General features: G+C 39.6%; 1 protein-coding gene across 2 annotated transcripts; it reads right to left on the reverse strand.

Annotated features, from left to right (window-relative positions):
• Positions 1–5,347: 5,347 nt before the first annotated feature.
• LOC131251809 (uncharacterized) lies at positions 5,348–52,043 on the reverse strand. Of its 2 annotated transcripts, XM_058252780.1 has the most exons (4): positions 51,709–52,043; positions 30,804–30,922; positions 6,683–6,822; positions 5,348–5,464 (listed from the first exon to the last, which is right to left on the reverse strand). In XM_058252780.1, the coding sequence occupies exons 1-3, from the start codon at positions 51,803–51,805 to the stop codon at positions 6,709–6,711; spliced, it is 330 nt and encodes a 109-aa protein (XP_058108763.1). In that variant the 5' UTR covers positions 51,806–52,043; the 3' UTR covers positions 5,348–5,464; positions 6,683–6,708. The 2 variants fall into 2 exon arrangements, with proteins under 2 accessions (XP_058108763.1, XP_058108757.1); XM_058252774.1 differs by lacking the exon at positions 5,348–5,464 and having other exon boundaries at positions 6,048–6,822; positions 51,709–52,041.
• Between the last annotated feature and the right edge of the window lie 20,046 nt (positions 52,044–72,089).

A 72,089-nucleotide genomic window follows, 5' to 3' on the forward strand; every position in this document is an offset into this window, starting at 1 on the left:
TCAAACAGGAATCGTTATCAATTGCCTGGACTACGTAGTAGTCCCAATCATACTCAAATATAATAGACATTCATATGTGATAGTTAAAACAGTATGTGGTAATCAATTCAAATATAAATCTCATTTGAGCACATTAACAAACACAGTGTACATGTTATCATGCATAGGCATTTCATCCATAAATCACGTAGTAACGAGATAGGTTACATGAAGGAAACTGTAACTATAGATATGGTAATTGAGAATCCTATCTCAACGCCCTTATTAAATATATTTCAACAAGCAACTTCTTATTTAGACATTTTATCAAATACTTAGGCTACACATATCAACATACATGTAATAAATTAGTTATAACATATATTATAGCAAATCCTTTTACAAAGGAGTTGTCACACATACAACAATCATATATTCTCAATCAATAATCATGGCAAGCACAAATCATAATTCCATATTCATTCAAACATTTCAACAAACACATGGAATGCATTATATTCAACATAGTTCATATATATGTATAATATGCGTAAAATATCGCATTTAAGTACATGTGACATTAATCAAGTTAGTCATAAATCATTAACTGACATTGAAAGCCTTGAAAATCATAACCTAAACATTTATAGTCCGCACCTTTCGTCGGTATACTCGTTTCGAACTTAGTTCGAATCCTAAGTACCCGAATACGGAACAACGGTTACTTAAATCATGAAACAGGTTAGCTATTACATCGATTACTCTATTTGGATTCCTAAATCAATATTAGGGTTATGATTTCTTACTCAAAAACAGATTCAAATTCGATGGTGTAGCGACACAGGAGAGATGATTTGACACGTGGAGTGGTGGGAATGAATCCCAGCAACTATCTCTCTCTCTCTCTCTCTCTCTCTCTCTTCTTCTCACTCTTTCCTCCTCTTTTCTCTCTTCTCTCTCATAGGGTTTTAGGAAATTCGTATGGAATGAGAGAGGAGTGGGTTTAGGGTCTTATATAGGCCCAGAAGTGATGTCAATGGCCTCAGGGCCATGGTATATTCAGGTTATAGCCAAAGGGCATCTGTTTCGGGCCAATGGAGCTCATCTAGAGGTCCATTACCTCCATATGGTCCGAGAAAGTTTCCTGACAATGGATCTATGTCAGGTTAAGATTTTGGTCCGATCGGATTTGTGGATCGACCGTGGAGGACCAGTTTCAGTTCAACGGCTATCGTTACTCGATCAGGGCCACAAGTACACTGACATGTGTAGGAAAATTTTCCTGACCAAGGGTGTAGTTGGGTCAGAATCTGACGGTCTGAAACCTTAAATTTGGCCTGCAAGTGAACGACCCAAATCACTTAAGTTTGAGTTCATTTTCTAAAGATATTCGCGTTTCTTACACACTTCGCTCCAGGTTCAAGTTGTGCGTTTCTGGATACTATTTGGACTCGATTCTCGCGATGGTTGTCAAGCCCAATAAGGCGGTCATAACCGTATAGTTTCGCGGTAATCGGACTTTCGACACGCAGTCTAGGTCCGATACGGAGTTTCAATGTGCTCCCGAGAGCAACTGGATTTTGAGACTGATCCTAGTTTTTTAGGTAATGTTTGGTTAACAATTCTAATGGTTTTGGGTCTTGCAGTTCGTATAGAAAGTGGTTCGAGCTAATTCCACTGATTATTTAGTTTAGTACTTAATTAATTTTCGTCTAATTTTTAAAGGATTCAGTCCTTAGTGATTTCTGCCTGAGGTGGTACTTGGGTCTTTCTATAGATTTTTCCAAGGCGTTACATAAACATTCATAGAGGCTAGTAGAGGTGGCAATCGAGTTGAGTCAGACCGGATTGGGTCTAACTCAACTCGATCCGAATTTTTCAAGTAACTGACCCAAACTTGATCCGATCCGAGACCGATTCCGGGTCAGCTGACTCGATCCGATCCGATGCACTACTGGCCTGACCCGAACAAAGTTCGACTCAGTCAGGGAAACTGAGTCGAATCAAGTTGGGTACGGTTCGGATCGGATTAGATACGGAAGGTGAATGCTGAATGGTCGGGATAGAAGACCTACTTGGCAGGGAGAGGTGGGATTAGGACAGAGGAGACAGAAGTGGGTGGAGTACCGGTTCAAGTCACGATGCCATGAATAGGAAGCGGATTGGTTGGTGGTGTATTGACGTCAGCAAGTTTTGTGGGTCAAACAATGAGGTATGTGTTATATCCAAACCGTTCATCCATTTAGAGAGCTCATCTTAAAGCTTAAGCCGAAAAATAAGACAGATCTAAAGATCAATTGGACCACATTGCAAAAAATAGTGGGGGATTGAACGTTTACCATTGAAACCATTTTGGAGATCACGGAAGTTTCGGATCAATATGAAATTTGTTTTTACTCTTCATCCATATATTTTTAACCTTATTAACAGATTAGATGGAAAATAAATGTTGTGGTGGGCCCTACAAATTTTTTAACGGTGAAAATCATTATCCTCGGTGCTATTTTTGGTGTGGTCCATTTGAGTTTTTGATATGATTCATTTTTTTTTCTAATGCTCTAAAATGATCTCGGAAAATGGATAAATAGTATGGATATAATAAATACATCATTGTGGGGGCCATGTAAGTTTGATCTCATTTGAGCCGTTCGTACAACTCGGAGCTCGAGGTGTGTCTGCGCTCTTTTCTTGGGAAATGGTTTAACCCCAGCTCTTTATTTCTCAACGGTCAAAGATGCAAACATCCAATGGCTCTATTTTAACTTCATACAACTTGACCGAATTGGATCCCGGATCGGATCAATCTGGATTAGCCACTTATTCGAACTCGATTCGATGTAGGGTCGGATCTAAGTGAGCCTACTTGATTGGACCTGATCCTGGCCTTCAATTCGAATCGGATCGAGTCGGATCCGTCGGATTGGATTGGATTCTGCCGATCTCTGGAGGCTAACTTTTCCTTTTGGGTTAGGCAATATCTAATAAACACATTTTTTAATGGTCGAACGTCAAGTTTATCACCTTTAAGTTCATGGACAAACGAAGTGCATGTAATAAAAAAATGTGCAGCATTAGAAAGCGGTGCAGCCAAAGGTGTTTTGCTGTTCAACACCATAGCCGTCCAAATCACCGTGAAGATGTCATCGCCAATCTAGATCTTAAAAGCGTGGCACACTGCCACGTCATCTCTTAGACATTGACCTGCTTAATTGCCATGTGTCCGCTTAGAACACCCCAGCCGTTGCGTCAGCTTCTCGAAGAGGGTGACTGCCACGTCATCTCTCAGAAACGCCTAAAAGCCACCCCATTATCTTGCTACATTGACCTTTATATTTATTTATTTATTTATTTTTATTTATTTTATTTTTATTCACCCACACACACCCCCACACATTCACGCTGGTGGAATTTCACCACCTATGGGTACTCGAACCCTTGACCGGGAGTTGAAACTCCCGAGAGTCTACCCACCCGGGCAAGAGTAAGGACCCGCTTGCTACATTGACTTCCTGAACATGCCTAAAGATAACAAAGCCAGCTTGTTTAAAACACATAAACTCCATATTAGCTCTAAGGCTTCAACTCAGTACACGTGATGCCTATGATTTGTCATTTGGACCACTGATCTGATTGACCCCACTATGTGTAGGTCGAGGAATAAAGGTTATGATGATCTTTCAATATCTTCCATCACTCATGGAGCCTATCTGACCATCGATTTCAATCACTGGACTATACATAGAAATATCCAACTAAGAGAACTAATCACCTAGAGGCGCCTGCACTGTAAGTCTTTCCTGTCAATTGCAGCTTGCAGTATGACATCCTTACCTTGCTCACCGTAGGCCCCATCATGCAGATTAGCCGTCTAAAAAATAAGGTTGATCCACTCATTAGGTGGGCAACATCTGCATGTTGAGTCAGGACATCGGTTGTCCATTGATTCCAACGTGTCCCACCTGATGGGTGGGCAAGGCGCGATTTTTGCTCCAGGGGATCTCATGCCCATGGTAGGGCTTACCGTTTGGATCGATCCCTGTGGGGCCCACCATGATGTATGTGCCTTACACCCACGCCGTCCATCTGTTTTCACAGCTCATTTTAGGGCATGATTCAAAAAATGAAGAAGATCCATATCTCAACTGGACCACACCACAGGAAACAGTGGTGATTAAGTACCCGCAATTAAAAACTTCTTGGGGCTCACCGGAATGTTTATTTGCCATCCAACCTGTTGATAAGGTCACAAATATCTGGATGAAGGGGACCACACAAATATAAGCTTGATCCAAAACTTTTGTAGCCCACAAGAAGTTTTTAATAGTCAATCACAACTGTTTCCTGTGGTGTGGTCCACCTACGATTTGGATCTGCTTCATTTTTTGGGATCAGGCCCTAAAATGAGCTGCCAAAACGGATGTAGGTCGTGGATGTAAGGCATAAGTATCACGGTGGGCCCCACAGTCAGGGATCCACCGAAGCCGACGGTAGAATATAGGGCCCATGTTAGTGATAACTTCTATGATAAGCCTAACTGCCACGTCAGCCCTAACCCATCCCTCCTGCTTCCATGTAAGCTGGCATGGTCCCCACTTGATATCATTAAAAGTTTCCAAAATAAATTGCCATTTTTTTTCCTTCTTTGGGAAAACATTTCATACTCTGGCACACCGTGATGGTTGGTATGCCGGCACCCATAAGCTGAGCACTTGTAATGCATAAAATCAAACTTAACCGTCCCAAATTGTGGGACCCACTCTAGATAGGCCAACATACTAAAATCAGATTGGTTGAGGGTTCTGAACCTCTGATTCATGGACACTAGGCTCTCTCGTTTTTTTTCTTTCCCACCTCAACCATCCACCAAACACCCATCAACGGCCTAGTTACGTACTCAAATCAATGAAATTTTCACCCATGTGGGACTCATAAATAGGACGGTTTAATTCGAGTTACTTTGCGCCACCTGAGCAAGTTCTTAGTGCCCGCATATCAGCCATCAGACCGCCAGAGTAATAAAAAAATTTCTTCCACAACAACGATATATGCATTATTATATTAGTGGAAAATGGAGAGAGAGAAAAAAAAAGGCATATTCCCCGAAAGAGATCATGTGGGTGTTTGGGGTTTTGATGGACCCCATTTACTTAAATAAATTAAAATAAATATTTGGGATTCCAATAAAGCCTTGGTAGGAGCAAATGATAAATAAAAATCCCATCTTTAGGTGGTCATTTTTCTATTTGCTTCCGTAGTAAAGTTCATATATACATATATAAGAAAAGCATGCCTACCCTCTTTTCATTTTTTTATTTCATTTTTCCCACCCATTGTTTTATCACATTCAACTAAAGTGCGGAGAAAGAAAACGGAAAAAATAATTACAAGAAATAAAGCTGCAAAAGTGATAGATACAGGATCCATATCCTTTGGCTCAACCCCATGTGAGGTGATTTTCCCTAACCTTCATACCCATTGGTCCACTCTGCATCATTTGCCACGTGGGTCTTGTTAGGAATTATTATAGGGAATTGACATTTACACCCTCCCTTTTTAAATATATACGCCCTTCCCTTTTCTTTTATTGCTTTAGGGAGTTGTTAATACTCTGGCTGCTTATGATGCTTGATGCACGGGCACTTACAAATTGTATATGTGATATGCATTAACTCAACTTCAACGGCCTGAATTGTGGAACCCATTGGAGCCTTGCCGCTGACACATGGATACTTTGTTTGCTGATATAGAACCATTGGATATTTTTCATTTCAACCATCCAATAAATGTCTGCCAATCTGATAGTTATATGATCAAATAAATGTAGACTTTACTTTATGAGAGATCCAAACGTGCACTCATAATATGGCCGTTTAATTTGAACTACTTGCATGCCATGTGTACAAAATTTCTTTGCCTGTGTATCATCCATCACGCTGCCAGAGTATTGATGGTACAAAGTTGTAGTAATGGTCTCTCCCCTCCAAAGTGGAGTTGGGGAAAGAACCGTGCTCGAGTCATACTGACCGGCCTTTGGTGCATGACAAACCACCCTGAGAGACCTAAACAAGTACCCATAATATGGCCAGTTTTAATTGAATTACTTGCATGCCATGCGTACAAATTTTCTTTTCCTGCGTATCATCCATCATACTGCCAGAGTATTAATGGTACAAAGTTGTACTAATGGTCTCCGGCTCCGAAGTTGAGTAGGTAGAGATGCCTCCCCTATGTGGGAAAGACCCATGCTCAGGTCATACTGACAGCCTTTGGTGTAAGGAAAACCGCCCCCCAAAAAAAGGTGGTACTAATGCATTGCCAAGAAAAAGAAAAAAATGGGTGTTGTACAAAAAGGATAGGGTGGAAGCAGTGGCTCCCTTTTATTAGTATCTTTTCCTCCTTTTGGTAGGTACACATGAACCGAACCAATGTTTCAATGTTATAATCGGGATCAGCATTCCATTGATGCATTATAACTGTGAAAAATATTCAAGAAAATCCATACATGTGTCAGTAGAATTTTCAAATGTTTCAGCTGCAACTTTTGTACTTGGATTATTATTATTATTCTTTTGTGATGATTACAGATGGATCAGATCAATCTAAAATCAGTATTTCAAATAATGCACTACCGTTCACCGTTGAATGTTAAAGAACATCCACCGTTTAACCGTTTGTGATGTAAAGAAGGGTGGAGAGCGATTACCCAAATGTAGGAAAATAAGAACCCAATCATTCGCCATCGTTTACATGGCCAAAGAGTTCCTTCCAATGTGTCGTAGCTTCTTCTGCTGTCCTATATGTCCAAATGTGGGCCTTGCTTCTTGCGCGAGCTTCTAGAATTTCCTGCACCGTAATGGCCCATAACTGACTATTGCAGAAGCAAAAACAAATCAAACTTGAAATGGAGCAGACCTTTTAATCCATATATTTCCCTTTATACCAATACAAATGAAGGAATATCTCTGATGGTAGTTGAGTTTTAGCTTTATCTAAAAGCTTTGTTGGTTGGGATAATGATATACTTGAGATTGAATTTTCTTGACATGTCTATCTACAATTCTACACTGTTATGAAGTCCGTACTTGGAAATAATTCAGCAAGACAGTTGGGGCTGTCCAGCTTTTGGTCTTGGCCCGCTATGGTCGGTTGGGCTCTCCTTTCAATACTGACGATGGGTGGAATGGGCCTAAAAATAAGCCCAATTCACAATAAGCGTGGGCTTGGGCTGTGAATAAAAGACTGCAGGTCCAACCTGAGCCTGTTTCCATATACATCAATATTTTTCTCTTAGAGGGGCATTTTAATTAATAACTACTTTATATCAACCCTCTTCCCCCTTTCCGAATCCTAATTTCTTTGGGCTTGATTGTTTTAGCATAAGGGGGGCTCAGGTTCACCTTGAGACCCACTTGGTCAGGCTCAAGCTCGAGCACCCGGCCAGTTTAAAAGTCAGGAGGGGCTTAATACAATTACTCAGCCCCAGCCGAATCCTGGCTTGTTGATAGCACCAAAGTCAATTATTTGGAATTCAGGAAGAAATCAGCCAACCAATAAAAAAAGAAAAAAAGAAGAGTAGGATATTTCGCTTGAAGCTAGATATCTTCATAAAAACAGATTTTAGGGATGCCCGCCCATGACTTTTGATAGGGATCACTGTGATCTATACGTGAAATCCACTACAACCATTAGATGTGTAATACCACTTAAGGCCTAGGGCAAAAAAAATAAGGCTGACCTGTGATCCACGAGCGCCATGCCAAAGCAAACAGTCAGGAGAGACACGCCCACCCATGATTTTTACTGGGCCCACTCTGATGAGCATATGAAATCCACTCAACCATTAGATGCCACACAAAACTTAGGCATGGGGCCCAAAAATCAGGCCCATACGTGATTCAGGTGGGCAGCACCAAGGGAAACAGTTTGAGGGTGAGCATTTCCCTGTAAACTGTTTCCAATTATGTGGTACATTTGAGTAACGGATGGGGCTGATATTTGGTCCTTGGGCCTAAAATGGGGTGACAAACCGGGTGGTCGGGGTAGATTTCGAATAAACATTACAGTGGGGCCCACCCAAACCGACGACCTCCTTTGCTTTACTCCAACCCATGCCTCTCTCTCTCTCTCTCTCTCTCTCTCTCTCTCTAAAGAGCTCAAGCTCGAGCTCGAGCCAAGGTAAAAATCTCAGGCTAGGCTCGGACTGGATTTTTTTGGCCTGTCAAGGGCCTGGGTTGGGCTTGGGCCTATGTTGAAAATTGCAGGCCATCGCCTTCAGCCAAACCACTAGATTTTTGCCAGGATCCGCCTCGAATATGTCGCCATTCTCGCCTTATAAATATCAAACAACAGACAAGTAGGGAGCCTTAAATAAGTCCCTCTCTCTCTCTCTCTCTCTCTCTCTCTCTCTCTCTCTCTAAGAAATCTCAAGCTTGGGCTTGAGCCAACGTAAAAATCTAGAGAGAAATCTCAAGCTTGGGCTAGGCTCAGACTGGATTATTTTGGCCCGTCAAGGGCTTAGGTCGGGGTTGGGCCTATGTTGAAAAAAGCGCACCGGGTTTGGACAAAGCTTAGCTCGACTCCAACTGGGTTCGTTGACACCCCTAAGTACAGTTAAAATATCTAGCAGGTCCGAGTTAAAGTATTTTGTTACATTTGTTAACAATTGTTTGAAAATGACATGACTTTATTAATGAAAGATAGATCTAAATTATTTTATGTTTTTAAGACTTTTCACATAGAAGTGCAAAATCAGTTTAATTTGAAAGTATTTGTATTTCAGTCTGATAATGCCAATGAGTACATGTCCCCAGCCTTTAGTCATTTTATTTTTTTTTCTAAACAGGAATCCTATATCAGACATTATATGCCAACAGGGTTGCAAAACGAAAAAATCGTCACCTCCTTGAGGTAATTCATGCTTTCTTAATTCACATGAATGTTTTAAAGAATTTTTAGAGTGATGCAGTACTCACGACATGTTCTCTGATAAATTGGATGCCCACATCTGTTTTAAATGGTCAATCACCCCCATGAAGTTTTGTTCCTATATGCTCCATTTTTCTCTGCCTCCTAAAGTTTTTGGATGTGTTTGTTTTGTTCATCAGTTGCAGTTTGGCCATGATAAATTTGATCTTCGAATGGTTAAATGTATTTTTCTTGGATATTCTCGCACATAGAGGGGTTATCGTTGTTATAATCCATCACTTCGAAGAAACTATGCATGTGCAAATGTTACATTTTCTTAGTTTACCCCATTCTTCCAGGTAGCAAGTTTCTTGATACGGAAACTATTCCCACACTTGTTGTAGTTAGCAAAGACATCCAACCTTAATTATCTACCTCCTCTTCCATTCCCATTGTGCTTCAGTGAAGATCCACTCACGATGAAAACAGATAGATGGTCCAGCCAATCATTACGTGTTGTCCAACATATCTTCTTCAGAGACTTATTGTCCAGTGAGTTTCTCCAGATACATTTGATGTTTTTATTGCCCTGGGAAAAGGTAACCGTATGTGTACCAATTATCCCATCTATAAACATGTTTCCTTTCATTATTTATCTCCAAATTTTCACAACTTTGCCATGTCCTTATCTTTGCACTTTGATCCCAATTCGTATGAGGATAATGTATTATATAAGAGGTGAACGCAAGCTATGGAGGAAGATATTGATGCACTTAATCAGAATTTTGGTAACTTACCACTCTTTTGACTGGTAAACATAATGGGTTACAAATGAGTCGACACAATCAAGTTTCATCATGATGGTACGGTTGAATGGTCGCTAAGAGGTATACTCAAACACTTGGTGTTGATTACAATGAAACTTTCTCTACTATGGCCAAGTTGAATTCCATTCACGTTATTTTATCTGTAACTGTTAATCATGGTTGGCCCATTTGCCAAGTTTACGTAAAAAATGTCTTCCTCCATGGTGATCTTATAGAAGAAATTTATATAGAGCAAATTCCCAGATTTGTTGCTCCAGGGAGAAAGTGTGTATGTAATAACTCGAGGTTTTGTAAGCCTTCGTGTACGTGCATACATGCATACTTACATTCATTCAAGCATACATGAATAGGTCTACACATTCATCCACGCATTCATGTATACATGCATCCATCTGTGTAAGTTGTAACCATGACTATGCGTGATCGATCTTTTTAACGTTAACCATTGATTCATGTATTTAGTAGTTATATGATTTTGTGTGTGTGTGTGTGTGTGTGTGTGTGTGTGTTCACTCTAACCACTCGTACTCACAAGACCACCCGTTAAATCATAAACTAGCTCAAATCTAACTGTCGATCATAATTAAACCTACCCAATCATGACCTTTGACCTATGTATCAAAACCACCTAATTAGGACTTTTAATTAGATTAAAAATCTGCCCAATTAAGATTAACCACATGAACTTCAAATCAGTCCATTCTAAACCACCTAATCTCGAGTTATAATGACCCAAAGCCAACTTATAAAATTAGCGATCAACCCGTCTTCGTTTGACCCATGATCTTCAACATATGCTCGCACCACTAATGATTGTCGAACCCATGACTTAGATCAATACTTTGAGATATGTGATAATGTACTTAAACCGTTCAAAATGATCCAACCACAAAGATGAATTAATCCCTCGATTCATATCCTAAGCCGATGTGTAGAAGTCCACCGACTTCATCATCAATTTGAAACCATTCATTCATCAATCTCCATATCTATTCGTATACGCGATCGTTCATCAAACCAACCATAGAGATACTTAATTAGATTTAGGTCTAGCATTCTAACCGTCCACGTCACTATCAAACCATCACATCATAGTGAACTTGCCTTAAGACCACCTAAACCACACTAACACTCATAAATCCATAATTCTAAATCGCACCCCATTCCAAATTCACTAACGAGCATTTTCAACTGTTGAATTTCATTTCCAAAGGCTAGAGGTACATCCACCAATCGTTCAAGGATTTCCACAGTATACATGTTCCTATCCTACGCCATCCCTTAGAAAACATGTTAGTGCCTCAGTTTTGTCAAGCTAGCATGTCTTGAGTCGGTTGAGCTTCATAGGAAGACATTAAAGACCAAAGACTTGAAGACTCGAAGACTTGAAGCATCAATGCCGAAGACAACAGGTAAATCATGTGGTGCCTTGGTAAACCTAGCCTTAGACCCTTTAGATTCCAAAACAACCCACCTCTAAATGATGTATCCCATATGTAAACATTTGACTCATCTAAACCAAGCCTTAAACGATAAGTTAGGCTTTTTAGAGGTGCATAACTGCTGTTAAATACAAAGCCCAAACAGTAGTTTTCGAGGGATCTCGATCCAATCGCCAGGCTTTCGATGGGTCTCGAGCGAAGCCTCGATTGATCGAAGGTAGCCAAAAACGTCCAACAACTATCTGTCTAATTTTTAGAGTTTCTTGATCCTATTAAAGGGGAGTTCGATCGATTGAAAGCACTACTCGATTGATCGACAAAACTATTAATCTGCCCATTTTATAGCCGTTGCAAACTGAAATTTATATAAAGGGCATTTAGGCATTGAGCATTTTAATGAGTTTTTTTGTACAAGTAGAGTCTAGGTGATTCTCCACTCATATCCCTCATCCTAGACACTAAACCAAAAAGATTCATGACATCCTTCTTGTGATTAACTACTCTAATGGGCATTCCAAGCTCAATTTTGAAGGTGTTGATGTCCTATCCCTTCTTCTAGAGATTACACCCAAATATATAGGCAAATCATTGTCTAAATCCTTTGGAACACCCATCTAGGTGAACCTCCCTTGGAAAACAACTATCCCTTTAGTTATAGGAGATTTTACCATCCTCCCACCACCATGGTTACCTCATTGGAGCATCGTATGTAACTATCGGCATCAATGAACGTGGAAGCAATTGAGAAGTTGATTCAAGCATGGTAGATCGTTGAAGAAGCATCTCAAGACGGCACAACAATGGGGCTCAATCTAATAACTAAGGTTGTCATTTGTTAAAGTCCATTAACACTTTCCTTGTGTACGATTGAGTGTAGAGTTTGTGACCCAAACTCGAATGAGTTCTTGTGTTGGACCTAGGCTCTTGTGTATGGCGAATTCATTAGACACAGGTGCATACGGGTTACTCTTTAAGGGGAGCCTCCGGCGGGAGTGTATGTAGGGCCTTGGATTAGGACCGCATTCACCGGACACAGGTGCGTACATGTTAGTCTCCATAAGAAGCCTCTAGCGGGAATGTACGCAAGGTTTTCGATTAGAACCGCTAGTGGTTGTTGGTTAACTGATAGAAAACCAACTAAGTCTTTGCGGGAGCCACCGACATGGGTGGAAACGTGTTCCTTCGACACGTGAGTGTACGTGTAGGTTAGTGGTTAGCCTAGGAGAAACCATTGTAAAGGTTAAAAGTGTACCTCATCTAGAACCTTTGATAATGAAATTCCAGTATACTTGAGAAAAGCGCGTCCGCTAGGAGTGGAGTGGGCTTGGTTCCGAACTGCTATACATGCTTGTCTTTGGGATTGTCATTTGTGCACATTTATATTCATGCTTATGAGTTTAGTTGAATGAATCATATGAATGCTTAAATGGATTGAATGCTAGGCATCTAATTGATCACATCTCACACACAAGATCACTCTCTTATAGACTAGTTACTTACATTGTTGTATCTTTTATACTCTATGTGATTGGACCCACTTGGCTTGGAAGCCTAAGTGTTATTTGCCTTATTGCTTTAAATTGGTATATTAGATTAATTAGGCAAGATTTTTTAAGTGTTCCAACCTAACCTTCCAAGCTCCGCACGTGTTGTGGTAGACAATCCACACAATTTCAAAACCTATTTATGCAAATCTGATTGCAATGAAAATTTAACCAGTGAAAATTCAACCTAGATGAATCGTACATTTTCAATCTCGGCGCGTAAGTCGCAATATCAACTATCCATCGGAATTCTCATCACATTCGCAAGATGAACCACCTAAAAACTACACAAAGACCATCACTGCAATCCACTGGCGACTCCCTATGAATATACCGATTCACCTTTCACATCGAACCAAATTTGGGCCTATTTTTAAAGCCCCAGATCATCCAAGAAGTATCCTCCGGTTCCACAATTTCTAAAAACTATAAAGGACCTGATACATCCACTTGTACCCTACATCGTACACCCTCCACCCTATAGATCACAATCCAGCAATCAATCGATATTAATTGACCGCATATTTGATTCCTGACACCCACTTGTTTCACAATACTAAGATCATTCGACCATTAGTTCAATGCCGTTTAACCATTCAATCAAAATATTCAATTTAGAACTGTTTCCTCGATGATCCAAACCATCCATTTAGAAGGCCATCTAAATACAAGACCTATGAATAGTGTACAATTCCTGACCCCAACCATTCACGTGTGTGAACTTGGGCCGAAGAGGCAATCGGTTGCTCTAAGCACTGTCGAGAAATGTTGTTAAGAAACCAGCCATGCATGTCTTCTTCAAATTCTTCCCCGTCAGTTTCGTTGTTTGTTTTGATTGAATTAGGGAATGCAACCCTTGATTTGAATCATCCAAACAATGGTCCCTAACCATCGTCCACAAATCCAAGCCGTCCAAGCATCACAACTTGTGCTGCTATGAAGAACTGTCAATGCATGCTAGAAACCAAAACTCACACCTCCTTCTTGACTTCTCTACATCCTCTGACATCCCTGGGTTACAGAAGTGCAATGCTGCACTGTGAGCCTTCACCTCTGATCTCGTTTGTCCAAATCGTGAGGGCCACCGTTAACTACCAAACCTCTGATAGAGAGAACACGAACCCCCGATATTCCCAACTTCTCCTTCTTCAACAACATGCGACAACAAGAGACCCAACCTTGGAACCATGAAACAACAACCCCCCATCTTGGCCGTTCGATCCTAACTCCCATTCTCCTTCAAATACATTGAGTTCCAACGTCAACACCTGCTGAGAAAACTGGTGCTTATCCTCCAATCGTTTCTCCTTTTTTCTCAGTAAGTTGTGACGAAAAGAAAGATTTCCATAGCAGCGGTAACGTGAACCACCAAACTTGGATCATCTAAATCATAGATCTAGTCACCACCATCTTGATTCAATCCAAACAACAAGTTCAGATCGCAACCATTGGTATAGTGTGTGAATCATCAATAATAATTTTTATTTTTTTATATATATAAAAAAAAACCCATCCACCAAACCTGAAAAACCTGAACCGTTGCTCTCGAATCAATCGTCAAGTAGTGTTCGCAATATCGATACTATCGGCCAATATTATCAGTATCACGGTCCAGCAATACGAAATTGCCCAAGAGTATCTAAGGAAAAAAAAAAAACCTGATATCGCGCGATATATCAACAATATCGCAATATCGGCGATATATCGCATGATATCGTGCGTTTTTCTTTATTTATGATCTAGATATCTTTGTCAACATAGGCGACAATCCTCTCTACCATTCCAGAAATTCGTAGAAAGATAGGAAAAAAAAATAAATCTATCTTACCTTGTTACTCAAGATCTGCCTGGATTTGGTGTGCAATCGTGATTGACAACGTCAAATCATGTAAGAAAACCTAAAACCCCATTTTTTTTTTCTTCGAAGAGAATTGCTCCGAAGGAAACTAGATTTCCGCCGATATTAATGGGGATCTGGGCTGGAGTTTGAAAAAAATGATGAAATTAGGGAGAGATTTTGGGATTTTAATAGATTCAAAGTCTCGAGATGAGGCGTGAGGGCTTATGAGTTCGCAGCTTTTACGGAGAAAATGAGGAGAGTTTCAAAGAGCTCTCTCGCTTTCTGCCTTAATTAAGGGAGTTTATTTGGTGCAACTTGATTGCATCAAATACAATGTGGTCCTTTCAATGGGGCCCACAATGATGTATGTATTGTATATCCATGCCGTCCATACATTTTTTCAGATCATTCTATGGCACAATTTAAAAAATGAATTAGATCCAAATCTCAGGTGGACCATACTCTAAGAAAGAGTGGTATTTGAACCTCCACCATTAAAAACTTGCTAAGGCCCAGCGTAATGTTTGTTTGTCATCCAAACTGTTGATAAGGTCACAAAAATGTGGATGAAGGGAAAATAACAAATATCAAGTTGATCCAAAACTTTTGTGACCCATTAGCAAGTTTCAATGAGCTATCACCATTGTTTCCTATGGTGTGGTCTACCTAAGATTTGAATCTGCTTCATTTTTGGGCTCATGCCCTAAAAATGATTTGTGAAACGTATGGACGACTTGGATATACAATAAATATACTAAGTTGGGCCCCATCATAAGTGATGCACCGTCTTGGGTCAAGCTAGGGTCGCACCTAATACTCTCCCTTCAAAAATAATCAAACTACGTTTTTGTGGGACCCACCATGGCGTATGTGTTATATCCACACTGTCCATCCATTTGAAGAGATATTTTAGGGAATGAAGCTGATTGAAAGCTCAAGTGGACCCCACCACAGAAAATAGTGGAGATTGAACGCCTACCATTAAAAATTTCCAAGGGGCCACAGATGTTTTCGATCGAGCTAATATTTGTGTTTTCCCTTCGTCCATATCTGTGTGAACTTATAAACGTGTTGGATCTCAAATAAACATCATGATGGGGCCCTAAGAAGGTTTCAACAGTGGGTGTCACTGTCCCCACTGTTTTTTTTTGTGGTGGGGTCGCTTTGGATCGGCCTCATTCTTTGGCTCATGCCTTAAAAAGATGTCTCCAAATGGATGGACAGTGTGGATACAATGCATACATCATGGTGGGGCCCACAATCAGGGTCTCACCTTCACTATTGGTCTTCCATGTCGCATGGGCGGATTGGGTACTACTTGACTCCGTCGGAAGTGGGAGCTGATTAGGTGACACCCCGGATCTACTGCAGTGCGTGGGACCCGTGGGGCCCACCTTGATGTATGTGACTACATCCACGCCATCCATTTGTATTGAAAACTCATTTTAGGGCATGATCTAAAAAATGAAGTGGATCCAAATCTCATATGGACCATAATACAGGAAACAGTAGTAATTGACACAAAAGCTTTGGATCATATTTGTGTGTCCACCTAAGATTTTGGCATGCTTTATTTTTCCCTAAAATGTGCTTTGAAAATAGTTGGACGGTGGCCCCAAAGATGAAGCATATCCAAAGCTCAAGTGGACCACACCACAAGAAATAGTGTGAATTGAACGGCTACCATTGAAGAATTCTTAGGGGCCACCGATGTTTTGGATCAAGTTGATATTTGCGTTTTCCTTATGTATTGCATATCCACGCTGTCTATCTATTTTTATAGATTAGTTTAGGACATGGTCCCAAAAATGAAGCAAATACAAGTTTCAAGTGGACCACACTACAAAAAATAGTGGTCCACCAATGTGGTCCATCATGGAGACATGTCTCTTGGGACCAAGGCAATTAACAGTCCAATGGATTCTAATCACAAACTTGTAAGTGATCAAGGAGATGTAGTAGAGAATCTGGAAAGGTATAAAAGATTAGTTGAAATACTTACTTGACTATTACTCGACCAGAGATATACTATGCAGGTAACTTACCTCACATGGAAGCATGTATTCGAATTTTGTGTTGCCTCAAAAGACCACTAGGTCAAGGAATTTTGTATAAACGGAATGGTCACCTTAGGGTCACAGGATATTTAAATGTAAACTGGGAAAGTTCCTTAGCAAATAAACAATCAACTACTGGATATTCTACGTGTGTAGAAGAAAATCTAGTCATAGGGAGGAGCAAGAAGCAAAGTGTGGTGGCCCAATTGAGTGCCGAAAGCAGAGCATATAGCAATGGCTCATATCTCCCATAGGTTGATGCAGATCAAGAAATTGTTGCAAGAAATGGGATTTACATTGCACCTACCTATGCAGTTTCTGTAACAATCAAGTTGTGCTTCACATATAATAAACAATCCAGTCTATCACGAAAGAACTAAACACATTGAAATCAATTGTTACTTCATTCGTTAGAAAGTTTCCAGTAACAAAATCGCTACGCCATATGTTAGATCTCAGGATCAACTCACTGATGTGTTCACCAAAAGGCTTTTCGTTCCACTCGGGCTACACATACATATTCCAAGCCTAGTGATACAGGACATGAAAATTAAATATGATATGCAAGATTTTAGGTTTAAGATCACGTTAGTTCAGAAACAATTACACAAATTCCATATCCCACATGAAAGTCCAAACATTCAATTAAGGGGAATCTATGCGGGTCCAGGCCTACACATGATAGGGCTGAATCAATAAAAATTATGAACCAAACAATACTCAAAGATAAGAAATAATCATCCACTCATGCATAGTAATCAGTCCCTAATTCAAGGGATTCAGAAATTCCAATTCGGGGAACCTTAGGGTAAGAAAATTGGCAAATAACTTAGGAAAAACGTAATCTAGGGCTAGGATTCATGAAAAACAACTATGAGAGAATAAAAACCTGAGTTAAAAGACGATCCCACGTGTGGACAGCAACAATGGCCAGACAGACGTGCGTGTGATTCCGGCCGCACGTGTGTGGGGCCCACTATTCAGAAAAAGGTCACCTTGGCCCTAGTCAGCCAGGGATGGTCTCCAAAACTCCCAAATCTCAGCTCAATCCGATGTACGGTTTGTGCATGGTGCTCCGCCGAAGTTTCAGCTCGCTTGCGGGCCGAAATCTGGAAACCTGCTGTAATGAAGAAATCTGATGCAACAAAAGGACGAATTCGAAGTACAGATGGCGGGGGAAGATGGAAAAAAAGATGATGGGGGATGGGGGTGAATTGGGATCGATGTGGCTTCGCACCACGGTAGTTAGCCCTTCGAAAAGGGAGGGCTTCACACCTACTTTTGAATTCTTCCACAACTCACGAAGAGAGCAGAAAAATAAAGCAGAATTTTTTTTATTAGCTTCAATAAATCAAAAAAACTACAAGGGGTGCCTATTTGTAGGGAAAATCCTATACCCCAAAACTCGCACCATGTGCGCAACCTATTACTTGGCGATGAAGTAAACTAAAATAAAAACCAAACAGAGAAATCTAAAGTATTCACAATGTTCTAAATAATAACAATAAACAAAACCTAAAATATGAAATCAATTCGACGAGTGGGCCAAGATCATGAGATCCCATGATGGGCTTTTCTTGACTATCGGGCCCACTTTTCCGAACCAAAACTTGTCTTCTAACTAGGAAGCCCTTCTTGGACGTCGTCATCGAGCCAGATCGATGGTGGGATCCTCCTTCTGCGTACGTACGTGAGTAGGGGTGGTGGTATGCGGGCATGCGTGTGCACGATGTCCTCATCAACTCTCTCCAGCTGCGAAGATTTCGCCACTGGCGAAATAAAACTCCTGAACCGCTCTAGGATGTCGGGATCAAGTCTCTGAAGCTCCTCCTCAGTGAGCCACGCGCTATCTGAAGCTGGGAGTGACTTTTATTTAACTAGGTATTTTTGAAACTCGTCATCCGACGTGGAAATTATCTCATGGTCCAGGATATCCTCTATTTCCTCTCTGAGTGTGTGAAGGCTAGGTATGGGAGGCAGAGGCTGGGATGAAAGGTCGGGAAGATGCCATGGATCAAAGGGTAAGGTTGGGGCATCAGGATGGGTGGGCGAAGGGCCGGACAAAGTATCATTGGGTCCCTGAAAAGCAACTAGATCCTCCACATTGAATGTGGAACTAATTCCCATGAAAAGTGGAAGATCTACCTCATACGCATTGAGACCATTACACTTTATAATTTTGAAGGGCCCAGCGCTACGCGCGTGTAACTTACGAACGGCCCCTGGAGGGTACCGCTCGGGCCTGATGCGGACCATCACAAAGTCTCCAATATTGAACTCTTTGAATATTGATGCAATGAATGTATGTGATGCGCAAAAGACTCTGCAGACTCTGATGGCCTATGGGACAATGACATGGGGATAAGATCAATAGGCTTCCTAGGCTTATAACCAGTAACGACTTCAAAAGGACTTAGACCTGTGGACCTATTGATAGAACTATTGTATGCAAACTCGGCTATGGGTAGTACGACGTCCCACGTCCTAGTATGCTCCCCCACTAAACATCGAAGTAAACTCCATAGGCTCCTATTAACCACCTCAGTCTGGCCATCGGTTTGAGGGTGGTAGGTTGAAGAAAATTGGAGCCTAGTATTTATCATGTGTTATAGTGTCTTCTAAAAGTAACTCATGAATCTCACATCATGGTCAGACACTATGGTTTTGGTAACCCATGCAGTTTGATGACCTCACTAAAGAACAACTTGGCAACATGAGAGGCGTCGGAGGTCTTAAAACAAGGAATGAAGTGGGCCATTTTAGAGAAACGGTCCACGACAACAAATATGGAGTCATGCTTTCAAATAGTCTTGGGAAGTCCAAGCACGAAGTCCATACTGATGTCCTGCCAAGGGATGAATGGGATTGGCAAAGGTGTATATAATCCTGTATTCTGTTTCCTCTGCTTTGCCAGTTGACAAGTACGGCATTGCCCTATAATTTCGGCTATGTTCCGCTTGAGGCTTGGCCAATGAAATCTATCCTCCACTAGGGCAATGGTCTTGTCACAATCGAAATGACCCGCGACCCCCCTTGAATGTAACTCTCAGACAAGAAAATCGCAAAGGGAGGTGCGTGGTATGCACAAGCGGTCACTCCTAAACAAATATCCGTTCAAAATCAAATACTCACTGTTAGCTCCTGATGGACTCTCTAATAAAGACGTAAACACAACCCCAAAATCTGGACACTCAAAATACTCTTCTTTGATGCGCTCAAGGCCCGTAACTTCAACGCTCATGGAGTTGAGTAATGCGACTCGACGACTCAACGCGTCGGCGGGCTTATTCTCTACATCGACCTTGTGCTTAAGCATAAAAGTGTACTCTTAAAGGAATTGAACCCACTTAGCGTACTTGGGGCTTAATTTCTTCTGAGAGTTCAAGTATCTTAAGGCCTCGTGATCTAAGAACAAGACGAATTCTTGCGGTAACAGGTAATGTCGCCAATAGCGTAGTGATTGCACTACTGCGTAGAATTCCTTGTCATAGGTGCAATATCTTTGCTTCGCCTCCTTCAGTTTTTTACTAAAAAAGGCGATAGGGTGTTCTTCTTGGCTAAGTACTCCAATGCCGACTCTTGACGTGCCACATGCGACTTCAAAAGCTTTTGAAAAATCTGGAAGTCACGTGACTGGAGTTTCGGTCATCTTGACCTTTATCTCCTTGAAGGCCTTCGAGGCGGCCTTTGTCCATTGAAACTCTCCCTTTTTTATGCAGTCCGTGATGGGAGCCACAATTGAACTGAAACCTCGAATAAACTGCCTATAAAAAGTAGCTAAGTCATGAAAGCTGCGCACCTCATGAATATTGCGGGGTTCAGGCCAATTAACGATGGCCTTGACCTTCTCGGGATCCGTCGATACGCCCTCAGCTGACACAAATAAAACCTAAGAAGATCACACTACTAGACAAGAACGCGCACTTCTTTAGGTTGGCGTACAACTTCTCGGCCCTAAGGATCCCACAAACCTGCTCAAATGGTTGATATGTTGCTCCTTAGTCATGTTATAAATCAAGATATCATCAAAGTATACGACCAGGAACTTCCCCATGAAGGGTCTCAACACTTGGGTCATCACACGCATGAAAGTGCTTGGGGCATAGTTAAACCAAAAGGCATAACTAGCCACTCATATAGCCCATCCTTCGTCTTGAAGGCCGTCTTCCACTCATCACCAGGGCGTATAAGGATTTGGTGATACCCACTTTTGAGGTCGATTTTTAAGAAGATAGTAGCATTGGCTATCATATCTAGCATGTTATCAAGACGCGGTATGGGAAACCGATACTTGATTGTGATTTTGTTGATGACCCTACTATCAACACACATTCTCCATGTGTCATCCTTCTTAGGTGTAAGAAGGGCGGGCACGGCACACGGACTCATGCTCTCTCGAATGAAACCCTTCTCTAGGAATTCATCAATCTGCCTCTTCAACTCAGCGTGCTCCTTTGGGTTCATTCTGTAATGCAGGAGGTTTGGTGGAGTTGCCCCAGGGATTAAATCAATGGCATGTTGTATATTCTTCATAGGGGGAAGCTCATTCGGTAAATCATCAGGAAAGACATCACGAAACTCATGTACCACCTGAATGGCCTTAGTGGGTAACTCTACACTAGTCTCTGGTACACTCTCCCTAGCCACGAGGGCGTATATCATTGAGTCCACCTCCGTCTCTCGCTCAAAGTCTTTGGCATTCAAAATATGGAGCGGTTTGGACTTGGACTTCGACTCCTTCACTTCTTTTGGGCCGCTCACACTACTCTGTGTGGTGAACTCCTTTCCAGTTGTATTCTTGGGTGACAAAGGATTTAGCTTGACCTTCTTGCCCTCAAACCAGAATGTACACACATTTGAACGACCAAATATGGTCACATCCCTGTCATAGAGCCACGGCCTACCCAGAATGATATGGCCCACAACCATAAGAACAATATCACACCAAATTGTCTTTATAAGATCCGAACTGAATAGGGACAAGACAGCGGTGCGAGACTGGAATGGATGTTTCATCAATCCAGGAGACTCTATAGGGCTGAGGATGGACTTCCATCTTCAAGTTCAAACGACTCACAGTGCTAGTTGATACCATGTTGGCACAACTACCACTATCCACGATCATCTTACAGCTCTTTTCCTCACATTTTGCATAAGTGTAGAAGATCGTGTTACGGCGCCAGTCATCAGTGTTCTTGGATTAAGCCAGGGGGCAACGCACAATTGCGAGGGTCACAGACTCTTGTGCTCCCTTTTCCTCATCACTAGGGGTTTCGACTGGCTCATATTCCTCCTCACTATCATTCTCTGGGGGCACTACTTCTACTTGCCCATCAATAAGGAGTACTTTGGTGCCCTCTCTCGTGCCACACTGGTGAGCAAAATGACCAAACCCCTGACACCTAAAACACCTAGTGGCCCCACTTCCACGTGAACTAGACCTGACAATCTCTTTACCCTTATCATCCTTAGGTCTAGGCTGAACATTAGGGGAAGGTTTGTTTTGGAATCCCGTGTTAGGTCTAGCCTCAGAGGGGTTGGCCTTAGCACCGGATTCGCGAAAGTCAAACCGCCTTCCCACAAATGCTTTAAGGTATTGCTCGACATCTAACACTACTTGGTACAACTGTTCGATAGTGTCTGTCTTTGGCGAGCAATTCTCTCCTAATGTCAGGATGGAGGCCCGTTTTAAAACGAGCAAGGGTGAGTACGGGATCCTCATCAACCTCACAGTGGGTCAAGTACTCTTCGAATTTCTCAATATAGTCAGCAACACTCATGGAACCCTGTCGAAGAGATTGCCACTCCTTAATCAACCGCAGGCGATAAGAGAAAGGGAGATACTTCTCTTTCAGCGTTTCTTTCATTTCTCCCCAATGGACTATTAGGAGTTCCCTCGCTCTTTCTTTTTTTCGCTCAACCGTCACCCAAAACCTCTTTGCTTGACCTACAAGCTTCATCTTGGCGAATCGGACTCGTCGAGCATCCGACATATCATACCACTCAAAATAGTGGTCCATATCCGCCAACCAATCTAAAAAAGCTTTAGGGTCTAAGTGGCCATCAAAAGTAAGGGCATCTACTCTAACTCCCTTGAGGAGTTGCGCATCTGGGACATATTGGTCATGATGTCCCTCACGGGGTGGGTGCACAGGAGCGCGCCCATGACCAACTCCTTGGCCGCCTCCATTCCTTGGTCTAATCTCCTGACCACCTGCCTGAGAATGGGCATCTTCCCCAATGGTGGGGTTTGTCCTGAGGGAGGCCTCTATCTGAGTAACACGATCATCAAATTAGTCAAGGCGTTGATCTATGCGTTGTTCCAAGCACTTAGACATAGACTCAACCTGCTGGGCTAACAGGGCCATTGATTCTTGTAGTTGCTCCATGTTTAGAGTAGGGTGCAAACCAAAACCGCGACTCGTACGTGTGGGCATACACAGGCTAACTCAATCCTAAGGACCTACTATGGCAACTATATGTGTCTAAAAAACTAAATGACCCTACGAGACTCTATATGAAGGAGACTATATACCGTTACTAAAATTCAGCTATATATGATGGACTGAATGCAAGGACTCAAACAAACTAAACCCTAAATATGTGGTGAATTCCCCTACAAGAACCCTAGGCTTTGATACCAAATTTGATGCAGGACATGAAAATTAAATATGATATGCGAGATTTCAGGCTTAAGATCACGTTAGTTCAGAAACAATTACACAAATTCCATATCCTATATGAAAGTCCAAACATTCAATTAAGGGGAATCTATGTGGGTCCAGGCCTACACATGATAGAGCTGGATCAATAAACATTATGAACCAAACAATACTCAAAGATAAGAAATAATCATCCACGCACGCATAGTAATCAGTCCCTAATCCAAGGGATTCAGAAATTCCAATTCGGGGAACCCTAGGATAAGAAAATTGGCAAATAACTTAAGGAAAACGTAAGCTAGGGCTAGGATTCATGAAAAACGGCTATGAAAGGATAAAAGAGGATAAAAACCTGAGTCAAAAGACGATCCCACGTGTGGATAGCAACAATGGCCAGACAGCCGCACGTGTGTGGGGCCCACTATTCAGAAAAAGGCCACCTTGGCCCTGGTCGGCCAGGGATGGTCTCCAAAACTCCCAAATCTCAGCTCAATCCGATGTACGGTTTGTGCGTGGTGCTCCGCCGAAGTTTCAGCTCACCTGCGGGCTGAAATCTGGAAACCTGCTGTAATGAAGAAATCTAATGCAACAAAAGGACGAATTCAAAGTACGGATGGTGGGGGAAGATGGAAAAAAAGATGATGGAGGATGGGGGTGAATCGGGATCGATGTGGCTTTGCACCACGATAGTTAGCCCTTCGAAAAGGGAGGGCTTCGCACCCACTTTTGAATTCTTCCACAACTTACGAAGAGAGTAGAAAAATAAAACAGGAATTTTTTTATTAACTTCAATGAATCAAAAGAACTACAAGGGGTGCTTATTTATAGAGAAAATCCTATACCCCAAAACTCGCACCATATGCGCAACCTATTACTTGGCGATGAAGTAAACTAAAATAAAAACCAAACAGAGAAATCTAAAGCGTTCACAATGTTCTAAATAATAACAATGAACAAAACCTAAAATATGAAATCAATCCGACGAGTGGGCCACAATCATGAGATCCCATGATGGACTTTTCTTGACTATTGGGCCCACTTTTTTGAACCAAAACTTGTCTTCTAGCTAGGAGGCCCTCCCTGAACGTCGTCATCAAGCCAGATCGATGGTGGGGTCCTCCTTCTGCGTACGTACGTGCGTAGGGGTGGTGGTGTGCGGGCGTGCGTGTGCACGATGTCCTCATCACCTAGCATCGACAATATCTATACTCCAGCTTAAGGGAGAGAGTTCATTAATGTAAAATTGACCTACATAAGCCCAATGTTTTAAATATCAACGATAGTAGCTGATATATCTCATGATATATCTTGTATCCCACCTGTGCAATATGAAACGCACAAGTAGTGCCGATATGTCCCACAAGTTCGATCCGGTGAGCATTTTCAATTTCTGATCTTTTTTTTTTTTGAAATTATGTTTAATCGGTGTCAAATGGTTATAAATCCATTGGTTCTTCATGTTTTGCATGAAAAATCATGGAGTTGGAGCTTTGATTTCGATATCCATTGGTTCTTCATATTTTGCATGAAAAATCATGGAGTTGGAGCTTTGATTTCGATATCCATTGGTTCTTCATGTTCTCCACGTTTTTCTTTCAAAATTTTCCTTTAATCAGCTATCAATTGAGACTAATTTTGAAGTATTTAGGAGTATTTGATGAAATGATCATTACATACACTCTAATTTGAAATCTGAGTGTAGGTGGTCCAATTTGGGGAAATTTTGAAAATTTTCCAGTTTCTCCCAAATTGCTTGCAATGTTGCACTCCAAACATGAAATCAAGCAAGTATGAGGGCAGATCTACTAAGTTCTTAAGTCCTTGTCAATTTTCAAAAAATAAAAATCATTTTTTAATTAAAAATTAATTTTAAAAAATTTCGAAAATTTCCTTCAACAGCTGTTAATTGAGACTAATTTCGAAGTATTTAAGAGTGTTTGATTAAATGATCATCACATACACTCTAAATTTTATGCATTCAATTTGAATATAGTTGTATTAGTTCAGTCAAACAATGCATAGCTTAGGACCCTATACAAAGGAAACCTATTATGTGCACTTCTTTTTGGAGATGTTGATTTAAAAGTTTGTATTAAGGTCTTTTTTAACAATATTTGAAGTTTCATTGAAAAATTCAACCATTTTTTCCAATTTTTCCCCATGTTTCCCAAAAAGTGTGATAAATTACTAGATATAAATGATATATCCCGTGCGATAACTGATACGTATCTGCATCCCAAGGATGCGATACGTAATGCGATGCCGATATTTTGAACACTACATGTGCCCACTTAGATGGATTCTTTTGGTCTAGGATATAGAGGGGATTTTTGCTTTGTCATTACTGACATTTCTGTAATTATGAAACTTTCATAATATAAAAGAAGGATGGGAGTGTGAACCCTAACTTAAGCCCATTCTCCTCCCTCTACATTCTCTTTTCTTCTCACTCTTTCATTTTTCTATTTCATCTCTTCCCACTATTTTACAAGGTCCAACTCACTAAGATGAAGAGAACAAAAAATCAGCCTAATAAAAAGCTCAAGTAGGTCACATCGTGTGAACTTAGTGCTAATGGGATCAATTTTACATTGTTCCCGATGGTGTGGCTCATGTGAGTTTTTAACCAAGCTTATCTTTTATATGGTTCAAATAGCGTTTGAAGTATTGGTATCGCTACAAGTTTTGTTGGCCGAGGATACAGAAACAATATCGATATCGTCGATAACCAGAAATGTGGGGAAACATGGAGAAAATAGGTGGAATTTTTCAAGAAACTTTAGGAGACGCTAAAATACACATGCATATTTAGGATTTTTTATAAAAAAAAAAAAAATTTGCAGAAAGAATGCATACACAATAAGTTTCTATTTAATGGGTGGCTTAAAAGCATGTGGTATTGTGAGAAATCAGTCCAACCATCCCATCAATCCCATCTATCCATCCAACCTTCCATCCAAATATCCATCAATATTTCAGAATATCGACAACATACGACATTTCGCCGAGAAATCGTTAACAACTAGAAAGAAAACAAGAAAAACGTGGTCTCGATATCGCCCATGTTGTGTTAACGGTAATATCATCGACAATTTGATCAGTGCATACAACCATGCGCCCATAAAAAAATAAAAATTTTAAAAAAAAAAAGGAATTTTTTTAATAAACAGATTTTTAGCTTATATTAATGCATTGGCGATATTATCGAAATATTGCCAATACACTGGCGATACAAGCAACTCAAATTTACATAGTCAAAAATATTGGCAATACAAGCGACACTAAGAATTTACACCATAGAAAATACTGGTGATATCAAACATTCACGATACTTAGCGATGCATCGTTGATACCTAGAATTTCTAATACCATTGGTGTTATCGGTATCGTTGAGCTGGAAATAGAGATAATATCAAGGATATTTTTGATAATTTCGGGGATACTCCAAACAATGGTCTCACCTGATGGACAAAGTGGATTTGCATATACAACATGGTGGACCCATAAAGTTTCGCAAGGTCTCCTCTTTGTGTCGGTTACATAAACAGAATATGAGAAGTTATGCGGGCTACCTGTATTAAAAGAAGTGACGCAAGTTTGACCTAGCTATCGTTGGTTCATGCAAGACGGATGGCCTAAACTAGGATGATGCAAATAAATTAATTAACAGATTATCAAAGTAAATTAAAGCATAAAATAAAGCCAATCTACCACGAATTTAGAAAAATCAAATATTTAATTAAGCTCAAGTTTAAGACCACAACGTAATCCCACAAAATAGATCTTTAAGGCTATTAATCGGACATGGCCCAATGGATGGTAGAATTTCCATCTAGCATAGGATTCACTCTAGATTCAAGGATTCACTAGCGCTTTGCTAGAGTTTGAATGGATTAGGGTTTGGGTTTGGAAATCAAGAAATTGGAAATTTAGGGTTTTATAAAAGGCTAGGGTTAGAGTTAGGGTTTTATAAAATAGAAAAGAAGAGAGGATCAATGAATGGGAGGCTGTTCGGTTGTACGAACATTGTACGGACATGTCCGTGCAGTGTACGGTCACGACCGTACGACCGTACAGTCGTACAGGCGATGTGGTGGAGCTAGGTCGATTTGATCATTGATGAGCTGGGTTGATGATGATAGAGTTTGGGTTCGAGAAAGAATAGAAAAAAAAATATTCAATGTAAAAAGAGGGTTTGAGAGAGAGAAGAAAGAAATACCTCGATAGCAATAAGAAAGATAACTTGGAATCACTCCAATGGCTTCATACCAAATTCCATTCACATGAAGTTTTCTTGCTCAAAAGAAACAATGTACAGAAATTTCATTCGATATGTCCATAATCTCAAGCCGCAAGTCTCAACCAAGTATATATATCAAAACCTAAGTAAACTGATGCGGACACAGGTGCATTCAAGGTGTACCAACGAAGAAAGCGCCAACCACAAGTGCCGTCCTTGTGGATAGGCGAATATTGAGGAGCTGAAGACCTTTCACATGTGATTGGACATATAGAAGACCCCACTTAGGGAAGACACATGTGAAGGAAGATTGGAGAAAGAAGACCGAGCGCCCAAACTTTCCCATACTTATGTTATTTGCACGTTTTTTGACTTAGTTAGGGGTCTTTTAGTAATCTTATATCTTTATTTGCTTATCCTAGGGGTATTTTAGTAATTTTATGTCTTTATTTGCTTAGTTAAGTGGGGTAAAGCCCAAAACACGAATTTGAACTATTGATGAATGAAAAGCAAACCCTTTGGTTGCCTCCTTCCTCTCTTCTCTCTAATGGTGCTTCTTCTCTCCCCTTGATCTTCTTCTTCTAATTTCTTCTTGTGCCCATCCAACTTCCTCAAGGTAATAACTTTCTTTCTTCTATTTTTTTGTTTTGGCTAATTCCTCTTCGATCAAAATCTTGAGAACCGATCTAAACCCTAAATCCCCAAATTCTCAAATCCCTAATCCGAGAAACTTCTTGGTTCTTCGGACTAGTGATCTTCATTGATCGATTGGGTGTGACCATGCAAGATCGGGAGGTCTCATCCCTCGCCGGATCCAACCTAAGTAGTAATTGAATTCCATACTCCATGGTTGTAGTGATGGCCCGCTCCATTGCATGTTTCCTTTATGATTTTCTCAGTTATGATGATTATTGTTAGAATTTTAGATCATTTATTCCTTTTATTTCCGCTGTTTAATTATCTCCATGAGCATGCATCATAATTAGGGCTGTCCTGTGTCATAAACCCTAAGTCCAGAACTATTCTTGACCGTTCGAATCTAATAACAGTCAAAATCAAAAAATAAATCTCTAATAACCTAAAATAAAATTGAAAATTAAAGCAGAAACAAAGATGTACCACATGGCACAAGGATGATCTCCAGCGTGCAATAGGTACGTCCACATGTCCACACATGATCAACAACCTTGTCCAAGGCTTGGATGTGCAGACTAGAGTGTACATGCACCTAAACCCGAGTCTCCTAACATATCCAATAGTCTGGACCACCAAATTGATGTGTCCAAGATATCCAGCAACATGGTCTAACGTTTGTAACGTCCAGATGTGCTCCAGGTCAGGCTCGATGATGTTTAAACAGTCTAAAGATGTATCAATCAATTCCAAATAAGCAGCCCACATGCATCTTCTCAGTGTGGGGTCTTCAAAAAATGCATAACCATGCATGTGTGGTCTTTAATGTGGGAAAGAACTCGAATTGGGTCCACTGGGCCCCATGTAATGCTCATCCAACTATAATAAAACTTAGGTTGGGGCCTCAGCTCTCCTCCACCTTCGATAAAATCGTGTAGGTGCTCGGATGCCCTCATCACTAGTGCCATAAAATCTCAACCATTCCTCGTCAAACAACTACATTTTTATCATAAATTTGGCTTCTCTTAACCGATGTTGTGAAGACTAATTGTGATGGAAAAAATGTCCAAAGCTATTGTATTTATATATTGTAGATATGTATGTTCTATCCACAATCCATTCCTTGGTTAAGCAACACATACATCTTGTATGTAGACCATTGGTTTTTATTTTCCTAAATGTCTATTTCTTTATACATGTGTGGCCAATACGATCAATTGATGGATTAGGAACAATTATCTTCAAAAATAGGTATCAATTTTTAGGCTTGGTTGGGCCTAGGCCCAACCAATTTTTCTTGTGCTCGGGCTTGGACTTGCATCACTAGGCCCATGATTGGGTAGGGCCGAGCCTAACCTAGCCCGGCCCAAACCTGACCCACTGCCACCCCTAGTCTTATGGGTTGTTGGCTATCATTCCTGAGGATTTCTCATATATTAAATTGAGGATCTCCTCAATATTGGTTGGGATTGCCTTTGTGATGTTTAATTCTAGGTGTTTCTTGCTTGCTCTCAGGGTTTCTTCTTTTAATAATTGCATTCTTGTCAATTAAAAAAAATAAAAAATAAAAAAGAGGCTTGATGGGGAGTGTTAGAAAATAGTTGTATAATTTATTCACTTACCATGAGAGTATTCTAGTAATTTCTATAAACTATGAAAGCAATTCTTATATTCTTCGATTCTAGAATCTCCATAGGTAGAAAATCTTTTAGATAGGCTTGAGAAGAATTCTAAGATCTTTTTTAACTAAGATTGAGAAGATTTCTAAAAATCTTGAGACTGGAGAAATCTATATATTCTATATCTTTGTATTCAGTCTTATTCATTGAATGAAGAAAATTATGCATGCTCTTGAAGTTTGTTTTCACTTCTAAGCGCGAAAAGTTGTGTCGGGAGAAACCAACATCAACATGTAGACAGATTCTAGGGTGGTGGTATGCTGGGATTTCTTCTCCCAATCAAAACCTATCAAATCCAGCTGTTTAGACACTTGAACATAGAATCCTTTCGCCAGACACTTCTTAGAAGGATTCTATTAAGGAAAGATTTAAAAATCTTTTACTTGAATTTAAAGCATAAAACAACTTTTTTTTTTATAGACTTACTATTACAGGAGTTAAACCACTTAAACAAAAAAATAAAAAAAAAAATTACTAAGTTCCTTTTCCATTTCCCTCTTTCAATTCAAATAAAATGTATAAGTTATTTTCTTCCTTTAATTATTTTTTATTATACATACATTAATTTGTCAATTAATATGACCACCCCCTCATTTTCAGAGTAAAAAAACAAAAATTTGCAAGTGTTGTGTCGTTGTCACTATTAATCTCAAAATTAAAAAGTGTCTAACCACATAATACTCAAGCAAAGCATAAAGAAACAAGTGCATGTGCATAACTATGGTAGACATGACATACCTAGTACCATATAATTTCTCATTAAAAAGGGAAATCTTTGAGGAACTAACCATGCTCTACAAGAAAGGGACTTTTCTATATATTGATTAAGATAGACAAACAATTCCATGAATCCTACTTCCCGGGGTTCAGCAAATCCGACATTCTGTATCAGTGACGGATCCTGACACTCATGTCACTAGCAATGCAAAATTGTATGAAGACTATAAGAAACACCGCATGATATTGAGTTCAAGAAGTAAGATCAATAAGGCTTACCTGCACCTCAGATGATCGTTTTGTTTTTAAATTGAAACAGTCAAAAAGTGCGTTCCACTTTTCATAACAGTTGTCAAATACTCCATGCCTGTAATATTGCTGCATCTGGTGAACTGGAGCTGCCAGTAGATGTATGTATGTTCTTCAGTTTGACAACATAGCATGTCAACAAAAATGACGAAATAAAAACAAAATGACCTGATAAGATAATTGATCCACCAGAGCAACACGTGACATAAGTCTGGTCACTAGCGCTATACTGCAACATTACATTCTAGATATACCACCAACAAAAATGCAGAGTTCTACCATGAAATGAGAGACACATGCAGAGATTTACCGTGGGAGTTCTACCATGAAATGAGATACACGTGCAGAGATTTACCATGGCATTTTTTTCTTTCTTTTGTTGTTGTTGGGTGACTCTCTCTCTCTCTCTCTCTCTCTCTCTCTAAAATAAATATAAGGACAAATATGGGTTATATTTAACTAATTGAAACATATTTACGATCTCCATGTATGCTTATGATTTACCTATGGCCATCAAAAGATGATAATCTTCAAGTTTATGATTTACTGCTTCCAGATAGAAGCAGATGATGTGGGCCTCTCAATCAACAGCTCAAAGACCCCAAGGTCCAAAACCAATCACAAGTGAACAAAGGGGGCCATGAGGCCCTTTGGTGATGACTTTACTATCAGTGGGACCCACGTGTAGTGGAGTCCAAAAGGAAGTAAAGTTTGGCTGGGCATGAGGTTTAGTGAGTTTAAATAATAATAATTTGGCATGGAATCCTTGGCAATCTACAAGTTCATTAAAGGGTTGGTTAGGTTGGTTGAGTTGGGTTGAGCATGAGGTTTAATGAGTTAATAAAATTGAGTGGGGTGTGGACTCATTTGGAATCTAGAAGCTTCTAAAAGGTTGCTTGGCTTGGTTTCTACATAAGAAGTTTAGTTACAGATGGTTTCAAAGTTAGCCTAGTGTAGACACAAAGAAAGTGGGCCCCACAATGGGACCCAATGGCCATATTAGTTGTACATAAGATATACTCTTAGGTGTAGAATATCTCCGAGATGGTGTACAAATATTTCAAAATAGCATGTACATCTTGCAGATCCTTCCTCGACATGTACATAATCCCCTATTGGGCCATGTAATGAAACACACAATTCTTCCCTATTTCCTGGTGTCCATTGTTTCCTTTACATGGTAATAGAGAAATCGACCAATACTATTAATTAGTGAGTTCATAGTCCCCAAACTCACCTCCGGCATTCTGATATGACATTACAAGTGCTCATTTACCTTTTCCCACTTGAGTAGATATGACGCAGCAAAGGCGTCATTTCACCTTATTTACACTGATGTATGGGGTCCTGCCTCAGCACTATCTCGTTTGGGTTATAAACATTTTACTTGTTTATTTATTATTACCCCCACTATACATGGATATATTTTATGCGCCATGAATCTAAAGTGTTCTATCATTTCAAGACATTTTTATCCATGTTACCCAATTTGACACAAAAATAAAATTCATTGGAACCGGTTCAAGGGCAGAGTATTTACCAAATGAGTTTCAAGAATATTTGCAAACTAAGCATTTTGGAATATTTCAAAGGAGAAGTAAACATATTCTGGAACTGGCTCAAGGCCCCAATGAATTCCTATATTCCTCACTCCTTTCAAACTGAGGTGGATCCACAATTGTCTATTTGATTAATTCTCCCATTAGCAGCTCTTAAAGAAGAACCTCTGCATTTCTTGTTGTTTCATGGCCTACCCCCCTCGAAGACTTCGAGAATTCTAGAATATTTGAAATGAGAAGCCGCCATATTTTGGAAGTGGTTTGGGCCTAATGCAGGTTTCCTGTATTTTCAAACCGAGGGGATCCACAATTGTCTACCTGATTAATCGTCTCCCATTAGCGGATCTTAAAGATGAACCTTCGTTTTCTATCTGATTAATCGTCTCCCACAACAATCGTCAAACCAGAATTTTTTTTTTATTACGACCTAACCTAGCTGCCCGACGTATTTGTGTCACATAATGCCATCTTTTTAGAAAGATTCTTTTATTATGCTTTCATTGCTAAATTTACTAGCTCTTATACTTCCTTCTTACTGAGTTTTCAGAACCACATGTTTCCCTTATTAAACTCAAATGACATTGGAGAACATAGATACTATCGTAGGATTAGGATGTCTCTAAAGTGAAAGAAGCTTTGAGAAAGATGAAAATAGGAAAGGACCTAAGACCAATGGTATACCAATAGAATTTGGAAATCTATCGAAGATACTAGGTTATTTTGGTTGTCAAAATTCGACAAAATTGTAACATCAAAGAAAATGTTAGACGAATGGAGGAAAAGTACCATGGTACCTATTTATAAGAATAAAAGAGAGTAGGAGACATACAGAGTTGCACTATCTATCATGGGATTAAACTTATGGGCCATACTATGAAACTCAGGGAGAGTGATTGAGCAAAGACTAAGGCATGAGATGAATGTATCAGAAAGTCAATTTGGTTTCATGCCTAGGAGGTCTACCACTGAAGCTATTTTCCTACGTAAACAATTAATGGAGAAACATAGGGATAGGAGGAAGGATCTCCACATGGTCGTTATTGACTAAAGAGTTAATCTGGTGGGAACTGGGAAAGAAAAGAGTTTTAATGGGATAATGGTGTGATTAAGAATATATGGGGGAGTGGTAACAAATATGAGGACCAATAATGGAGAGATACTATAGGCTTGCACCAAGGTTGGCATTGAATCAATACCTTTTCACATTGGTTATGGACTAGCTAATGAGGCATTTGCAGGAAGAGATCCCATGGTGTTTGTTGTTTGCAGATGACAAGTTTGACTCACAAGACTAGGGAAGGTGTAAACATAAAGCTAGATTTATGGTGGGATGCTTTAGATCTAAAGGATTTAAAATTAGCGAGACTAAACAGAGTATATGGAGCGTAATTTTAGTAACAATAGTACTGAAAACAGGGAATTAGTTAACATTGCTAACCAAGAAGTTTCCCAAGTGACCACTTTTGATACCTTGGATCAATAATTCATGAGATTAGAGAGACTGAGCAGGATGTTTCCCATAGAATTCAAGCTAGGTGGAAGAAATGGAGATGTGCCTCTAGAGTTTTATGTGATTGTCATGTACCACTCAAACCGAAAAGGAAATTTTATAGGATATCTATAACACCAAACGTGCTTTATGGAATAAAAATGTTGGGCAGTTACGGAACAAAATTTTCATAAGATGAGTGTAGCTGTAATAAGGATGTTAAGATGGATGAGTAGCACAACGAGAAGGATAAAGTTATAAACAAATGCATTCAAGGGAACTTAGGAGTAGCACCAATAGGTAATAAGACGAGGAAAGGTAGAATTAGATGGCTTGGTCATGTGCAATGTAGACCAAGAACTGTGTGACGCAGGACAACTAACCGCTTGCTTTAAAAGCTTGAACTGAGACCTCCCGCTCTGATACCACTTTTGACGTAGTACAACCAACCACTTGCTCTAAAAGCTCGAGCTTATAGAGCTTGGAAAATCAATCCCTTTATCTCATAGCTCTGGTCAGCCTCACTTCACATGGGTCCCACCTCACACGGGCCGCCTACTCCGAGTGTACCCCTGCTTCACGCAGGTCACCCCACTCGAGCCCGATGTGAAAATACCCATGCATTATTGTGCTGATCAAAGGAGTAAGTTGATACAAGTTAAAGGCTCTAAAAGGGCATGGATGAAGGTCTGGCCCTTGATAGAATGGAATGGCAAAAAACGATTCATGTACCAACCCCAAATAATTGGGATAAGACTAAGATGATGATGATGATGATGACATGTTTCCTCAACTGCTTGTCCTAATACTATGCCCTCCAGTTCCTTAGAAACAACATCTCCGCTCTTTGTCAATCAACAACATGGCAAACAAGACAAACTATAGTCACTTGAATCATAGTTCAATCAATTCTTATTTGAATTTTTGTTCACAGTTTGATGCTTTTCAAAATTCCTTTGTTTCATGGGGTTGGTTCATTTAGTTTATCTTATAATTTTCCCTATTCAGAATTCAAGCTCGCCTAACATGATGCTTTAGCTTGAAATAGTAGAGAATGATTTGATGATAATAATAGAGGAGAATATTGAGAGAGAAGAAGTAGAAGGAGAGCTTGGGAGAGATGTTGTGTTAGGCTTGTTTGCCCTAACACATAATATTTTATTATAATAAAGCATATAGTACACTGCCGGAGAAGAGGGAAGTGTGCGCATGCACTTACACTAAAAGGGGCCAAAGGGGCCACTAACCACATACACAATACACTAGCATTCTCTATACTCCCCCTCAAGTTGGAGCATAGATGTTGATCATGCCCAACTCGTCACGAACACGATGAAGAGCATCTCGACTCAAGGACTTTGTAAGAACATCAGCAAGTTGATCCCCAGATTGAACAAAGGGAGTGACGATTTCCTTAGAAGCTACTTTCTCTCGAATAAAGTAACAGTCGACCTCAATATGCTTGGTTTGCTTGTGGAAAACTGGGTTACGAGCAATATGGATGGCCGCTTGGTTGTCACAATGAAGAGGAACAGGATCCGAAGGAGGATAGCCAAGTTCTTCAAGAAGGTTGCGAAGCCACACGAGTTCACACATCGCATGAGCCATAGCAAGATATTCTGTTTCAGCGGAGGACCGGGCAACAACTGGCTGCTTTTTGCTCTTCCAGGTTATAAGATTGCCACCTAGGAATGTACAGAAGCCGGATGTAGAGCGGCGATCAAAAGTACTACTTGCACAATCAGCATTGGAATAGCCAGAAAGATAAAGATGACCATGCAACTGAAAGCGAAGGCCAAGACCTAGAGCTAATTTTAAATACCGAAGTATGCGGTAGACAGCCGTGAGATGGGAAGTACGGGGAGTTTGCATGAATTGGCTAACAACCCCCACTACAAATGAGAGATTTGGGCAAGTAATAGTCATGAAAATAAGTCGGCCTACAAGTCGTCGATACATCTCGGGATCAGTAAGGAGAGCACCATCATCTGGTCGAAGCTTCTATGAAGTATCCATGGGAGTGGGAGTAGGCTTGCACCTTAACATGCCGGTCTCCATGAGAAGATCGAGCGCATATTTTCGTTGTGACAAGACCAATGTAGATGATGAGCGAGCAACTTCAATTCCGAGGAAGTAGCGAAGAGGACCAAGATCCTTGATCTCAAACTTGGTCTTCAAAAAATCTTTACCCTCCCTCATTCCAGCAGAATCACTACTGGATAGAACAATATCATCCACATAGACAATGAGAGCCATGATGCCCGTCGATCGACGACATATAAAGAGAAAATGATCGACGGGACTACGAACAAAGCCAAACACCAAGAGAGCCTGACTAAATTTTTCGAACCATGCACGTGGGGATTGTTTGAGTCCATAAAGAGCCTTCTTCAACTGGCATACAAGTGCAAGGTTGTGATAAGCAACAAAGCCAGGAGGTTGATGCATGTAAACTTCCTCTGCAAGATCCCCATGGAGAAATGCATTCTTAACATCAAGCTGAAATAAGGGCCAATAAGGGCCATGATAAATTAACGGCCAAGGAAAGCACAACATGAATTGAATTAAGCTTAGCCACCGGAGAGAATGTCTCGAAGTAATCCACACCATAAGTCTGTGTGTAACCCTTAGCAACAAGACGGGCTTCATAGCTATCAATTGAGCCATCTGGAAGAAACTTGATTGTATAAACCTATCGACAGCCAATAGGTTTATGGCCTAAAAGAAGTAGCCCAAGGTCTCAAGTATGATTCTTCTCAAGAGCAGACATTTCTTCTATCATCGCCTTCGTCCAATCAGGACTCTGAAGAGCATGTGAGAGAGATCTAAGAATAGTCTGTAATGAAAGGGAAGCTGTAAACGACTGAAAAGATAGTGAAAGATGATCATATGAAACGAAATTACTAATGGGGTGTTAAGTACAAGATCGTGACCTTTTGCGCAAGGCAATGGGAAGATCTAAACTCGAGGTAGGAGAGTCACCTGAGCCAACATCCAAAGTGAGCGGAAGGGTGGATGGCTGAGCGTGTGAAGATTTATCTCGACGATGATACACCTGCAGAGGCTTAGGCTCACCCATATCACCAACAGGATGCTGAATAGAGGGGAGAGGAGTTTTCCCATGATCACTAGTGGAAAGAGGATAAGAGTCACTCCCCCTGACTCGCAAGAGGATCACAGAGGGATCGGCCTGGAGCGGAGAAAAAAGAAATATCTTCAAAGAAAGTTACATCGGCAGAGACATATTTCTTGCGAGTCAATGAGTCAAAGCATTTATACCCTTTCTGACTCCGAGGATACCCTAGAAAGACACATTTAGTTACCCTGGGGCTAAGTTTATCATTACTCCCATCCAAAATTTGAATAAAGCATATATAACCAAAAACTTTAGGTGGTAGAGAAAATGGATTATCATGAGGATACAATATAGTAAATGAGGATTTGTAAGACAGGATACATGAGGGTATACGATTAATAAGAAAAGTAGCAGTTAGAAGAGCATCACCCCAAAAATGTTTAGGTAGATGCATACCAAGTAGAAGGGTGTGAGCAACTTAAAGAAGATAACGATTCCTAGATAAAATACCACGTTCCTGCAAAAAGGACAGAAAGGCAGTAGACATGTATTCTCCCCCATTATCAGAATGGAGGGATTTGATGGAACAACGAAATTGAGTGCACACTTCATGATAAAACACTTTAAACGCATCAAACACTTCACTTTTAGATTTCAAAAGATAAATCCAAGTCATGCATAAATAATCATCAACAAAGGTAACAAAATATCTGAATCCAAAAGTGGAGGTAACCGGAGCTGGTCCCTAGACATCCGAGTGAACCAGAAGAAAAAGTTGAGATTTCCTCCCATAAGAGCTAGGAGGACACGTAGCACGATGATGTTTAGACAATTCACAAATATCATAGCATAATGGTTTAGTGACAGATAAGGAGGGAAACAAAAGTCTCAATCTAGCTATAGATGGGTGGCCTAAGCGGCAATGCCACCGATTCATGGATTTTCGATCTAGAGAAAATGTACTAAAAGCGGCAATAGGTGTATCATCGATAAGATAAACGCCTCCTCACTCATCCCCCCACCAATCACTCTCTTCGTCTGTAGGTCCTGAAACAAACAATAAGAAAGGAAGAAGGTAATGGAACAATTGAATGATTTAATAAGAGAGCTAACAGACAATAAGTTTAATGGAAAACGAGACACATGCAAGACTGAGGACAAAGAAAAGGAAGAAGAAAGAGGGAAGGAACCAATCCCATAGATGGGAGATTGGGTATCATCCTCCTGCTTATGAGCATGTTCATGATCCTCTTTACATTTGGAAGGAAGAGCTGATACATATCTAACTCATCCCACATACCCCGAAGCGTCGAATAGTAATCTTTTAAGGATCTACAGTTTTATTGGAACCGATCAATTTCTTGAATAAGCTGGAATACCCGTGAAAAATTCTGAGATTCCGAGAACATATCATGAAGTGTATCTCAAATGCCTTTAGCCGAGGATAAAAACATCACTGAGTGGCTAATCGAGGAATCCATACTATTTAACAACCATGCAATAACTTGATAATTCTCCTTTGTCCAAGACTTGTAGGTAACATCGGTAGAGCTTAAAGGATCATATAAAATATATGACAACTTGTCACAGGTCCTAAAATACATTTACAGATTGTGCCCATTGAAGATAGTTGTCACCATTCAACTTAGTGGAGGTAATCTGCAAGGGGTTGGATTCAAGAGACCCTATGCCAAGAGATGAGGACCCTTTGTCAGCCATAGGAGAGTCCAAGAGAGATAAACCTATGCCAAGAAGGATTGATTCAAACAACTCTATCTCACTCAATCCTTCAAGATAGAAGAGATAAACCTCAAACAAATATCAATCATCCAAAATACCATGAAACACAGTAAAAAAAAAGCCTAACCGAGTGAAAAACGGCCCAGCCGCACGTCCGTTTGAGGTTAAAAACCTCTCAAACATTGATCTTAAGTAAAAAAAATCCTCCATGGGTAGCTTGAGAGGAAGATTTCGGTCCATCTTGAGCAAAGAAACCAAAGAAAAGCTTACCGATTTGAGGTAGATTGAAGAAGAACGGAAGATGGGCCTAATTTTCGAATTTCTCTATTTCGCCTAAAATACTATGAAAGGAGGTTCAATAAATTCTGAAAAAATCATGACAAATCTTCTAAAATCAAGATCTATCAAACCCCTAGACTTTTAGGAGTCCATGCGTCCGTACAATGCTGACGTCAGCCGTACGGCTGCTAACGTCAGCAAGGTGACGTGTTGCCTCTCAATCTGTTGGATGCGGAATGCCTGGATCTAGGCTTTGATACCAAGTAGAGAATGATTTGATGATAATAATAGAGGAGAATATTGAGAGAGAAAAAGAAGGAGAGCTTGGGAGAGATGTTGTGTTAGGCTTGTTTGCCCTAACACATAATATTTTATTATAATAAAGCATATAGTACACTGCAGGAGAAGAGGGAAGTGTGCACATGCACTTACACTAAAAGGGGCCAAAGGGGCCACTAACCACATACACAATACACTAGCATTCTCTATAGAAATGTTTCATAGAACACACATAATCAATGGCCCATGCTCAACAAACACCCATTAAATAGAGGGTAGGACCATTCAGTCAATTTGGCTTTTTATAGCATGCCTTAACTACACTAGGTCTGGAAATTTAGATGGTTTAATTAAATGTACGCCGTGGTACCATTTCAATCACCATCGACCAAAACATATACAATATCCTTGATAACTAATCACCTATAAACAGCACGCAACACCATCATTCTCACCAAACTGTCACTTGTGCAGGACATCTGAGCCATACTAAATAGGAGCTCACTAACAGAGCTATGGGCCAATCATCAGTTTAGTACTAAGGCTAAGGACTGCAATTTTGGGTAGAGCACTACTAAATCATTTCTTTTCAAGCTTATAATTTGGCAACAGACTGGAACTAGATTCTCTACATGTGAGGCAGATGGTTTGAGTAAACCCTCCAAATCATGTTTGCTAGAATAGACTTATCATAGAATTATCATGACTTATGAAGTACAATAATTGACCGGTTGTCACTGCAAATGGATGGTCAAGGTAATAAGTGGTTAATCAAAATCAATGAACACATGTCCTCTAATAAGAGGTTTGGATTGTCTAATCAATTTGATTTTGGGAACATGCCCAATGTCCATTGGGAGAATGGTTTGGATAGAGGAAAATACGTGGCACTTTTACCATGGCTCTGTGCATGTGTATGGGTAGTTGCACTTTATGGGAGTATCATTTTTTTTAATGATGTCAGGGTGTCCCTGCCCCATTTTAAGGTGAGACTATTCACTGTGGATGCACGCAATCACCTGCAAACAACATGCATCGGGTAATCCTGGGGAGGGGAATAGAACTTGCGTCTATGGGGAGCACGCCCATGACACTTTCCGTTAACCCCATATAGGTCCTGGGAGTATCAATATTTTCTTGTTTAAAATAAGTAGGGCAAGCCCTTTTTTTTTTCTTTTTTTTTTTTTCTTTTTTCTCTTTTTTGTTTGTTAGCTTGTTAGTACACCCCACTGTCAATTCACACTTCACTGTTAGCCACCCCCACTAGGGATTGATGCCAAGACCTCAGTGTTGAAACGAGGTATCTTTCACTCAGGCTACCACTTGAGCTATGGAACGTGATAGTTAATCATCAATTTTAAATGATGGTGGCTCTTCCAATATGCATGCTTGCGACATTTTTATGTCAAACCAAACCTACCAAATGCTTGGGCCATCACGGAATATTGAAAAGCATATTGATAGATCACATGAAAATCAACTTAGTTTTGGTCATCAAATGAATGGTTACAAAAGGAGTCAACACCAGTATAAATTTAATATACAAATCAGATGGCTAAAATTGTTTCATCATCATCATCATTATCATCTAAGCCTTACCCAACTAATTGGGGTTGGCTACATGAATCCTTTTCCGCCATTTGGATTCATGTTGGAAGTTATGGCATAATTCTAATTTTTGAAATATCACCCCTCCAAAATACGTCTATAATTTTTGAAATAATTTTTGGGAAGTTCAATCCACCCGACCTTCTTTCGTTCACAAAACATCTCGAATTTCTTTCGTTCCAAACAGCCCACCAAACTGCGAGTGTCACGCCCCATACTCGGTAACCGGACTCACAAGGAACCCGATAGCCGGTTCTGGCCGCAACAGCCTCCGTAGTACCCCATTCTCGGCTCCTAGGGCAGGTTCCGATCCTGGGATCCTACAAGGAGGATTTTCATAAACATATAACCATTTCCAATACGAGCATACCCAAGATCACAGCAAGTACATCTCAGAAATAACAAAGGCACACATCACAAAATCCACTATAAATTTGAACTTTAGATACAAGGTTGAAAGGAAATACATCTAATGACAAAAGAAGAAAGAAGAAGATCTGCAACACTGGGTCCTCGACTCAACACCTATCCAAGCTCAGCTATTACGACGCCGACCTAGGATGGGCCACTTTTGTGGACCCCACCTTGTTGTATTTTATGGGAAAAATACTAATCATCCATCCCTCCCCTCCTAGATGAAGTTTGGGCCCACCTTATTGGATAAATATTGTATGGACAACAACATTTTACCCAGCAAAATTTCTGGATAGGCTGTATTTCTAAATTAAATTAAAATATTTCTAATCATCCAAAAATCGCGAATTTTGTGGAGGTGTGGCCCACCCATGGTAGGACCCACCTACCAAGTTTTGGGACCCCTGTGCAATTCGTGGCACTGGCTGGACCGGCCCACCAAGCTGGGATGTCCAGCCATGGTTGGCCGTCCATCCTCCTTGTGGGCCCACCTTGATGTGTTGTGTATCCTTACCTTGTGATTTGTGCAATTCCTTTTTGGGTAAGACCCTTTGTGACTTGTATGGGCCACTAGAGATTAAAAAAATTGTATAAATAAATTTTTATTGAATTTCCAGCAAGCCCAGATAGTGGATGGGCTGGAATTTCAGCATTAGGCCCAAGGTTGCTACCCACAAATGTATGTTTTGGGGCAGCATGACCCACCAGATTTGAGGACATTATTACACATCTTGCCCTATTTTGATTAGATTTTTGGGCTTAATTAGTGCGCTCTTAAGGCCCACATTAATTGGTTTTTATTAGAACAATATTCATAGTTAATTGTTGGGTTTCCCAAGCCCAATGTCTTGAAACTTTCTTGATAGGCCCCTGATCTTTGGGCCTATATTTTATACACTATTGTGATGGGTTTCATGGGCCAAAACACTCGAGAAGTTGGGCCTTTGGTTGCCTATTAAAATTAACCCCATACTTGGGCCAAGATGTAAGGCCCAACTTTCTTGTTTCAAATATAAGAATTGCCCATATGGTTGGAATAATGGGTTGCCCATTAGGCCCACTACAATGAGTGGACTCATGATCTTTATGGTTGGGCCCGAACCTTGCTTAAGGGCCCACCATGTTGCCTAAGTATTGGGCTTAGTGTATGGCCCACTAGGCCATGGATTGCTTAGGCCTTGGGCTTTACTTTATATGCGTGTAGGTAGCGGGCTACCTTTTGGGACCCAGTTGAGGTTGGATGTCCTCCTTGGTGGCCCTAAGGTAGGCCCATAGGGTTTCTATAGGTGGTTGAAGGCCCACCTTGGGCCCTTGATTAGGACCGCTTCTTCCTTGGGTTTTTATAACCCTCTTAGCTTGTGGGCTACCCCAAAGTATTGGGCCTCCACTAGAGGATTTCTCCTTAAGAGTACATATTTACGTATCTAGACCTTGTCCCTCCTTGGGTAGGAGGAGTATGATCCACGTCATCATTGCCGAGTAGCATACTTGCACCATTATGACCCATATGCATCATCTGCGTGAATGGATTGCATTGTGTGTGGTCATTGGGTTGACATGATAGAGGGATGGAGTTTCTCCCCTTGTGCACATTGAGTGCTTGAAGCTAGTGCATGATTTATGTGCGTGACTCATGCATTGGCATCGCATTTCATGATGATCCGCCCTTGCTTCATCAGGGCCTTGCCTCCACAGGGACATTCGTGGATGACCGTATGTGTGGACACTAGAAATGTTACTTGAGCATACTGGGTGCATAGGATGCCCATGGGTGAATTTTCCAAAACTTCCATGGTACCAAGGATCTGCCCCAATGTCGTGACCGAGTGAAAACTATGAGCGCCCTAGGGCCTTATACCGTTAGGCCGCGACTCCCACTGTTGAGTAGTCGGTTGGGTAGGGGTGTGGCCTTACACGCCTGGTATAAGAAGGCATTGCTAGGCTGAGTCTGACCAGCTTGTAAATGGGTCCGCTGCCGTTGAGCCTTATTGGTGATTGGCTGTCCACAGGCGGGTAGTGAGGTCTCTTACGCTCGTTTGACTGTGCGGGTCTGGAGAGCGGCAGTCATCCAATAGTGTACTGGACCCCGGTGATTTCCTTATGATGGAAATGTACTTGATATGTGGATTTGGATATGAGCACTGGCATTACTTCGCATTGCATTCGCATCGGCTGTATAAGCCCCTTTATACATCGCCTTGGCAAGGCGCCCAGTATTCACTGCATTGTATTCATGGCAAGCCTCGGTAAGGCTAGCGATATTATCATTGATTATGTTTCCCCTCCTCCTATTACTCTTTTGCGCACTATTGTCACACACTTCCACCACCCTCTAAGCTTCTATAAGCTTATGCACGATTGATACGTGCAGGTGATCTTAGGTCAGCATCGTAGCGGCAGAGCTTGGATTAGAGTTGAGCCGAGGACTCCCAGTGTTGCAGATCTTCTTCCTCCTTCTCTTGCTATCAGATGTATTTCCATTCTGCTTTGTACTCGTAAAAGTTCAAATTTATAGTGGATTTTGTGATGTGTCCTTTTGTTATTTTCGAGATTTACTTACTGTGATCTTGGGTATACTTGTATAGGAAATGATTATTCGGTTATGGAAATCCTCCTTATAAGATCCCAGGATCGGAACCCGTCTCAGGAACCAAGAATGGGGTACTACGGAGGCTGTTGTGGCCAGAACCGGCTGTCGGGTTCCTTATGAGTCCGGTTACCGAGTCTGGGGTATGACATTGACAATCTTCCAAATTGAATTTTCTATCCAGAGTAGCAGTAACAAGATATATGATCCCCAACGAATAAATTATTATGCCACTAGTGCTACGGGGAGATCGCTTCACCATATCTGGTTCTCCCATATTACACGATAGAGCCTTTTTTCTCAATAAGATATAGTAGATCCTTTTGGGTTAGGATTTCTCTTTCTTTCCTTTCAATAGAGAGAAGGATAGAAAAAATATATATTATCGGTTGAGAATAACAGCAGTCAAGAAGAAACTCCATCCTATACATTTTCTTCTTTGTTCTTCTTCCAAAGATAATCAGTTTCATTAGCTTTACAAATTAACCAAATTGATTGTGAAACCTAAGTCAAATTTAATCAAATTTCACTGAATTAGTTTGATCCACTCGTCTGAAGCAATACGAATCAAACTGCAAATTTGTTTGTTTGAATTAGCATGCAGTTTGACATGGGTTTGGACAAACAAGGTATCTACCAGACCATGACTTCTCACATTCACCATCCAGAAGTCGGTCCATCCTCTATTAATCCCGTAAGTACTCCAATGTGCCCATCTCCTCCTAATTTTGTTCCTTTTAATCATAATAATATTCCCTTACACCGTTCTACTCGTGTTTCTCATCTTGATTAGTTAAATCTTCTCATCCAGCATAGATCCGCGTTCTCTTCCCTTGATTCAACTGACATTCCTACTTCATATCAACAAGCCTCGTGAAGAGCATGTCAAAAAGAAGCTATGGATGCAGAAATTACTGCTTTCTTAGAGAATGATACACGGGAAATAGTGCCTTGTTCAACAAATGCATCTACAATTGAAGGTAAATCCGTAGGGGTGTACATCGAGTCAAACCAAGTCGAGCTGGCCTCAGCTTGACTCGGCTCGGCCACTAGCTGACCTCAGCTCGAACTCGGCTCGGCTCGGTCCTCGAGCCTGACTGGCCAACTCAGCTCAGTTCGGTCGGCAACTCAGACTAGTTCGAGATGAGTTCGAGCCAAGATCGAGCCGAGTTTGCCTGTGCAGCATTTCCACAAACATCTGGACTGCACCTTCAAAATCCACTGTATGGGAAATAGCAGCAATGGTTTTCAAGGTATTTTATCAAACACCTTCTAAGCAACATAAAAACCAAGAAAAAAGGGTATTTATTTCATGTACATACCTTCCTTGCCACCAGCCACACTTTGTTAAGTCATTTCATCAAACACTTGGTGAGCATCATCAATATCAAAGTAACCGAGTCACCAAACTGGTTTGATCCGAGTTCGATTCAAGCTAGATTCGATCCGAGTCGAGTTGAGTTGGGGCCAGCTCGAACTCATTTTCGAGCTCAAAAAAATCAGCTTGACTCGGCTCGAACTCAGCTTCGAACCGAGTTGAATCGAGCTTTTTCGAGTTGAGTCGAGCGAGCTAACCAAGCTAGCTCGGTTCATGTACACCCCTATAAATTCGTCTTCTCTGTGAAACTTTTTTTTTTTTTTTTTTCCATTGAGAGATTAAGGAAAGATTGGTAGCTCAGCGCTACAACATGAGTACAGTATCTCTTTCCTCTGGTCAATTATTATGAAGAAACATTCACTCTAGTAGCTAAATGACCATTATGCGTATTACAACAATTATCTCCACCATTCACTAACAGACAATCTTCCAAATGGATATGATGAATGCTTTCCTCCATGGACATCTAAAGGAGACTGTTATTAATCCACCTCTTTGGATATATGACAGTGAAAAATCCATTGTCTATTATTTCAAGAAATTATTTTATGGCTAGAAACAAGCTTCATGTGCATGGTTTGAACGATTCCATTAAGTCAACCTTGGTGGTGGTTATTCTCAGAGGTCATATGACTACTTACTATTTACCCATTATATGTGAATGATATTCTTATTACAAGAGATAAACAAGACCATGATCAAAGATTAAAACATTTTCTTAGTCAATCATTTAAGATGAAGGATCTGGTACGATCAATGTACTTCCTGGGCCGCCTTTAAAAATATGTACTTCCTGGGCTAAGAGTTCAATCTTCTTTGCTTGAATATGGCATCCATTAAAAGAAGTACAATGCAGACTTAATCAAACTGGCAAACTTAACTGATAACAAATAGGTGGATACTTCCATGCAGCTAAATATAAAATATAAGAAAGATGATGGAGAAAAATTGACAAATCCTACCATTTAAAGAAAATTGGTTGGCAATCTATTCAAGTTACTATGACTCGCCCCACATCTCTTAGCTATCTGTTGTATTATTCATTACTTATGGCGTACCTGTCATAGGGGGGCACTACTTCATATCCATCTCCCCACTCCAATTGCGTGTCTATGCTGATGCAAATTGGGCGGGATGTGCAGATACACGCCGCTTGACCATTGGATGGAGTGTATTTCTGGGTGATTCTCTCATATCACAAAAGTGGAAGAAACAACACACTATATCCAAGTCTTCGACAGAAGACGAGTACTGAGATACGTCATCAGCATGGTGAGATTACATGGTTGATAGGTCTTTTGCATGACTTACATATACCTCTCCAATCTCCCACATCACTGTATGCAGACCATACCAGCACTATCCAAATTGCTTTTAATCCTGTTTTTCATGAACATACAAGCATATAGAGATAGATTGCCACTTCATTCGGAACAAATATTTAGTGGGAGAGATTACCCTTATGTTGCCTCTCAACAATAGCTTGCTAATATCTTCACTGAGGCAATGTGTCAGGGAAGACATGATTATCTACTTGGCAAACTAATGTTGTTCAGCCAGCCATAGTTTGAGGGGGACTGGAGTATTGCGACAAACAGAGCGGGCCCCACAATGATCACATTAGTTGGATATAAAATATAGTCTTAGATGTGGAATATCGCCCACAAAATGTAGAAGATTAAAAAATAGCACGTTCATCTTGTAGCTCCCTCCTCATTCATGCATAGAATCCCATATTGGGCCATGTAATGAAACACACAATTCTCCTCTATTTACTGGTGCCCCTTGTCTCCATTGCACCATGGATGCTTTGATCTCTTGTTTACAAATTAAAGTTTACTCATACTGTTTATCTATACATCGGAACTACAGATGCAAAATTATTTCAGATTCACTTAGAAATCTTTGAATTTTATGTTTGTAATTAGAAAATGTTTACATCAATTGTCTAAACATCAGAGCCCTTGCAAAATCTAGATTTTTGCACTTTGATCTACAAATTGGAAGTGTTTGCATTAATTTATCTAGCATCAGGATTATCGTGTTATTTTATGTCTAACCTCATCCAACTAGTTTTGTACAACAGATTTTTATTTTCTCATAAATACATTGATTTCATCGTATTCATTACTTTGCCATTCAATCTCTCATATTCAGGCCCTTTTGATATTAAAAAGATTAGTGTCAGTTGCATGAATCTGAACTTCATTTTAGTTACATCAACTATTTTAGCAACACAAACACTGCTGCAAACTGATTATAATTGGTCGGAGTTTGTTGATAACCATTTGTTAATTGTATTGCTGAATCAGTCCTAGCATTTTACTATTTTTTAACAAATTCAATCTGCTGATGAGATGTCGTGTATTCAGCTGATCCTTTTGCTAGATTTGTTCACACGCATGCATGCACGACATGCATGCACACACACACCCCTACTCATTTTGAACATGCTTATGAGTTATCGTGTATTCAGCTGATACATTTTTCTATATATTTAATTATCAGTTTTTCTGTGGTTCATCTTAGCATGCACATAGCCACGGACACACGTGCACACATATTAAAGGTGTGTTGTCACATCTCACAGCCTGCTACAATTCCCCTGTTGTAGCAATATTAATTCTTCCTGCTATGATATTTGTACCTTTCATGATTTATTAAACTCGTTGTAATATTCCTTGTCTTTCATCTTCGGGTACAATCATTTCTTTTCTTAGCAAGCAATCATGTTGGCTCTTAAACATCCATTTTAGTTCCAAAGTTTACGGTTAGTAAAAGACACTTTTTTTTTGTTTTTTATTTTTCAGTTGTGGTTTGGATTCAAGCTGTAGCTTGTTTTTTTAAAGTTATTAATTCTTAATTTGTTGAAATTTCTAGTCAATTCTTATATTTAAATTTAATGATGAAATCTTAACTGAATTGCTTACCCTTTTTATTCACCGATTTTTCATGTTTTAACATTTGACTTCAACTGCTACTTTTTTTAATCCGCTTGAACTTAGTTGATTGTCCCAATCATTGATTTTAAATCCACTTAAAGATTGAACCTGGTTGTTGATTTATGTTCTCCAATTCCCTTTATCGAATCTGCATTCTAGCTTCATAATTATTGCATATTATTACCCTCAATTTCTTTGTCATCCATATTCCTCTATAAATTTTCCTAATTAAATTGATGAAATCATTTTAGATAAATTTATTTTATCTTGCCTCCGATTATAAATGGACTGATAATTTCCAACTTAATATTCCACTGAAACCTTAGATGCTCAAAAAAGCATCGCTCATTGGTATAACCTATATCTCAACCATAATTCCTTGTTTCCCCTTGTTAGTACAAATTTGGCTTCATTATCTCAATTAGTTTATTAATTTTCCTTAATTTTGGGCACAATTCCTTCTCCTCTCTCAGTTTTCAATAGCTCTTCCAATATATGTTTCAACTGTTAGAAAGAAGAAGTAAAAATCGGCCATCTTTTCATCCATTGTAAGATTGCCCAAAATATTTGGTAGGGACTAGGGATAATGAACACACTCCCTCTTTAAAAAAGTACTTGGACCAAAATAACCCCAAGATACCTTTCATTCCCCCCAAACCCCCTACGTTTTAGAAAGCACCCACGTATAATCCTACCGTTAGTTGACGCATTGTTGAGTCAGTCTAGATTGTACTTTTCCATATTTGCCCCGAGGATAATGATTTAATAAACTACACCATTAGCAGGAGAGATTTAACAACTATTTATGCACACATGGCAACTTGTCACACGTATGAGAGATCTAGGTGATCTAGCAAGTGGGACTCAATGTCACCATGTGGTGTAGGACGGCCTAATCCAACCCTAAATGAATGTGGAATTTAAAAGGGGCAGATTTATGCAAGCATTAACAATAAAAATTCAGCATTATATATCATGAAACAAGAAAGAACTATGGAAAATTCAGCAACGATCATGGCCATTAATCACAAACACGTTATATTGAACCTTAAAATCTGAATTTAGTAGGATCCGATGAAATATAGGACTTTCATCTCGTGATGGATCCGTCCAACGATCCAAGTGGATTTTCTAATCCAGAAAATAGGAATTTTCTGGATTAGGAAATCTATAAAATTCATAAAAATTGATGGTTCTTTTATTATAGTTCAAACATAAGGCCTTAGGTAATGGAATTTGAAGAAGATCAAAATATGAATATGTGGGGATCAAGATCTTCCAAAATTTAATGATTTGGATTGAAAAGATAAGGGATCGGCTTCTAGATCTAGTGAATTTAGAAGAAAAGATGTTTAAAGAATAGAATACATTGAGAAAAGAATGAGAGAAAATGAGAACATGGAAAATCACTTCCCTAAGCCTTATGCCCTCTTCCAATTACTGGAAGTTGAAGAAGAAATCGTTCGGCCTTGAAGAAGCAAAAACTCTCTTTTTCATAAACATAGCATAGCATTACCTTTGAGGTTTGGAGTAAAACACCCTTATAAATTCGGAATTACATTAAATAATCAAAATATCCCTACTAAAAAGAAAAAGTTTCAAAAAAATTGCACAAAAATTGTGCGCGCAGTCTCAAAACGCAAATAAATAAAATTTGCATAAAATAAACTCAAATCCAAGATGCTTGATGGGCCCCGATGATAGCGCAATGGAAGTGGGCTGCAACGATCCAATGGTCTGATCACACCATCCTCATAATCCAATGGTCCAAATATCTCCTTCAAGCAACTTACACACATCACGAACACATGTGTAAGGTCTTCAACCTCTAGAGACCCGATCCATACCCGTCATCTAACCACATTAACACGGGTAATGCACATCTTCTACGTTGATATACTTTGAATGATCTGATGTCCACATCACCATGCCCCTTTCCCATAATCAAGGTGGGTTCACTCATCAAGTTGGCTCCACATCTACAGTGAAGATTGACTTTTGGTGTTTATTCCTCTTGCAAGTGTGGCCCACCTAATGAGTGGATTGGCCTGATTTATGATCCAATTTCACACTCAGATCTCACGCATGTGGCCTGATTTTTATCCGGCTAGACTCATTAGTAGTTTCCACCTTCTAAAAATGGCAATGGCTCATCCTCCTCATATGGGTGGCATTTGGATTGTGCAATGCACAACTCTCTTGACCATCCTATGTGGGTCCCATTTTGGATGTAGCAAATATCTAAAGTTACAATGTTCAAGAAATCTTAACCATCAAACTAATGGCTAGAAATGAATGGTTAAAAGCAAAAAACTGAGTGGTCCAAATTCTAAAGGGAAAAAAATTAGGTGGTTAATATTATCTTCTCATTGCACCTTTTTTTATTATGCTCTAACTACAGTTGGGTCAACGATTTGGATGGTCTAGATTGCCGTACAACATTAATCATGAGTTTGCTTGAAGAGTCATCGCTATTTTTTTCTTTTCTTTTTTAAATGGCAGTAAACTAACATTTGACTCTGACCAAAATGTCATCACTCATCACCTCTATACCTTCTAAATGTTTCCATGGCTGCTAGCAACTATAGGGAATATCATCTCCCAAATTTTGCTACAACGAGAAATTCAGATTCTGCCATGTGAAACTATACCTGAATTGATAAGTATATCAGAGAAAACACAATATAGAAAAGTACGGTCATGATTTAAAAAAGAAGCATTTTCCTCTTGGATTTTCTCATGTTCATCTAGGCTTTTGCTTGTATCTCATCTAAGCAAACAGTCCAAAACACCCTGTTCTCTGGCTCCATCTGGCCACGCAATCAGAGTCAAGAAGCACTTGGAAGGTGAGCCATCTAATCCTTGAGAGGGCATTCTGCTGACAGAACAATGTGCCTAAATGTACATCTAATGGAATGGAGCTTTTCCTAATGATAGCAATCTTATAGCGATTCATTCCCTATTTTATGCGGCTACTGCCTCCATTCAACATAGGATGATCATCCATCCAAACAGCAATTGGCATACATGCAGCCATTTCAAGGTAGTAATCTGGTCTTGACTGGGGTAATAATTCAGTCTGTCCTTTTCAGTTTATACTCTCTACTGGTAAACTAATACATATAAGGAATATCCCATTTATACACTCTGTTTCGGCCGCATAACAACTGCGGAACTCAAAATCTGCTTCTTAATATCAAAATTCAAGAAGATTCCAAGATCAATCAAAGTAAATGATAACAGCTAAAGAATTCGAATTCTTTCAAAATCATTGTATACGGGTGGATAGGTCTATGTTGTTTTTAGGTTGCAACAAATATCAAATTTCATAATATTTTCTACCAAATTAGACTAATTAATAATGAAATATCATCAAACTTAAATCATTAGAGAGAGAGAGAGAGAGAGAGAGAGGTAGGATCTGTTCTAGATTTTCCGAAACATTCTTCAGAAAAAAAAAAAACACATTTTCTGAAAATAAAAACAATGCATGAATTTGTTGGGGGTGGAAGGGTGAGGCGTACAATAGCAAAACCCGAGCGCGTCGAAGAATGTGGTGCAGGATAAGCGATGGCGAGGATCGGAAGTAGCTGCTGCTGCTGCTTCTTCCTTGGGATTCATGATGATGTAGAAAGAGAGTCTGCTGCTGCCGCTTATGAGTTACTTGATACTCGGTCCGCCAGTGATGATCAGAAATATGGAGTGGCTTACGCTAACTTAAAATAAACACACCAAGATGGGACCCACTGTGAAACAAGTCCCAATCAATCGAATGGGTCGCACAATCCTAACCTTGCGTTTGTGGGCCCTTGTTTACTGAAATATGCCCTTTAATATTTTTCATTTCAACCATCCAATAAACATTGACGCACGCAACAGCGGGGGAGGAGGGATTAGGTACTACCCCCGCCTGCTCCGAGCTCCAGACAGGCGGAGGCTCCTACGACAGCTGAGGGGCCACTGTGATGTATGAAATTTATCCACACCGTTCATCCATTTTTACATATCATTTTAGATTTTGAAGCGAAAAATAACGATTGTCCAATGCCCAAATGGACCACACAGTGGACCCATTAATGGCTTTGGATGTAGGTGAGATTCTCTTTATGGAAGGCTTGGATGATGCATTAGTAGGAGACATTAATGATGGGGTTAATGGAAGTTTGGAGATGGTGGTTGGGGCTGAATTAAGTACCTCCATTAATGGAGGATTTGCTAAAATTCCCACCATAAATGAGGAGGCCTTGGATGAAGGCTTTGATGGTGGAGATAAGCTATGGGTCCCATTGAAGTAGGCCATGTAGATGTGGATTTGAATGGTGAGGATGAGACCATGATTGATGTAGAGGGGATGATCTACCATTTGGATGGTTTTGATAGCATGGGGACCACTTTAGACAGCTTGAATCATGGTATGGATGGTCTGGACATGCGATCTTTTTGCTTGACTAGTCTTGATATGATCCCAACCATGGTAGATGGCGATGCAGCTCTTCTTCCAACATATGATGGTGCGAATGACTTGATAGCTTTTTCGATTGGTCGGGATGATAGTTGGATGCATACCTCTTTCCAGGATGAGCTGATTGGTGGAGATTTTGGCATTGATGCTTCGATCGAGCCCATGATGGCAATTTTATTTAGCTCGGATGGTACATTAGATGGCTCAGATCATCATTTGGTAGCTTTGATGAATCGCCACATGATTTTGGACGGTCAAATTGCTCTCGTTTGTGGTGCAGTTTTCGTTGATAGCCTGATGATCAATTTCGACGGTGGTGAATGTTTGTTGTTTTTGTCTCCTCTTCCCGTATCACTTACAGCGGAAAACATGTCTGCATGGTCCACCTATGAGATAGGTGAGTCCTCTCGGGTAGCTGAGGATAGAGTTGAGTTGTTAACAATGAACCCTAGAGTGCTTAATGAGGCAGCTAGGCAGGGTGGTGTTGTGTCAGTTGAAGCTGAGATTCCCCCAGTCAATCCCAGCTTTGAAGACCGCATTTGCCTACTCCCTTTGGTCTAATGTTGCTGTTGATCTTTAAGATGAGGGGATACCACACTTTGATGAGTTGTCAGTTCCTTCTGAGATGATGGTCGGTGTTCCCATGCATTCTTACTGGCATTGTCTACGTTCAGTCTACTCTGATTAGTTGTGATCCTAGGTTAGGAGCTTGTCAAACTTTGAGCTCCATGAGATGAAGAATTATAGCTTTGACAAGGTCCTTCGACTGATTCAAATAGATATTGATTGGAGGATGCTCGGTGTTCACAACCTCAAGTGTATGGTCGCGATGCGGTAATAATCTCAGTAAGACCAAGGTCGAATCCACAGGGACTAATCTCCTACGTTTATGAAAATAACTAAAACTAGAACTAATCTCGTACGTTTATGAATCCACTTGAGTCTTAGATCTGCCTTATTTTTTTATTTAGCCATCTAAAATGATATGGAAATATGGATGGACGGTGTGGATAAAACTCATAAATCACCGTGGCCCCTTAGTGGCACTTGGAGCCTCCACTTGTGCTGAGCTTAGAACAGGCAGGGGGTAGTACCTAATCCGCAACCCCCCTGTAGATGCAAGAGGGACTCGGATTCGGGTGTGACCCCTCCGGACCGACCCCCACCCATTCATGTTGCAAGTTAAAAATGATGCAGTTCCAAAGCTTAAGTGGATCACATCACAGGAAGCAGGTGGGATTGAACTCCCAATGTTGAAACCTTCCTAATGCCCGATATTTATTTGCCATCTAACCTGTTCATAATAAGGTCACGGTACTGGATGGAGGAAAAACATAAAAATCAGCTTCATCCAAAACTTCTATGGCCCACAAGAAGTTTTCAAATGTAGGCATTCGATCCCTATTTTTTCCTGTGATGTGGTTCACTTAAGATTTGGATCTGACTTATTTTTGGTATGATGCCTAAAATGAGTTAGAAAAATGGATGGACGGTGTGGATGAAACACATATACTATAATAGGGCCCACAGAGCTTTCACTAGTACCGTGCTTGGCCGTAGAGGTCACTACATAATCCCAATCCATATAAGAGTGACAATGGGCTAAGTGGACAACTTGACCCAACGAGCCCAATCCTAATTTTAGCCGGACTTGGACCTACTAGCTTAACCCCTAGGCAAGGCTTGGCCTTGCATGCATGTCGGAAGGCCCATGAGGGAGCTGAATGTGATCAATGGGTATCAAATCCGCCCAGAAGTAGACTGGACATAGGTGTAGTTAAACGGGTGTGGCTATAGGTTTAGTTTTTTTTTTTTGTTGTGGAGCCTGGTTAATAATTGAGCAGGTATGTCCTAAGCTCATTTATTTATTTGTTGATACATACATACATACATACATTATAAATATAAACCAGCCACCACGTGACCATACATATTGTTAATGTAGATTATGCAATTACATATATTTATCATAAATTACAATGTGCAATTTTTATCAGGTAAATCCTTTCCATGTATAAGTAGATAGGACTGATACTTGGCTGGATCTCACAAAATTGGCTCTCATGCACATGTTGTGTAGGGTGCAGCGCATTACTAAGATTGTATCCACATTGTAGTAATATATATATATATATATATATATACACACACATTCATTTGATTATTAGGCAATGTGATAAATTTAAGTTGTTTATTAAGTCACTTAATTATTTTAATTTTAAATTATAAATAGATACCCAATATCGTAATCAGTACACTAATAAGCTAATAGTAGAAGTTCTAACTTTAACTCGATATGGTAATGCGTGACAGACGTGGGTGCTATACTGACCGGTGGTGGGTCCGATATAGGTACTCATGTACAGCTCTGAACCCAAACCATGCCCCTACATGGATGATTCAATTTCCGTCAAGCTTGTCTAGCCAGCCCAAGCCTAACCCTATATTTGCTTATGCAGGTGTTATATCTTACAAATATGCCATTCCAATCCTCACTTTTGCTACCATCCATCTCTTTGCGCCGGTGCAGCTAACTTGATCAATGGATAGATTAGGAACATTTGGGCTGGATCGGATTGAGCTCGAGACCCACCAATTTGGCGTGGGCTGTGTCTTACTATGATAGGTCCATCCTGAGCTTTGGCAAGCCCTAAGTCTTAAAGTGTAGGTCAGCCGGGCTGGGCTTGGCATAGCCCATTGCCACCCCTACATTACAGGGAGAGAGGCACCCATACCTTGCTGGAGAAGTCAAGTGGGGCTGGTTACTGTATCCGCTCTGAAAGTACTGTAAGATGATATAGATCTCTGAATGTGCGTGATGGCAATGGAAATAGAGCCTTTGGGTAGGGCTGTCAACGGGCCAGGCCTGGGATTAGCTGGGCCTGGATTTTGATTTGTTTTGCCTGTCAGCCTTATTCAAAATTTTGATTTTGCTAGGCCTGAGGACAGGCCATTGACGGCACTAATTGTGGGAGTGTTTGGGTTCGGGTAAAGTTATGATAGGAGTAGAGATCCATGGTTTATAAACATCATTGTGTATCAGAATCCATGGATATTTGGGCAAGTAGTCATGAATGTGTGATCATTGGACCGTTCGTTGGACAATGGATTGAGTCTCTGGTGGACAGCTGTAACTAACTTTTAACCACTTTATAGTTTTGGCACACGTGAGAATTATATTTATTCACACACATGCATGATATGTTTTAATTGACATGTGTCCAGTCATATGAGTTGAAGCTTCTCATATGTTTCTATGTGACGTGATCTTCAAACACTAAACACTAAAAAATGTAGTTCATATATGCACATGTGTAAGTGTACCACCAAGCAAATTTAATTTCCCTACATATATCATAATCTATCATCGTCATGATCTAAAGTGTTTGGCAAACAAGAGATGGAATTACTAGTAAGTAACCACGTATCCATGACCAACAACATAAATTTTGCCTAATCTAAACAGCCTTGTGTTTTCTTAACAGGAAGAGATGAAAAGTGACAATGCGCTTTCAAACGCATTATAATTATTATACACAAATTATTTGGGGCTTGTTTGGCTCAAACTTCAATTATTAGTACATGTGTATAATGCTAGGTATGCCAAAGCATAGTATGGTTCAATTCAAACCGAATGACTTTGACCTCAAGTGCGGAGATAGAGAGATCCTGAGTGGTTGTCTATGACGAAGAGCTAAGCAGTTCGACTATCTATTTAGCCAACCGTAGAAAAAATCAAGCAATCATTCTAATGAATTTTTTTTATCTTTCAGTTGAAATTTTTTTTTTTTTCCCACCAAAATAGTAAAGATTGATCGATTAGAATAGTGTGAGAGTAGAAAGAACTGAATTATATTAATAAATAATAATAATAACTTACAAAAGATAATCTTCAGCGATCCAACAACTATAATGTAAATGGTGATGTCTTCAAGCTAAATTTTTTCTTAGTGCAGCCACTTGGAGGTAGACCAAGTGCATTGCATTACTAAACGGAAGTGTTCAATCTTCCTCTTATTTATAGAATTTTGAGGTGGTAGTTGGAGAGAAGTCTTTATAAATACTCCTCACATCTGTTGAAGTGAAAATAGCCATCTGGGCTCATAGACAATTGTGAATTATTATAAAATGCCACGCATGCTAGTTGTTTATCGTGGGTTGGCCATTGGTTTCACGCACGTCGTGCTCTTACTATACGGATTGAAGTACTTATTATAACACTACGTGTTAGTAATCACTATTCCTTTCCTCACTTGAATATGTGTAGTGTGCTGTGAAATTCAGTAAACTTAGCATTGTTGCTACGTTTTTTGCTATCTCCTTAAGCGGTTTCGATTATAAAGGATTCTTCTATATAATACTATGGTGCATCGGCCGAATCTATCATTAACCATGATCGTATTTCGGTTGATACCAATTCGCAGTTATGTGGCCACTACGGGGAGTATTTGACTCTGCTACATCGTGAGATACGTGAATGTGTCTCATGATAGTAGCCGGTTGGACTTTCCTTTTTTGGACTACTCATGACTGTTCAGATCCTAATCAAATTCGACCATCAAAGTAGCTGCAAAGATCTTCTATTTATCTCATGTTGAGATCTCAAGTGCGCATCACTCTCAGAAATACCACAATTATTTTTAATGTCATTGGTTTTAACAACATTAATTTCCTCAATTCCATGGATTTTACTTTACGTGTGAGGCCCAATATCTTTATATTAATATCATCATCCTCTTTTAGAAGGTGCATGCCTTCTTTTTTTTTCCTTGTCTTCAGGCTTGGTCTTATGTGATTTGTTAGATGTGTCCTAAGATTGGGCATTGTCTACTAGGGGGTCAAAATAATCCCAAGCCTCATCAGGATCTTTACTCATAAACTTACTATTACACATCATCTTCACAAATTGGTGCATGTTTGAAATCCAACCATCATAGAAGAAACTAATCACTCGCCATGTTTCGTAGCCATGATGTAGGCACACAAGTAAGAGTTCCTCGAAATGTTTCCAACACTAGAAAAAACCTTCATTCTCTTTTTGGGAGAAATTTATGATGTTACGTCTTAGGGTGTTGGTTTTGTGAATAGGAAAAAGCTTTTAAAGAAATTTTCTAGTCATCTCTTGTCATGTCCCTATAGTCCTAGGCCTCAAAGAGGGCAGCCAAGATTTAGCTTTCTCCTCCAAAGAAAAGAAAATTAATTTTATCCTAACCACATCATCAGAGACATTTTTATAATGCAAAGTAGCGACTACTTCATCAAATTCCTTTAGGTATAAGTAGGGACTTTCATAATTTAGTCCATGAAATTTTAGAAGTAACTATATCACTCCAGGTTTAAAATCAATGTTGCGTACATTCATTGAAAAAACCATACAAGGAATGCTACTTGTTCTTGTTAGTTGTAAATAATCATGTAAAGTTTTAATTGGTGGCACATTATGTACTTCATTCTCATCTTGATTAGATTTATTCTCAACTATGTTTCTGATTAATTCACAAATGTCAAAATGTTTTTCAACAAGGTTGTTGGGCAAGACCACAACCAAACTTTCTTCACTTAGAAGACAGTTAGTGTGATCACGTCTCCACTTGGGCATGAACACACCAAATCTTAAAAAATATCTCCTAAAAAAATTTATTTAAGCAAGTAAAAGAGATGAGGGAAGAGGTTACCGCAGAAGAAAGACACACGACTATGGACAATCCTTAAAACAAACAAAATAAAATCACTAGTAACTAAATAATAACCAATCTATAAAAACTAATTCTAAAACAAAATATTCTTAAGACGTTTACAATTTCCCGACAACAATGCTAGAAGCTTGCCACGCCCTTGAAAGTGTACACTTAAGTGGAAATAGCGAAGTGGTAAATACTTGGTGAGATTGAGTTCGATCCACAGGGACAGGGGGTTTAAGAACACTTAAACAGAGAAAAGGAGGAATATATATATATATATATATATATATATATATATATATATAGAGAGAGAGAGAGAGAGAGAGAGAGAGAGAGAGAGAGAGAGAGAGAGAGGTGGTCTCCTAAAAACCATACTGCATGAGACTTCCTGCGCATTAAGGTCGGCTTACTTAGACAGTAGGTTGAGGGTGGACCCCACTGTGATTCCTTTGTGACATCCATTCCAACCATTATCTGCCTTGTTAAAATTCATGCACGGTAATGAAAAATTTATACATATGTGCTATTGATGTGACCACACCACATGAAAATGTAGTTATTGAACGCCCACCATTAAAAGAATTTTAAGGGCTACAGAATTTTTAGAATAAGGTGATATTTGTGTTTCTCTTCATCCAAGTCTGTATGACATAATCAACAAGTTGGATATCAAATAAACGTTATAGTGGACCCTACGAAGTTTTTAATGGTTGGTGTTTAATCACTGTTGTTTTCTGTGGTGTGGTCCACCTTAGATTGGATCTAACTCATTTTTTGAGCTCATGTCATAAAATGAGCTAGCAAAGTGGATAGACTTAGATAAAACACATGGATCATTGTGCGGGCCACGAGCTAGCACAACCAATAACAAGGTCCGTATTCGTGAAATTGGATTACGTACTGACTGAGTTACTTAGTACACTATTATTTTACTGCAACTCATTTGGGACCACCTTAAATGTATGTGGTCTATCCACGCCGTCCATCCATTTTTTCATCTAATTTAAGGGGTTGAGCCCAAAATTGAAGCATATCCAAAGATTAGGTGGATCATACCACTGGAAACTGTGGGGATAATGATTTCCACTGTTGAAACCTTTCTAGATCCAACAATGATGTTTATTTGTCATCCAACCTGATAGTAAGATCTTAAAGACATGGATGAAGGGAAAAAAATAATTATAAGCTTGATCCAAAACTTACGTGGCCCTTTATAATTTTTAATGGTAGACGTTCACATGCATAATGGAATCCACGTCCTGCTAGTCCGACCATCCTATGCCAATAGGATGTGTTGGGGATGCCCACCTCGATGTGTATGTGAAATCCACTCCAACCATGAGGTGGGTGATAAAAAATTATTAGTAGGGATCAAACATCAGCATGATCCATAATTTAGGTAGGGCACATCAATGGAAATAGTGTGGGAGGATGCTTACCATCCAAATTAATTCACTTGTTGTAGCCCACATAAATTATATATGTGCCTAATTTTTTATAACCATGCATGAATATTCATGAGACAGGTAATGGTTGGAGTGCATCACGGTGGGGCCCTTTAAAAATTCAACGGTAAGTATTCCCTTCTCCCACTTTTTCCTTTATTGTGGCCCACCTAAATCATGAGTCTAACTAGGTTTTGAATTATGTGGCTAAATTTTCATCACAGACCTTGTGGTCATAGTGGATTTCACAAAATTATTGTGTTGGGCCTACCCCTAGCCTACAAGCTAGTAAGTTGGCCTCGACGTGCATGAAGTCTCTTACTGCTTATGTGAATGTCTTAGTGCGCACGATATTTCGTGCGGTACTGTTCGTAGGAGACCACTACTATATATATAAATATATATAAGAGAGAGAGAGAGAGAGAGAGAGAGAGAGAGAGAGATGAAATCAAAATTTTTCACATTAGTGGAGCAAAGTATGTGTGTGACAATAAACAAGAATAAGAAAAGCTTAAGGCTTCAGGGATTTACTTTTGATCAATCCATAGTATTTGATTCATTGATTAAAGCTGTAATTCAATTGGAATCAAATAAAGATTTGTTCCAAAAAGAAGATGAAACCATTGAATCAAATTTATAAATCCAAAATATAGATCTTTAATTAATTGATTCATTCATAAAGAACTAGCTAATTGATTGCAGGGAATTCCAAGCATCCATTGTACCCAGAGTTAACAATAAATCAATAGATTTCACGGATCAATAACTTTTACCAAAACTAGCGAATTGATTGTAGGGAATTCCAAGCATCCAATGTACCAAGAGTTAACACTGGATCAAGAGATTATACTTCACCGAAGTAAATATTCAAATCAATCAATTGAAAATTCAGCATTCAAACCATCATTATTGAATCAAAATCAACCAAACACCACGAATTTATCAAAAGCTTCACCTCTATCTTTAGTTAGGAGATTAGCCAACCATTGCTATGAAAAAAAAAAAAAACAAAAACAAAAACAAAAATATAATCTATAAAAGAAATAAAAATGAGAACTAGAGAGAAAGGGAGAGACTTTCACCCTTCTCCTCCTTATAAGATCTGATATGAAAGAGAGATGCTCCTTTTATAGGAAAAAGGAGAGAGGGCTTCTTTCTTGCACATGTGAGGGATGAGAAGTCCATGAGCCATTATACGTGTGAGTGTGGAAACTTCTCTAATAGCTGCACGTGTGTGAGTGTTGGAGAGATTCTTTGCTAGTTGAACACGTATGGGACTTGGAGGTTCCTTTATTGTGCTTGACATGAGAGAGAGGCTCCTCTATAGCTGGTTGAGCACGTGAGATGTAGTGGAGAAGACTCCTTGTATGCTGACGTAAGTGGAGATGAGGGTTGAAGGCTGCTGCACATGTGGCTCATGGAGAGTGGAGCTTCCACCCTTGTTTGTTGGTCAGTCTAGGGTTGTACATTGAGCCGAGTTGAGTCGAGGTGGGCCAAGCTTGGCTTGACTCGTCCATGCTCTCCATGAGCTCAAGCTCGCCCTCGAGCTTAACATTGGAGCTTGACTTGTTTGTTAAAGCTTTCGAGGCGAGCTAGTGGATTGAGTCGTGTCGATCTTACCTTGAGTCGAGTGAGCTTGTTCCCATGTCGATTTATTATATTTTTTGCTATAAAATTCAAATTAAAAGTCAATAATATTAAGTCCAAAATGTCCCACATACCCAACACTAAGACAAAAAAAAAGTGTCACATATACTATCTAAATACCATAAGTTGGTCCACAACATCAAGTCCAAAAAGTGAAAATATATTACAAAACATAAAAGCTTAAACAAAATTTTAGAAGTTTACATTCCTTTATACAGTTTTATATGCATTATCATCTTCACTTCCATTCTCGTTTCATATTCTTCAACATTGAAACTGCTACCACCCAAAACTTGATGCAACCAATCTTGTGTACATATCAGTGCTTCAATTGTTTTCGAGGCGGGTGAGCTTTGATACTTACTAACAACTCTGCTCCCCATGCTAAAAGCGAGTTCTGATGCCACGGTCAAAATTGGAATTGACAATATATATATCTTATGCCATTACCAAAAATCTAGGGTATTCACGATCTCTCGACTTCCACCATTATAAAACATCAAAATATTCTTGTAACCTTATGGTCCTCTCCTTTAAATACTTCGCTACTTCTGATTTATTTTAATGTGTCTCCGTTTCTTCTTTATTTAAAAAGAGATAAAGTAACGAAGTCGCTTTCCTCCGGTAGAAGTACTACTTATAAATTGAGGAGTAATTATTGTACTGGATGTTGTGTCCAAAGTACTAATATATGAAGTGAACAAATCTTCAACTGCAACATGAATAATAACGTTCTCCACTGAAACTCTTTTAAAATTGGAATAAAGCGATTTGAAAATGTACCTAACCATTGCCATCTTGTACCGTGGATTCATAACAACTGCAATGGCCATTAACAAATGGCGGTCAGCCCAATACTTATCAAATTTCATTTGCATTCTTAGAGCCATTGCTTATAAAAATTTGGACCCTCATCAGCACACTTTTTAATGCGTCCATAATGAAAATAATTTCTAAAAGAAACTAATTTGCCATAGGATACTTATTCGCAGAAAAAATCTTCGTGCAGTCATAAAAAAATTTGAGAAAGTGATTAACGTGTTTAGCTTTTATCTAATTTTCATCACTAGGCAATTATATTTATATTTTATTACACGCCACAAGTTTAAGAAATGGAACTTTAAATTCTAAAGTTGTATCCAACATTTTATCAGTTGACTTCCAGTGCATGCAGACATCCAATTTCAATTACTTTTAGATTTCAAATTCAAATATTTGATTATATCATTCTACATATTCATTCTTGAATGTGACTCCCTTATATATTTAACGTTATCTCGTATGTTGCTGATCGTGGAATGAATTACTTTCAGCCCTTCTTGTACAATTAAGTTTAATATGTGAGCAGAACATCTAACTTGGAATATTTTACCCTAAAAGAATAAATTTTTGGTTGTCTTGAATGGATTATGTAAAAAAGAAACCATAGTATCATTAGAATAGACATTATCTAAAGTTATTGAAGAGATTTTCTTTTTGATGCCCCACTCAACAAGACAATGGTAAATGCAGTCCGACATTACCACACTACTATGAGGATGAGGAACGTAGCGGAAGTTTGCAATATTCTTTTGTAGTTTCAAATCTATATCAACGAAGTGTGCTGTTAATGACATATATTCCTTTCTTTGATTTGGTATTGTTCACATATCCGAAGAGCTTTCATGTTTACTTTTTCAATCGTATATATCTTTATGTACTTTCTTTTCACAGTAAGATGAGAAGCCTTCTCATATTTGAGATTGAGGAATTTATAAAATCCCATAAAAACTTTACTTTATACCATGCTAAACGGCTTCTTATTAACTATTACCAATCTTACAAACTATTCTTTCAGTTTTTCCATATTATACTTATATGTGGATAGTGTAGCTTGAGAGTTGTCATTTTCAGAAGCAGTAAATGAAAGCAGTTGCTGGACTCCACCCATCGATGTTCTTGGTCTATTCGCACATTTATCAAGATGCCTCGTATAATGAGTTGGAGAAGAACCAAAATACTTACTGTAAATTTTTTTTAAAATACTTGCATCTAATCTTAACCGAACCATCTGGTAGGGTGATCTCATCAAAAAATTCACATACCGCTAATCTTTTTTTTTTCATTTCACTAAACATAAATTTGTTTTAACTTTGTTTTCCAATATGTCCCATCCACGATAAGAGGAGATGTGACTGATGCATGGCACCAGGGGTACTTTGGTTTTCCTCACTAGTCATTTATAAATCAAAAGATAATAAGTTTAATGTAAGATCAGAGCTTTTATAGGTTGAAGTAATCAGTCAATAACATTTATATGTATATATAAATATATAGTGCAAACAATATCGGACCCCTTCATAAACTGCAAGACACAATTGTCTCAAATAATCCCTTAATAAATAAATCTGTTGGGGTACATACATATACATAACTATATATTATCCATATTATTTCAATTTTTTTTATTAATTGTCTCTAAATATCTCATTTATTCATACTTCTCTCTATCTAGAGTTGCTAATTATTTCTATCCCATTTGGTAACATATCATGTACTATTCTCATACAGTTTACATGTAAGCCAAAATTTCGGCAGCACCTCCCCATATTATCTAGATATATGTAAAATTCAATACTGATTAGTTGGCACATGTAATCATCCATTATACATGGACAATGAAAACTAATTAGTAAAGAATCACATATCTGGAAAAAATATAGGGAGACAGTATCGAAATTCCAACTACATATAAATTGAAAATGATGCCAACATAAGTATATGGTATGGTAACGAACTGTCCAAAATAAGATAATTTAGAAATCCATAAAAAATAAACATTTTTAGTTGAATGAATGTACTTGTTCAATATAAATTTCTAAATAGGGAGATACATTGCTAAACCACTAGGTAGCCTAACTACTAATTAACAACATAAGTTAGCAAAAAATCATAAGTATAAATATTAAAAGAACAAATATCGAAATATATAAGAAAAAGTTACTCCATACAACTGCAAGCTTACAAGTAAAAAACTTAAGAACAAAGAATGAGATAATGTATTTAAAGTTGGTAAGTTAAGTTAGTGCATTATAGTAGGAAAGTTAAGTTAGTATATTTATTCCATACAACTACAAGTTTATAAGTTAAAAAAACTTAATACATCTTTCATAATTTTAATATTCTCCTAAACCGGGATCAGATCCATCATTTTCGTCATCCATGCTCGGGTTGGTGATATATTCTCCAATATGCTCATCAATCTTTCCTGAATCAGAAGGTGGGGAGACTTTTCCACCATGTTCTTGTATAAATTCAGCTATATTTTTTTTGGTGAGCTAATTTATATGGAGTGCCCAAGATCTTATAGAATGAGGTGAGTTTGAAAATAAACTTCAATGACTTCTTTCTAGTTGAGCTCAGCCCTACTTCTGTGTAGAGCTGTGCAATTCTGACCCGATCCGGTGGATCCGATCCGATCCGAACTGATCTGACGGCTTGGATCGGTGCAGATCGAGTAGGGCAGTCCAGATCTGAAAGCATTTTGGGTCAAGTTAGAATCCATACCTACCCGGACCGATCCGATCCAGAAACCGATCCGATTCGATCTAATCCAATCCGATCCGATCCGATCTGGAGTGGATAAACCACATGCATTTTCATAGTGGGCCCCAATAAAGTTTACCCAGTACGATAAAAGAGAGCCAAAGCAGATATGCTAGTGTACCACACACCAGCTATATAGCTGTTGTAGGTACGTGTCGTGTGCGAAGATGAGCTGCTGGTGCTCCTCGAGCTCCGAGTTATACAAACGGTTCAAAGGAGATCAAAGTTATATGGGCCTCACAACTACTATAGGTACGTGTCATGTGCGAAGATGAGCTCCGGGCGCTCCTCGAGCTCCGAGTTGTACAAAAGGTTCAAAGGAGATCAAAGTTATATGGGCCCCACAATGATGTATTTATTACATCTACACCGTTCATATATTTTTAGAGATCATTATAAAGCATTATCCAAAAAATGAATAATATCCAAAGATCATCTGGACCACACCTCAAATAACATCAGAGAATGATTTTCACTGTTAAACATTTTGTATGGTCCACTTGATAGTTAGATTTGTCTTATTTTTCATCTCAAGCCTTATGACGAGCTCACCAAATGGATGGACGGTATGGATATAACACATACCCCATGATCAGACCCACAGAACTTGCTAATGTCAATACAGCAAGTCACTTACGGGAAAATTACTCATTGCACTTTCGTGCAGTGCACATCAACACTAACACCAGTGTATGTTTGGTAAAAGCAATGATACGATAACGGAGAGTTCTTTTAGAGCCATGTGGGGCCCACCTTGATGTATATATTTTATCTAAGCCGTTCATCCATTTTGACATATCATTTTAGGCCTTGAGCACAAAAAGGCGGTATATTGAAGGCTGAAGTGGACCACACCACATGAAATAGTTGGATTAAATTCATACGATCCAAATCCTACCGAACCCGATCCAATTCGGTTTCCCTGACCGAGTCGGACTCGGTTCAGGTCAAGCCAACCATGCATCGGATCTGTCCGAGTCAGGTGACCCGGACTCGGTCCCGGATCAGATCGAGTTCAGGTTAGGCCATTGAGACTTCGGATCGGGTCAAGTTGGACCTAATCTGATCCGATTCGGACCGATGCCCAGCTCTACTTCTGTGTCATGCTGTCGAGGAGCACATCGTTGATATGTAGATGCTTCTACCTTGTCCTTGCTTAACTTCAAAGCTATTTGTAATTGCTCTTCTTTAAATATTCTCAATCTAGCTTCCTTCTCATCTTCTTATTCCCTACTAATTTTCTATTCATTCTCTCTATTTGAGATTCCTCATTGATTAAAATAAGTCTATTATGATATATCTTGTTGCTAGTTGTATTCGGTGTGGGGGAGGAGGTGGAAGGCTTCTTGTTGGAGTCTACAAGACCCTGGAATAAAACTTGTATCTCCCCTGATGCTCTAGGACATAGTTTTGCATCTCTCCTTCGACTTGATAAGTGTAGTTTAAGCCGATTTATTTTCTTTACAAATCTGGCCTCACACAAATTGTATTGAATCTTCATTCTTCTAGAGTTTAGGGAGTAGACTTGGGAACCATAATCTCAAATATTGATGGATTGATCATCTGAAGACATTGTTGCGCACCATTTTGTTGTAAGAGAAATATTATTATAAGCAAAATAAAGAAAATCATGCAAATTTAATTTATAATATCCATTCACATATTTACAGAATCATAATTATAAAATTACAGTTCACTTAATACAAATTTACAATACAAATCTAATTGGGCCAACACCCAACCTGATCTAACCCAGTAGGCCAACACCGAACCCAACCTAACTAACACCCTACCCGACCCAACCTAGCAGTTCCACACCCAATCCGGTGACCTAACCTAATGCGACTCAATGCCCAACCCGAACCAACCCCCGACTCAACCCAACACCCGACCCGACCCAGCCCAGCCTGACTCAGTGCCCAACCTGACACAATCCAACACCTAACTTGACCCAATTAGCACCCAACACTCAACACAACCTACACCCGACTCAACCCCGCACCCAACCCAGCCCGACTTAGCGCCCAACCTAAACCTGATTCAACCCAGCACCCAACCCAACCTGACCCAACCCAGCAACCAACTCGCACCCGACCCAGCACCCAACCCACCTGACTCAACCTAGTCACCCGACCCACCCTAAATCAAACAAAAAATCAAATATTCATATATATATATATATGTATATATTAGATAAAGCAATAGATGATTCATGATAGAGGAAGGTACCTACCTTTGTGGGTGTTGAGAGAGGGAGTGAGAGAGCTTGACCAAGTGGTCGAGTGTAGATGTTGAGTCGGGCTGAGACGAGTCAAGCAGATACTGATTCAGGTTCGGGCGAGTGGCCGAGTGAGGAGAGGAGAAGGGAGAGAGAGAGAGAGAGAGAGAGAGAGAGAGAGAGAGAGAGAGATTGATCGACCGTTCGACTACTCAGGCGAGCGCAGGCCACGGCGGGTTGGGTAAGGAAAAGGGAAAGGGAATATATATATATATATATATATATATATATATTTGAGTTGAGTCGAATCGAACTACACTATGCTTAAACTCGGTTCATTTTCAAAATGAGTTGAGTCGTATGGAGCTTGACTCGTCCTGAGTCGTCCTTCAAGCTGAGTCAATCTAAGCTAAATCAAGCCGAGCCGAGTGAGCTTCTCAAGCTAGCTCAACTTGTGTACAACCTTATTGGTCACACATGAAATGGACACATGGCTGGTCCCACATATGGACGTCCAATCACATGCTTCCAACATGTGTTTCATATGGACATCCCATCATGATCATCCAAACATGTACAACTTGGATCTCAAAATGTGTGGCCGTGATGAGGTCTTCGACACTTCAAATTTGTGACATTTTCGAAGCATCTTCATTTCATCTCTACCATAGAAAATGGCCTTTTCAACTTTAGAAATGGCTTAGATGATCTTCAACTTCTACTAATCTCTTGCATAATGAGAATTCATCTAATGGGGGCTAATTAGTCACTGATAAGTATGGGGAACTCTTAGGACTTGGGTGCATTCTAATATACCATTTTTATTGGAAAAATGTGTATTACACAATAGTTAGAAGAAAAAGTATTTCTTTTCTTGTAAATCAAAGGATTTTCATGGAAAAATATAATGATAATGCAGTTACAAATATGGATAATCATGTAAAATTAAGCAATTATCATGGACGTAGCCGGAGGTTGCTCCTATAATAGTCATTACGGTACTGCGGCACGATCGCGGGTTGCCCCCTGGGCGCCCGTGTCACGTAGTGTCCTTGTTAGGGGGCTGAGAGAGCTTGAGGTTGTCCCCCATGGTGCTTGGCCCTCTGGACTCCAATATGGCCAATCGATCCTCCAAGGGATTGCCCCCCCGAGTGGGTTGGCCACACGCCAATATGGTACCTTTTGGGTAGTCGACTGCCCCCTAGAGTTACTTAGTTTGGCTGAATATTCATTCCCGGGAGGACGGTAACCCTATTGGTTGGGTTATTCCGTCTTGGCACAGAGTTGTTTGTCTCGGTCGTCTCTCATGAGGTAGTGAAAGTCATTGGCTCTGGTTACAAGCTTAGTGGCCCGTTCTCCCTCATATCTATCAGGGCAAGTATAGGGGAATGCTTATCAATTTTCTTGAGTCTCATAAGATGACTACAAGTTGTTTTCTCATTTGCTTTGTATTGTGACTTAGAAACTCTGGTGACATGCTGCATATTTTTTACGAACTATTTAAAGAAAATGACAAAGTCGCCAGAAAAATGCTGGGATGAAGATCTCGCTACCGCATCAACTACAGGCTCATATTGCTAGTTAGATCCTGTTGTCCATTTACAACATCATCTACAAAATTAGTCTTTCTTAATTTAGGAGGCATTCTTTTCTGTTTGAGAGATATACAAAACCTATTAGATCCCACTAGGTGTGCTGAAAGACTATTGCTGCCAATTCAATCAAACTAGGCCACATATGTAAATGAGGGTTTGGATTAGGTGTTTGTGTAAGAATAAGATGTGTAGGTGTGCCAAAGTCAAGTCGACTAAGAGGTTATAATTGAATTGTTGGTGTCGCCAACACTGAGATGGACATATTGGAGACTGGATTTGGATCCAATTATCCACTCGACCATTGGTTTGTGCTCCATTCAAGTGATTTGTGAAATGGTAAGGGTTAGCCCTTCTGAATGTGTTCTTTTTTCCTTGTGACAATAGATGTGGGCCTACGACCTTAGGAACTTTTCTTTCACTAGTCTTTAGGTTTGTATGCATCTCAAATGAACAAGAATGTACACATAAATGGAATAAGACTGAATAAATGTCAACTTTATTGATATAAAATGTATAGTTTATTACAATCAATAGAATATAAAAAAACCAAATAAATAAATGAAAACAAAGTAAATTAGTATAAATACCTAACTCATTTATCAAAACAGACGATCGGAGGTAGGTGGTCCACAGGACGTGACCGGGATTGTATGAACAACTGAATCGAAACTCAATTAAACATGATCCAATCGAAACTCAATTAAACATGATCCAATAACTTAAGGTTAATGATATTTACTCCTACTGTTAAGGTACTGTAGCAAGACCGCTATGCAGTAACTACCAATGCTAAACTAAACTAAAGAAAGATAAAAGATAGATAAATAAATGTGGTTGGCGTGGGTCCTTGAGCTCTTCTTCTTGTGCTCATTTTATAACTTGTTCCTTTGTGCTCTTGTCGCATTTCAAGATACGAGAATCCCCTCGATTGCTCAGAAATTGGTGACTTGGATTGGAAAAAGGGACTCCAATCGAATTCAAACTCCCTAGCTTCTCAGATCTTCTTCTCGTAGCTAATTTTTCGTGGAGATGTTCGTGTTCCATCAAAGACCAAGATTGGATATGTCAAGATTCATCTGATCAAGATAATTGGATCAAGTTGGATCCGAATCAATCCTGGTAGCTCAATGGCTTTACTGATGGCCCACCTTGTCCACTTTGAGGTGTTGGACAGTCTAAATTAGACCTCCTTTGACATTTTCACAATTCATTGTAGGATGGTTTAGAATGATGGAAAAGATAGATGGACATGATTTATTACATCGTAATCTCCCAAACTCTGCATCCCGATCAAAGTTTGACTCTAGAGGTGTCTGGGTGATCTCTCTGTCTCTTCCCATCTCCACATCGTTGGGCGAACTTAATCTATCTAATACTTTATTGTTGGAGAGACTTGCCTCCGCATCCAACACTCATTTTTTTTATTCCAATCAATGGATGGCTTGGCATTAACTGATATATATATATATATATATAAAATCTCAACTTAGGTTCGAGCCACATCTAAATTGGCTTAGACATAGGTCTGATCTCCTGATGTTTAAAACCTTCTCGATTGTTGCTGTCTCTCTGAACATTATGGGAGGATCTACCATTTTGGAAGGACCATGGGAGATGGCCTCACCAAGAATATCATTACCAGATTCGTGGTAGGTTTATTCTCTCGATGGGTCTTTTATAGATGTGAGAGGTATGTTACCTCATAAATGGGCACATTGATCATGGCCACATGGCATGGATTGATTCATCCCCTAAAAGGCATGCGTAAGGGTCTTTGCCATCATATTAATAACGAAATGTGTAATGCTGAAGGAAAATCAACTAAAGATCACTTCAGGGGCGAATATGTCTTAATATGTGGTGTCACCATATGGCAGTTTTCTATTAGACCATGTCAGGGCGCCAAAAATATGTGTAAACAGGTCGATTACTATAGAAGGTTGTTTTAATATCCTAGATAAATGATTTTTTTTCTTTTCTATAACATATTATATTTGGATACTTGCCATTTTTGAAATACTTGTTATTTTTGGATCACATGCTAAATTGTTTAATTTCAGTTACCTATTATTCCTTCCATACTTGATAAACATATATAGAATATTCATGATAACCCACCATATTATAGTTGAACCTACTAAATTTAGAAACTCGCTAATTTGGTACACCTTCTATATCTAGAACATGCTAAATTCTTTTGATTGCTACAATTTTACCTACTAATCTAGTAGGTCTTCCATGAGTTAATCTTGCAGCATGAGCATATTAGTGTAATTCCATACCTTATGCATGTAAATCGTCTTTACCCAATTACTCAAGTTAAGTCTAACTATGTGGACCATTCTTAGAGATGGCCCACCTAGAGAATTAGAATAATTCACCTTTAAATCAATTAAGAATGAAAATCATGAACTAGATATATGTTTAATTTAAGTAAACCTAACACATGTGAATCCTTGGATAGGTAGTTATGTCATCTCTAGCTAAAGAGAGGTTGAGCATTCAAAACCTCTCACTTCTGGTTATATATAAAGAGGATGCACATCCTTTGGGCATGAAAGCCCTTAGGTGTGCAACAGACAAACACACACACACACACAAAGAGAGAGAGAGAGAGAGAGAGAGAGAGAGAGAATGCTGGAAATAAGTTGGTTTATACCGGTTTGGGTGTTAATTTGCGCGCCAAGACCATGTGAGTCATGATTTTGTCAAGGGTAAAGCCCACGAGAAGCCTTAATAAATCACCTTGTTTCAACCGTGAGTGTGGGCCGCTTGTGCATCATGAGTATATTTGGGCTTGGTGTCAAGTTTAGCCCATATGAATGTAATTTAGGAAAATTGGTGCATTGATATAATAGCCATGATCACGAGATATTAAGGTGAGACTTATTATGATGGTGACAAATGAAAATAACGAAAGGGTAGTACTTTGGCATGCGAAAACTACTTTGAAGCCCAATGGGCCTATGCCAGGTCCGCTACACCAAAAAGGCATAAATTGGGCTTATATTATTGATGGGCCTTAATGACCTTACTAACTGATCTGGACCCACAAATGTCTCCACAAATCATGACCATGAATACTAGTGTACTTACTTGGAAACTTTTATAACTTAGAATGATTGGGCATTTGAATTTGAATATCCACTTTTGGGCATAGTGCTTCAACGTTGGGCTTTTTGTGGACCTAGACAGAATTTTGGTAACCTGATAATAACCTTTGTGTAAAGCAGCTCAGTTGAGCCAAGACATTTTGATCACAAGTCCACTAA

The sequence above is a fragment of the Magnolia sinica genome, chromosome 1 (assembly GCF_029962835.1).
Source record: "Magnolia sinica isolate HGM2019 chromosome 1, MsV1, whole genome shotgun sequence".
NCBI lineage: Eukaryota > Viridiplantae > Streptophyta > Magnoliopsida > Magnoliales > Magnoliaceae > Magnolia > Magnolia sinica.

Coding starts and splice junctions, on each gene's coding strand:
- LOC131251809 (XM_058252780.1), bottom strand. CDS start 51,805: ATGAATCCCAAGGAAGAAGCAGCAGCAGCAGCTACTTCCGATCCTCGC. Junction 30,923..51,708: donor CGCGCTCGGGTTTTGCTATT/GTACGCCTCACC, acceptor ATCTACTGGCAG/CTCCAGTTCACCAGATGCAG. Junction 6,823..30,803: donor AACGATCATCTGAGGTGCAG/GTAAGCCTTATT, acceptor ATTACGGTGCAG/GAAATTCTAGAAGCTCGCGC.